General features: G+C 34.6%; 1 protein-coding gene across 1 annotated transcript; it reads left to right on the forward strand.

The window, feature by feature from the left end:
• The first annotated feature begins 23,971 nt into the window (after positions 1-23,971).
• Positions 23,972-54,563, forward strand: LOC110011357 (ubiquitin carboxyl-terminal hydrolase 12-like). Its single transcript, XM_020691361.1, has 13 exons — positions 23,972-24,121; positions 24,404-24,496; positions 35,909-35,912; positions 47,707-47,813; positions 50,891-50,946; positions 51,056-51,233; positions 51,312-51,417; positions 51,502-51,569; positions 51,690-51,755; positions 52,105-52,170; positions 52,383-52,469; positions 54,252-54,368; positions 54,489-54,563. Exons 1-13 carry the CDS (start codon positions 23,972-23,974, stop codon positions 54,561-54,563), a joined length of 1,173 nt encoding a protein of 390 aa, XP_020547020.1.
• The last annotated feature ends 14,898 nt before the right edge of the window (positions 54,564-69,461 follow it).

Raw genomic sequence — 69,461 nt, forward strand, 5'->3', positions numbered from 1 at the left:
AATGTTTTTTTTTAAATATATAATAATAATATATTTTTAAAATTTTTATTTATGTATAATCTAAGTTAAATAATTTGCTCAATCTAGACCTTTTATTTTTTTAAAATTTAACGATTGAGATTAATTAATTAGATTTAACGATCAATTTAATCAAAAGAGATCCAACGGTCATTAAAATAAAAAATAACATATATTAAGTAAGGGTATAACAGTCATTTTTTAAAACATTAACATTGTTAATTGGATTTAAAATACAACAATTTACCTCCCTATGATTTTTAAAATGAAGTAATATACCTCCCTGTATAAAGAGATAAATTGCTCCATTTTAAAAAATACAGGAGGGTAAATTGTTATATTTTCCTTATAGGGAGATAATGTGCTTTTTTTTAATATCACATAGGGTAAATTTCTATTCACCCCTTACTTTTAAACTATAAGTAATGTTTCTTTACTTGAGTACCATATTTCTTTAATTTAGCGATAAAAGATCTAGAAAGATTTAGATTGAACACTCTAAAAGAAATATAATGTGTTTCCTTCAATTGTTGTTGTTGATTCATCAAATGTTTACTAAGTGAATTGATTTGTTACATCAAGAAGAAACATGAAAATTTCTAGTTTATCATGAAAACATAAATGTTCTTTTAGTTTTTATTTTTATTTCCATAAAGTGTATATTAATATTACTTATTATGTACATAAATTAATTAATTGTGTCATTAAATTTAAATTTTGATGTTTGATATATTACTTTGAATTAATAAAATTACTCTGAGATCACATTACCTATATTTTATCATCCAGTAATATGTTATAAGTTTGTTGAACTATATAAATTTTCACTTTTAGAATGATCACTCTTAATTATCTTTTTAAAGACATTTTTTTATATATATAATTTTTGAAAAAATATTAATACTCAATTATATTTATATCTATTATACATACACATGTAAAATATATAAAATACATACCATACACAAGCAAACTTATATATATATAAACATCTGCATTTTCTACCTCGATCTCTAATATGTCTTATATTGGTTATATATGTAGAGTGGATATCAGCATGATTATCTAACCAACTATTACAATAATGGAGTACGAAACTCCTTAAAATTATTACAAACCAAATATTACGGATTTAACAAATAATAACAATGAATAAACGAATAAAAGAAATAACAATCGTCCTATGAAATCAGCTCAGATTTAGCCAGATCCAAAATCAAGGAACACGGTCACAAATAAGTACCGCACCCAAACACCGATCCACGGTAATACCACAAAGCCAGAAAACCGACCACAACTCCGATCACTCAGATCTCTATATCACTCGGTCAAAAAGACCCAACTCAAGTATTTCACTAAGAGTAGATGAAGGCTTTAGAAGGATTCACAACTTTCAACCATATCTTTCCTTAAGCCATTACATTGGCAAAGGAAGACCACCATTTTGTCTGGTGAAGAAATAAGCAAAAGATCTCAAGAAAAGATATCATAGAAGAGAGCAGATGGCGCAGTGAGGAGAGTGAAAATGAGAAAGAGAAAGGGTTAGGGTTAGATATAAGTGGGTAGGTAGATGGTTCGGGTTGTGGGCTGCCAACTGGGTCAGGTGAGTGGGCTTCTGTGTGGGCTTTTTAAATATAGTCATTGGGTCACATAAAAATATAACACACTCCACCTTGGACCAAGACCTCAGTTAAAAGGGACAAGGTCCGGAGTTTGAAGGTTGGATATGGCATTCTCATCACAGCCTATAACCCCGCCTCAGTGTACCTGCAGAATTTGAAAACTTGGTGTCTTACCTGCAGTAGAGTTAGTCAGAAGCAAGATTTAAGATTTTCAAACAGTTAACAAATTTCTCAATAGGCAAACACTTAGTGCCCATATCAGCTGGGTTTTTCTCAATTTTAATTTTTTCCAATTTTATAACTTCTTTTCCAACAATGTCAAGAATAAAATGATACGTAACATCAATGTGTTTAGTCCTATCATGAAAAACAGGATTTTTACAAAGTTGGATTGAGTATTGGCTGTCAGAAAAAACTATAAGTTTATTTTTAAGAAAATCGATTTCTTTGATTAATCCCTCTAACCAGATTGCCTCTTTAAAGGCTTTAGTAGTAGCAATGTATTCCGCTTCAGTTGTAGATAAAGTAACAATATATTGTAGTTGGGATTTCAACCTTATGCATGAACCACACAAAGTGAAGATGTAAGATGTAGTGGATTTTCTACTATCTCTTCATTCGCATAGTTATAATCGACATTCCCAACAAAATTAATATAATCAGAGAATTTGGAGAAGGTTATACCAATATCGTCAGAACAACGTAGGTATCTAAGGAGCCATTTTAAAGCCTCCCAATGTGGAGGTCCAAGATTGGACATGTATCTGCTGAGACAACTTATAGCATAAGCAATATCAGGTATTGTACTTACCATGAGAAACATTATAGAACCAATGTCATTTGAATAAGGAATTTTGCTCATTTTCTCTTTTTCAAACTCTGTTTTTGGACATTGGTCTGTGCACAATTGGAAATGAGCAGCTAAAGGCACAGAAATGGCTTTAGAATTTTCCATTGAAAACGTTTTCAAGATAAACTGTATGTAGGTTTTTTGATTTAACAGTATTGAAATTTTTTCTCTTTTTCTAGTAATGTCCATACCAAGAATCCTTTTTGCATCACCAAGATTTTTCATTTCAAAATTTTTAGAAAGATCCTTTTGCAAATACTCTATCAATTTTAAACTAAGGCTGACAGTGAGCATGTCATCAACATATAACACAAGAAAGATAGGTATAATGGCTTCTTTTGAAGTTTAAAAAAAGCATAAATAAATCAAATGTTTTATTCCTCTGCCTAGGAGATTGTTTTAAGCCATATAAATATTTCGTCAATAAGCAAACATAGTTAGGTTTGTTTTTATCAATAAAACCGACAGGTTGATGCATATAAATATTTTCGTCTAAGTCACTATGCAAAAAAGCAGTCTTTACATCGATTTGCTTCAACTCCCAATCATAATGTGCAGAGAGCAAGAATTATACGAACAGTAGTATATTTAACCGCAGGAGAGAAAATTTCGTTATAGTCTATTCCTTCCTTTTGAATAAACTCCTTAGCAACTAATCTAGCTTTGTATTTTATGGGATTCTCGTGTTTGATTTTCAAAATCCATTTACAATCCACAATAGAACTGATTTTGGGTTTAGGCACTAGGTCCCAAGTTTTATTATCTTTTAAAGATTTCAATTCTTCGTTCATGGCACTCAGCCATTCTTTAGACTTCAAGGCTTCATCTACATTTGTAGGTTTGAAAATTTCAGCATTAAGAGCTATATGGAAATCTTTGAGTTTAGAGAGGATCCTATGTTCTCTTCTACTGCTATCTCTTATTAATTGGTAATCTTCTAGAGTGGTTTCAGTATTACTATTGTTTTGAGTATTCTCAGGAAGTTTTATGTTTTCTATATTTTGTTCTTCAAAATTCTCTATAATTCCTCCCCCCTATTGGTTATCCTCCACCTTATTAAAGGTAGGTTATGTTTTATCTACTTCGATTTTGGTAAGGCAACTCATTTCATTTTCTTTGAAGGTGACATCTCTACATATGATGACTTTGAAATCAGGTTGACTACGTACCCATAATCTATACCCTTTAACCCCTTTCCGGTAATCGATAAAAACACATTTTAATGATCTAAGTTCAAGTTTATCAGAATTTTAATGAACAAATACAGACTAACCAAAAGTATGAAGAGAAGAAACATCGGGTTGTTTACCACACCAAATAGTCTCAGGGAATTTTTCAAACAATGGCACAGAAGGCGACAAATTTATCAAGTAAGCAACAGTCAAAACAGCTTCGCAGCAAAAAGACTTTCGTAAACCAGAGCTAACTAACAGACATCTAAATTTTTCAAGTAAGGTTCGATTCATGCGTTCAGCAACACCGTTTTCTTGTGGAGTAGAGGGATTGGTTCTGTGCCTTTTAATACCGAACTTATCACATAAATCAGTGAAATTTTGATTACAAACTTCAAGTCCATTATCAGTACGAATGGATTTCAATCTTTTTCCCATTTGGTTTTCAACCGAAGTTTTTCATTTTTCAAACTTTTCAAAAACTTCAAATTTATGCTGTAATAAGAAAACAAAAACTTTCCTTGAAAACTTATCAACAATAGACAAGAAATATCGGTTTCCACCATGGGTGGGTTCTTTTGAAGGAACCCAAACATCAATATGTAGATAATCTAAAATGCAGGATGACATGGAGGGATTAGGAGAAGGTGTAGCAGGAAAATGCACATGATGCTGTTTACCAATCACACAGTCATCACAGAGTTTCAGTTTATCAACTTTGTCACTAAATATTCTTTCTTTATTCAGCAGTTCAAGCCCTTTTTGGCTTATATGACCAAATCTTTTATGCCACAGAGAAGTTTTATCACATATGCTAACATATGCAACAATAGAATCATATGTAATAGAAGATAAATACAAATTGTGTTTTCTTTCTGCTTTGCGAACAATTAAAGATCCTTTCATGATTTTCGATACACCTTTACCCCATGTACCTTCTAATCCTTCCTCTTCGAGGGCAACACACGAAATAAGATTATGACTAAGATCAGGAACGTATCTAATGTATTTAAGGGTTAACTTATAACCTTCTTTGAAATTCAGAGAAATGTCACCAAAACCTTTAATCTCACAACGTTTTTCATTAGCCATAGAAAGAAAACTAGAATTTTCACTTTTAAAATTTGAGAAAATTTCTTTAAAAGGATTGATATGGAAAGTGCAACCAAAATCAATTAACCATTCATATGTATTCATAGAGTGCACAGAATTAACCTCGCAAAACAACAACTACTTCACTAGAATCATCAGAGACATTGTTCACCTTTTCTTTTTCATCATACTGTCTTTCTCTATTATCCCTTTTTGATTTACTACAGTCCCTAATGTTATACCAACGTCTTTCTCTTGTTTTATCATCTCTATAACAATTATCTCCATTTCTAGATTTACTCCTGCTACTATTTCTACTTTTGATTCTACTGTTGTGTCTAAAACTAGAGTTTCTAAATTTAGGTCTTCCCCTTGTAAAATTGATCTCATGTTGATTTTGACTAGGTCTATTAGCTTTTAAATCTATCTCCTTACTCTTTAGACCGTTTACTACAGTATCTAGGTTCACACTGTCTCTACCATATTTTATAGCTGCTTTAACATCATAATATGTTCAGAAATAGCATTTAACCAAACAATAGGGGAATATTCATCAATGCTTTTATCACCTGTAAGTTTTCTATCTTGTATCAATTTAGTGAAGTCATCTAAATTCTCATCAATATTTTTGGATAAATCAAGTTTATATCTGAAAAAGTTTTCTAACAAGAAAAGCTTACTAGGTAAAGACGTTTCAGTGTACAATTCTTCTAATTTTTTTCAAAGTTCTTTTGAAGAATTTTGTTTACCCACTTTTCTAAGTACAGTGTCAGACAGATCTAAAATAATGGAAAAGTAGGCATATTCATCATTTTCTAATCTCTTTTCTTCTAAAATATTTTCAGTATACCTACCATCTATTTCTTTGAAAACTTTTTGTTGGATCAAAATTCCCTTCATTTTTTATTGCCAGATTGAAAAATCTCTTTCACCATCAAAAGGCTGTAGGTTATAATCGGCCATTTAAAAATTTTATCTTAAAAAGATTTTGAAAATTATAAAAGTATTTTTCAGAAAAATTGGCAACAGAAATTTAGAGAAAGATTTTAACAAGATTTCAGAAATTTGTTTTGTAGAGGATTATTAGCCAGTAAAAATTATCTTAGATCAGATTATGGGACACAAAAATTGCAGTTTATAACAGATCAAAGAATCATGATAGATTTCAGTAATAATCTTAAGAAAATTTCAAACCACCACAAACATAAAAATGACAGAGAATAACAGTAATAATCTCATATCACAGCAGGTAGAATAACAATTAATAATCTCAAGTATCAACAGATAGAATAAACAATAATATTCTCAACGAACAGAGGATAAAAAGAAATAGACTCAGAACAGAATAGATCAACAGAGATAATCACAAGTCCAAGGCCTTTCCATCCTAACTCCCGACCAAATACTCGACGACCTCAAGGGTCCGGACAGGTGGAATATCAGGGGGATAAGCACCGCGGCAATAGATCAAAATAATAATACGACAAAAAATTAAGTGCAGAAATTAAAGGAGGGGTTTGAAGAGTTACCACCACCAAGCAAGTCGAGGATCAGAGACGGGGCTCTGATACCACTATAGAGTGGATATCACCAAGATATCTTAACCAACTATTACAATAATGGAGTGCGAAACTCCTTAAGATTATTAGAAATCAAATATTACAGATTTAACAAATAATAACAATGAATAAATGAATAAAAGAAATAACAATCGTCATATGAAATTGACTCAGATTTAGCCAAATCCAAAATCAGAGAACAAGGTCACAAATAAGTACCCAAACACCGACCCACGATAACACCACAAAGCTAGAAACCCAACCACAACTCCGTATGTTGCCAAAGGGGAGAAAATCCCTATTTATAGGGTCGAGACAAGAGACATAAAAGGAAATCTATGGTGGCTTTCCTTAAGCCATTACATTGGCGAAGGAAGACCACCATTTTACTGGTGAAGAAATAAGGAAAAGATCTCAGGGAAAGATATCAGAGAAGAGAGCAGACGGCGCAATGAGGAGAATAAAAATGAGAGAGAGATAGGGTTAGGGTTAGATATAAGTGGGTAGGTAGATGCGTTGGGTCATAGGGTCGGGTTGTGGGCTGCCAACTGGGTCGGGTGAGTGGGCTTCCGTGTGGGCCTTTTAAATATAGTCATCGGGCCACATAAAATTATAACTATATATATATATAAGTGAGGATGATCGATACTTTTTTTTTCAATTTTAGGTTCAAGTATATTATCTGTGTGAAGTTCTTATCCCTAAGAACAACATTATATATGACAAGAATAATCTATTCACGTCAAAATTGGATACACATTGCTCTGTATATATATGATATAGATATAAAATATGTTATAGAAAGAACTACAGAAAATAACAACATATGTGTGTCAGTGTTTATGTATATATACATTTACATAAAATCATATGCGTATATATATAATATTGTTGTACCTAGAATATTTAGTAAGGTATCTTCTAGAAGTATATTTTATGTTTAAGGTCTATACTACTCCTAATACTCCAAATATGCTCTTAGAGGTGTGCCAAATTCTGCAAAACAAGAGAGTGCTAGGGCCAAGGTCTCACCGACAATGAGTCTTAAGATTTTGGGCAGCAAAAATTATACTTGATGCGAGAGTGCCAATACTTATACGTGTCGGTAGGTTCTAGGATTTTACGTACACACATACAATATGATCTACGGTATACAGTGGCCGCACATACAAAAATTGAAATAGTGACAAACTGTGGTCCCAGCAGACAAAGTAGTGCTTCTTTTAGTGAAGAATGCTTGTTATCGTCGATAAATACAAAACTATCATGGATACCTCGGGTACTTCGGCAAAATAATAATGGTACAATCTCTTCAATAAGCTTCTCAATAATACTACTTCAGAAAGTCTCCTGGCAAGCCCTATATAGTAATTTCATTAGAATGGAGGCCTTTGTCAATCTTGAAGGTCCCTAATGTTGAAGGGAGTGCATTGGTCTGGGAAGCACAGCGGAAGTGCGAAAAATAAAATAATTACGATTAAAGCAAACAATTAAATCCCAATAATGGGGTGTAACCTTGATCTTTTACTGACCGTTTGGTGTAAAATAAAAAACAAAGACCATAGAAAAATATAACAAAAATGAGGAGCATAAAAGTAAATGGAATTTACCCTTGATGTCTTTCTTGTTCGGCTACAAGCGTTGATTCCTCTCCGCTTCCATTTTCGGATCCGTCCATGGCAAGATCTGGATCTGGAGATCTTCCAACGAATAACACACAACCACTAAAAGGATGTGGTGCTTTCGTGATAGCAAAACCACCATAAAAGCACAAGAATAAAAAATTATTATTGATTAACATTTGATCCTTGTTTCTATTTCGATCTCTAAGATCATGAGAGAGTTTTTGGAGAGGGAGAGAGTAAAATTTCATGGGTGAGGTGTGCATGCAACTTCTTAGACGGCTAGGGTTGATTTTAAGTGTTTTATATGTGACCTAGTCACACTACACCAAGGAGTCTTGACCTAGCAAGACTCCAACAATCATCTAACACTTCTAAGCCACCTTGTGGCTGATTTTGATGCACCTTAAGGCACCAATTCGTCCACACCACAGCCAAGGAGGAGTTAACCTAACTATGGTCTAACCAAGGCCTAGGATTTGCACTTTACTGGATCAGGCTTGACTAATTAAAATTAAATCAAGACCATGTCTTATGAATTTTAAATCAAGCCTTATTTAATTTATAATCCCAATATTCTTTAATCCAAGTAAAGGATCCAAGCCTTTAATTATCTCTATTTTATTTTATAAATCCAATTTCTAAATCGAACCAAGCCCAATAAAATTAATCCAATTTATTTTAATGGCTACATTGAAATTCTAATTAATCCAATTAATTAAATTTCATGTCATTCATCTGATCCATTGGTCTAAATAAATGATCCAATTATTTATTCTATTCAAAAATTAATTTATTAATTCGACTCTTCTAGAATTAATTCCATCCCATTATAGTGGTAGGGTGTGACTCTTTAAGTTCACCTTCATGGCATGAACATTTATGCTCTGAATTCATACGAGTACGGTCCTATTGTCAACTGTCTTTCAGCCTTAGTCTAGAACATGAAATTGGGTGTTGGTTCCCATTTTTGACTAAACAACTATGCTTGATACTCGAGCTGTGTTTCATCTAGTGATCTAATCTAGGAAACCTATGCTTGATCGACCAATCGCTTTCGCAAAAGACTTTTAGAGTCTAAACCATTTTAGAGTGCATAGGAGACATTTGGTCATATACTGACAGGAGACAGATCCTCTCTTGGAATCTACCATCCTTGCTACAAACTCTGACTACACTCGATAAAGCTTATGATGACCATGCCTCACGACATGGCCACCGCTCATCATATCTAAGATATAGTCTTCGTATGCACATGACTATAGTGATTCCTCAAGTCCGAGGACTAATCTCGTACTATCATAATCGAGAATCCCATTCATACCGGTCAGGCCTTAAGAGGCTTCCATATGACAGTTCCAATGAGTTAGTCCAGTCCGCTAACTACGTTGTCAACTAACCTATTAAAACTACACAAACGACCTATGTCTCCTACCGACGAAACACGGCTATAATACTTAGTGCAAGTCTTTATAGGACCTCGAGATCGTCGACTTGGAATATTTCAGACCGAGCCTTAGGAGTTAGTTCAAAGCTGCCAAAGCTATGCGCAACCTAACTCCACGGGTTTCACCTTTCGGTGTATGGGTATTTCGTTGTGACATTGTAACCCCATTCTATATCAGTGGTAATTAAAACGAAACACATTGCCTACTTGATAAACTTACCGTATTCATCAATTTAATATTATTTGATAAAGATTGGCGAATGGCAAACAACAAATATTAGAATAGGTAACCTGAAAGCCAATTAGATTTGCATACTTGTAATCTATTCTGATAATAACTCGATTCTATGTAATACTATTCAGTGAATAAAATAAGCATTCGCTATTAGCATTTCATTTATTATGCTCATGAGATATATGTTTGCATTTCTTTTAAGCATTACAAGAAAGCCCACAACCCATTTTAACAATCGTGCAACAGTTGGACTACGCACTAGATGGCAGTCTCGAAACCAACTGCCAACGGTTGAGTATGAAATGTTCCAAGTCAAGGACCTCGAGAATGGACATCGAGTTTCCTATGGAGACTTGCATTAAGAGTCATATTCATTTGATGAGTGTTGTGTTTAACCGGTGACAGACGTTGGACGTTTATGCAACCTTAATGGGTCGATTGGCTAGGAATCGAATCGACTGAACTGACTAGCGGGGTCGTCATATGGAAGTCTTGGAGGTTTTGTCGGTATGACTCGAATCCCCAGCTCCGATAGTGCGGAAGATAACAAAAATATATTAGTTATTTTAAATAACTAATAAGATAACATAGCACAAATATTAATTTCCTACCCAAGAGCTCCAAATCGGCCGCTCCCTTCTTCTACACACTTGGTGTGATCTTTTTCTTCCTTATTCTTTTCTAGCAAATTGAATTAAGGGATCCCATACTCTGATCTGGTGTGGACATGTCTTTAGAGGGCTTCTCCGTTGAATTCTTGCATGAACAAATCAACGAAAGAAAGTTCGACGTAGATCAAGCAAAGGTAATCCTTAATTACCTTTCTTGCATCTTCTTGTTTTAATTTTACCATAAGCCCTATTTTAGTTTATTGTTTATTTAATTAACTACATCGAATGCCCGAGAACTCCAAGGGTACACTCCTTGGAATCATGATTTAATTTAATTTGATTTTTAATTTATGAATTTTTATTTAGCACTTTCGCTTGCGCATTCTCGGGCCGATCCACTCGCATTTTTGTTGCTTTCAAGTGGTATGATTGCCCGGTTCGATGTAAGGGCTATGGTTTTATTTGAATAAGCATGATAACGTGATTTTATTGCTTTGGAAGCATGTTATTCATTTTGCCTATTCTTGTATAATTATATGAGAAAATTAACTTGTTAAAAGGATCCTCGCCTGAACAATGTGTCACGTTTGAGAAGTGGTTTGAGGACAACCGCAAGGTCTGCAGTACCATATTGGCTTCGATGTCGAATGACATCCAAAAGCAATATCATAGGCTCGATGATGTTCTATCAACAATGCTCCACGTAAAGGAAGTTTATGCGGTTCCTAATAGGCCTATTAGATATGCCGCCATAAAAGTATTCTCCGGGACCAAGATGGCCGAAGGATCATCTGTACAAAGTCATGTGGTTAAGATACTATCCTTAGTGAAGAAACTCGACGACCTCAAAGTTGTGCTTGACAATGACATTTACATTAACGTGATCCTTCAGTCACTTCCTCTATCCTACAGCCCGTTTATTATTAACTACAACATGAACGGATTTGAGAAGTCTATTAATTAGTTAATTAATCTGTTGGTCCAATATGAGGCGATGACCCACAAGTCTACGTCGGCGGTATTGGTAGGGGAGGCTTCAACCTCCAAAGCGAAAGGCAAGAGGGTAGAACGGTGGAAGAGGAAGAAGGGCAAGGAAAAAGCTGTCCCAACCACTGTTTTAAAGCACCGTAAAAAATGCAAGTGGATCGATTTGGGAACACGCAAGCGGAATTGGTAATATAAAATTACGTAGATTAAGATGAAACATAATAAAACCAGAATTTCAAGGGGTGTACCCTTGGAATTTCTGGGCGTCCGATGTAGTTATGCAAATATAACAATAAAATAAATGGGGCTATGATTGAATGAAAAACGAGAGATACATAAATCATAGATTAAGAATTACCTTTTCATTTGATTTATTTAGAATTTCCTTTGTTTGACCAGTCATGCAAGGTTTCAACGTAGAAGCCCTCTAAAGCTGCGTCCACACCCAACGAAATTTGGTATCACTCAATCCTCTTTGCTGGAAAAAAAATTAGGGAGAACACCAAGTTTGTATACAAGGGGGTCAGTCAAGAGGTGGAGTTAGGTGTAGGAAATTATTTTGTGAATTATGTATTTTTTTCATTAGTTATTCCAAATAACTAATACACATATATACACCTTGTATGGATGCATTAAAATATATTTAGGTTCATTTAACCATCCACAAGATAATTAAATCCTTTATTTGAAATGAATGATGACTAACATGACACTTTCCAAAGGTGAATTTGTTAGTGAATAATTTACTTTTCTAATCATTTCCACCAACTTAATTGAGGGGCTAGAACTGATTTTAATTAATTAAAATACAAGGGCCAATAATTTTAATTAAATATAATTTAATTAAAGCCCACTTAATTAAGTCCATTATATATTTAACTCAATTATGTATATAAGCCCAATAACTCTTTATTAATTAATAAGTCCAACTTATTAAATAATAAAGGCAAGCCCATCATAAATTAATCGTATTAATTTATTGTTGGGCTTATCCATCTAATGGATCCGTCTTTTTTATAAGTAATTCAATTACTTATGGAATTAATTCTCAATTAATTCCTCGCTCCTTCTCGGTGATTTGTGTGTGACTTTTTAGGTTCACCTTTCAGCTATACTTAGGTTAGTGTCAAATACTATTATTAACTAAATTCAATTTAATTAATAATTCTTGATCAAATCTTGATCAAGAAAGCCCCGCCACCATGGGTGGTCGTCTAACAACGGTTTATGGCACTAGATACTAGGCGAATATCCATGTAAATTTTTAGGCTCTCAAGTCCATACGGTTATGGTCCTTCCATTTACCATCTCTCGGCCTTAGTTTAGGGCATGGATTTGGGTGTCGGTTCCATCGTAGACTAGGCGTCTATGCTTAATACTTGAGATTGCATTACGCCAAATTGCTCAATATAGTAACGCCTTTTTCCTATTCGATCAATGACTGTGGCCACAGCTTTAGACAGCGTAGATGGATCTCCAAGTGCATATGAGATACCTCTATCACGTTTTGACAGGAAACAGATCCTCTTCTAAGGAACTCACCGTCCTCACTACATACTTTGAATGCACTGGACAAGCCTTATGATGACCATGTTTGAGACACGATCACCTCTTAAACAAATGTAAGATACAATCATCGCATCCATGTGACTGTCGTGATTCTCAAGTCTGAGGACTACTCTCATACTATCGAAGCTAGAGATTCGAGTATTATTGATCAAGCCTGCAAGGCTTCCTTATAATGATACCCACGAGTCAGTTCAGTCGATTCGACACCTAGCCATCGATCCACTGTGATCGCATAAACATCTCACATCTGTTGCTGATTAAAAATACGACACTCATCAAATCAATGAGACTCTTAATGCAAGTCTCAGTAGAACTCTCGATGCCCAGTCTCGAGGCCCTGGACTTGGAACATTTCAAACCCAACCTTGGCAATCGATTTCATGACCACCATCCAATCCGCAGTCCAATTGTTGCATGGTTGTTAAAGTGGTTAGTGGACATCTGTTCTGATGTCCAAGCAGTGCTTGACGTAATTTGGTAAGCACAATAAATATGTGTGTCAAAGACGAATACTTAACATATTCATCCGAAAAATATTACTTAAATAAAGATTGCTTCAATGATTCTCAAAACCACCAATCCAATTGGCTTTTGGTCACCCATTCAAACAATATCCCACTTGATCTTAAAGCCAGTAATTCACGTTTCCAGATTAAAGTGATAATGAGCAATCTACGATATCGGCTAGGTCTTATGGATCTAATTTTTGTTTTTGCCAATATCCTGTGGTCCAACCGTACATTACATCTTCCTATCATCACTCAAAGCAGATGATGTTGTCTAAGATTTTTTCCTTGGGCCTATGATGAGATCTCAGGCCTTTTACCTTGTGTGTAGCCTAGTTGTCATCCTCTAAAGTGACTACTAGTGCGGCTATGCTAGGTAGCATACCCAACAATCGGGTGTTGTTTTTCGGTCCTAACGTTTTCCAATTATAACTTTAAAATTGCCATACACTCAATTTTTCATGATAAGATTCCTTATGGTATACTAATTGGAACTTTTCCAATATTCTCACATTATCATAAATCTCGAACGTACGTTCTTTTTGAGATTAAATATTATTCATATGATCTCGGAAGCTACTATTGCTATAGCCATCCAGAATATATTTTCCATTAATGAGCGTCAAGAGCTCTTCTTTAGTCCTTACTTAGGTATCAAAGATAGCTCTTTAACAGTTGTCTATTGCCTCATTAGTGCACACTCGATATGTTGTTATGCTCAAAAAACATAAGCAACATCGGGTTCAGTGCATCGAACAATATTACATGCTGCTTACAGCAAATACGTAGGGGATGTCAAACATCTAAGCCCCTCATCAGTCCATCATGATTGAATCTTGGATAGCATATCCCTAGATAGGAATTCAATTCCTCTATGGAGAAATTTCTTTAACAATGTTCTTATTTTTGACTTCCATAAACATCTTTCTATCATTCCAAATGATTGAGACGTTCTAACATCTAAAACATTTGTAACACAATTGAGCTCGCACTGACCTTTCACCTTGTTCTTGACCAAGTCATGTACCTCAGAAGTGAAAGGTAAAGGAGTTGGATGCTGGAAGAAGAATGTCGAGACAAAATCAGGTACTGGAAGCACTCAGAGCACTACTGTTGCCCAAATGGGCATGGGCAAAGGGAAAAGGAAGGCGGTTCGACAGTCATAGACTCCAAAAGACTTGATCACGATGGCTTACATAATCGTATACTATTTCAGCATGAATCCTATTAGCTAAGTTTATTTAGTCTTATTGCTTTTGCAGTAATGGCCTAGCCATTCCTTAATTTCAAGACTACTTGTCTTAGCATTCTATTCCTTTTCATTTCTGCAAAACATTTACAGAAATGCACTTGGAGGGCAAGCGTCCAACACTTGGGCATATGAATAGTAGTCATGTTTGCTCAACAAATGCCATGGTTTGGGCAAAAGGAATTTCATGATACTCCTTCTTTTAATGCCCTTTGGCAATTTAGTGCAAACATCACAAGTAAATTTTGACTGCCAAACCATTATTACATATTTCCTTTTACTTTCGCCCATCAAGGCTAGAAGAGCGCTCAAAGCTCATTAAGCGGCTGACTTTGCTTCATCCTTCATTCTCATTTGGCATCCGACACCCTTGCCTTTCGCTCTTGAGGTCGAAGCCTCCAAATCTAAATCCCGACGGCACAGATTCTTCAATCGTTGTCACGTATTCGTCCACCCATTTTATCAACTTATGAAAAGTCTTTTCAAGTTCATTTAGACGTTATGATGAATAGCTCGAAGGAGGGACGTGAAGGATTATGTCAATATACATCTTCTCTAAAGATGAAGATTGGGGTATTAGAGCTTTTCCATAGGGGATTGCATCTTAGCCCAATGTTTGTGTACAGACGACCTTCAGTTAACTAGGCTTCAAAATATGCTTCCGTCGGGGCATATCCAATATGCCAGTTCGGTGCCGCATAAATTTGATTTATGTGGAGCATTATTGAGCCAATGTTGTCCAGCCTGTCATACTGCTCACTGATGATAGAAGCAGGTATGACGCTGCGGACCTTCCGATTGTTCTTATGCCTCAATACCGAATGTCAAACGTTTCTTAAGCAAGGACTCCTTTCACAAGTCCGATGGAAGTGGCTTTTCCATGACATAATCTTAGGTTCAAAAATCAAAGATAATGCTTTGATTTTTGCAGTCAATTTTAATTGATAGTGTTCTACTAATAAATCTCAAAATAAAGAAAAATTAAAAAATGGTATCTTAGTTATGCGTTCTAAAAACGCAAAGCAGAAACAATAAGTAGATTTTGTCTTTTCCTTTATGTCCATCACGGTGTTGAATATATTATCAAACACATTTTTCTCAATGTCATGACATGAACATTGTGTTGATAAGATGAGTTACCCAGTATGGAAGATCATAGAAATACTTTTATTGTCCACTTGTGGGCATTAACATAGCTAGAAGGGAGTGTCAATGGTTGTTCAACTGCCGGACTGATGTTTGCAACCCAATCGTGGATCTTCTCTCCTGTCAGAATCAAGCGTGCAACTTTATATTCCACATGATTCTTTCTCAAGTTTTTCTTTTTCCTTTTGTAGAGATGATCCTTAGGGAGAAACTGTCTCTAGTAGTCAAAATAGCACACCTTCTTACCGTGTTACAGATGGAATAACCGTATAGCATCCATATAAAATAAACACCCTATAATACCGGCGATACTCCATCTAGACGCCATCCCATAGGCTGGTAGGTAGTCCACATCAATGTCACCCACATAACGAATTCCTTGTCTGTGGCATTGTCGTATGTTCTAACACCCACATGCCACAATTGTAGCAGCTCTTCAACCAGACGCTTTGGATTAGAAGGGCCAAGGATCACCATCATAATAAACATGTACTCAAAACTTATGCACATACCCACGGATACGATGTAAGTATAAGGAGCCAATATGAATAAGTAAGACCGTATTGCCCATGCGATGCAAACCCATTTGTGGAAAGGCCTAGCCGAACAATAAGTGACTCTTCAGAAAAATCGGGATACATCCGGTTAAAATACTTCAAACCTCTATATCAAAAGGATGACACATGGAGCCCTCCTCCATCTGATGTGTGGCATGCCACGTCATATGCTCCGCAATTGCCATCGAGGCATACAACCTCTGCAGACGGGGAGTAAGCGATAAGTACCTAAGAACGACATACAGTGACTTCTTGTGATCGGTGTCTCGCTCCCACGTCGACATGTACCTATGGTCTCCACAAAACTTCCAGCATTCATTGTCTCTCTAGTACAACATGCAGCCATTCTCACACTCAATCTTTTCAATGTATAAACCCAAATCCTTTATTAACTTTTTTGTACTGTAGTAATCTCTAGGCACGATGTGACCGAAGGGCAATATTTTATTAGCCCACTAGAATATTCGATCATATAATCACTCAGAAATATGATTGTCCGTCTTGATATTCACCAACTCAGCACTAGATGCAAATTGAAATTGTATTGCATAACAGATGGTTGGCAGCATGCACTACATCATAAAACCGATCTGCCAACCTAGACACATAATCGTAGGGGGCACCATTGTAATAATATGAATTAGGACCGGCATCAGTAGGATAGAACCTCGTACCATCATCAGATATACCATCATGAGAATAAAAAAATAACTCGGCCCTGCTACAGCAAAAACCATCTTCTCTGCCCAATCCATCTGTCGTTCTCCCCCAATGTAAATAATTACCCTACCCTCCTCTAGCTGGGGTTTGTTTCGTCGGCACTAGAGGGGCAGTCACAAAGCATCAAAGTACTCCTGCACCCTCTACTCGCCATTCAAAGTCCAGTTATCACATTCTGGCATAAACCCTCACATACACAAGTAATAACTGTCATCATTGAGTGTTTTGAACTTTGTATTTTTACACTTCCGGCAAGGGCACCTAGTTTTGTCTCCATCCATATGTCCACGCTGACACTTGGCCCATTCTATGAGAGTCTTAACCCCATCCTCAAGCTCCAGTGTAAGACCAGCCCTCCCTTGGAGGTTCTTATCATACATGCATCTCCTCAAATGTTGTAACAAAATGATATATCACTTCATATTCACATGTAAATATATATTATAAGTATTTGATACCACTTTGGTGTATATGAGCCAAGTACTTATAATATATATTTACATGTGAATATGAAGTGATATATCATTTTGTTACAATATTTGAGGAGATGCATGTATGATAAGAACCTCCAATGGAGGGCTGGTCTTACACTGGAGCTTGAGGATGGGGTTAAGACTCTCATAGAATGGGCCAAGTGTCAGCGTGCTTGAGGATGGGGTTAAGACTCTCATAGAATGGGCCAAGTGTCAGCGTGGACATATGGATGGAGACAAAATTAGGTGTCCTTGTCGGAAGTGTAAAAATACAAAGTTCAAAACACTCAATGATGACAGTTATTACTTGTTTATGTGAGGGTTTATGCCAGAATGTGATAATTGGACTTTGAATGGCGAGTAGAGGGTGCAGGAGTACTTTGATGCTTTGTGACTGCCCCTCTAGTGCCGACGAAACAAACCCCAGCTACTCATGAGGAGGGTAATTATTTACATTGGGGGAGAACGACAGATGGATTGGGCAGAGAAGATGGTTTTTGCTGTAGCAGGGCCGAGTTATTTTTTTATTCTCATGATGGTATATCTGATGATGATGGTACAAGGCCAGACCTTATCCATTGACAACCTAGTACATATGCGGCGAGTCATGATTAATGTTGCACCTGATTCGAAATGTTGCCATTTCATTCTCTAGTGGTGACAATTTATTTTATTTTCTTCTTTATTTGTTAGGTGGGACGCTGAGGAGGAATTTAAGAAAAGAAGGGAGAAAGATATCTAATACATTTTTGCCTTAAATATTTGAGTTGATGCATATCTGTTAATAAAATAGAAATATGTATAGATCAATTTAAATAGGAGGTGACTCGAGTGATGTGGAATCTTGATTGAAAAATTTTCACATTTATTACAAGGGTTGATATTATAACTTCATTCTCCAACTGGGGGCAATTTATTTGCTTTTCTAGAGGAGGGATTTTAGAAATATTTTTAAAAGAAATGGGAAAAATATATTCTACATTATTACAATAAATATTCGAGTGGTTACATACTTTGCAAGAAAACAAGACTATGTGAAATAACAATTTAAGGAGGAGATAAGTCATGACTCAATGCCATCTTGTGCAATTATTTGTATTTATTACAAGGGAATATATTAATTTTTTTTATAATTGGTTGCAATTTATTTCTTTTTTTAATTGGGAAAAGAACAAATTAAGTAGGAGGTGAATAATGATTGTGCCATCTTGTTCGAAAAACTATTTACAATTGTGACGAGGGATAGTATTAATTTCATTTTATAATCTACGGTATTTTTTTTCCCTTTCTTGGAAGGGGGTGGATTTTAGGAAAAGGAGAGCGAGAACAAATGTAGGAGCCATTATTACTCTAAATATTTGTACAGATGCATATCTGTCAAGAAAATAGGGGAATTGAAATAACCGTTAAGTAGGATGTGAGTCATGCTTGATGCAACATGTTGTTCAAAAAATCTTCACATTTATTATTAAGGATTATGCTGTAATTTCAGAATTTGGCGGTGCCAATTTGATTTTTTTTTTTTTTTTTTTGCTTTTTTCCAGTTGGTTTGTAAGTTTGGAGTTGAATTTGTTGTTTTCAATGAAAAATGATGGGATGGGCACAAGAGAATCATTTAATCAGCTCGATCTATTTGAACCTTTATATTATTCCTATCCAATGTAGTTACTAGAATTCAGTAACAATGCTTAAAAAATTTGCCAAACATAGAGAATTTGCATTAAGTACTTGCATTTCTTATAATGGAAATATAAATTCATCACAAGATTGCATTTGATAATTCTAATTATTGCATTTTTATTTATGATTTTGTATGCAAATATGGAAATGAAAAATTAAGAGTAGAATGAAAATTAGAAAATCAAATTAAATATATTCATTTCAAATTGACTAAGTTAATGACTATAGTTTTTCCTTTCTTTTAAGATTATTATAACACACAATTTATTCTATCCACAAAAGATAAAATAAAATTAAATACTCATCAATGAATTGTGATTATTAGTCATGTCCATCTCCTCGAGAGTGATAATATTCTTATTTGAAATGGCCCAATTTACTTTAATTATTTTTGTGAAGCACGTTTATGGATAAAGATATTCGTTCATCAGTCGTAACTAAGACCACACACAATATTTAGAAACTTCAATTGTGGTTTGACATGTATAATAATACAGCTGCGATGGTAAAAATGGAGAATATATTGCATCAGATGTGTCTTTTTCCATCGACTTTTTTGATGCATCTTTTATGTCAATAATTAGGATCTTATGAGTTTAGTGCTACTGAAGAACGGTGAGGACGTCGCGATAATGGCACTATCATAATTTCAAGAATATGACATCTCAATTTTATTTAAATATAAATATTTAATAATATTATTTTGCCATTTGAGAAAAAGAGCATTTGTATTTGATATAAACAAATAAAAATAAAATAACTATATCTATAAAATAATAATCAATTACAAATCACGCTTCAATTAAACATATAAAAGATTTTTCACACATCAAAATTCAAGATTTTTCTTTTCTAGTTTGAGAATAATAAAATATCTGATTTTATAAACTGTCCAGAACTTAGGGGAGATTGTAATAGTTTTGGTAGAATGAAGGGGTACCGTGTGAATATTGGTGACTTTTATTCAAGATTTTTATTGTAATAAATTCCACATAATCCTAGAGAAAATTTTATCTTTTCTTGACTCTTTTCCATTTCATATGAAAATTTTCAAAAACCTAAAAAGACCACGTTGGCCAAACTCTCCAGCATACATACCATCATTCCCCCCTAAATCCCCTCTCTATTTTTTCTGCACACAGAAAGCAAGCTCCATCAAATTCATTTTATTTCAGTGAAATTCGATACAAAATTTTACCTGCATTTTTCTCAATGCCTCTGACTCCTTCTTAACTGAACCACAACGAGGTGCATATAGACCCCCTCCCGCCTTGCCATGCAATTGAGTTCTTTCTTGATTTGCAATCAAGACATAGTGGCCGTCCCATGTTTTCTTATTTTATGTTTGACTGATCGAGAATTGTAGAACCTTATTTTTGTTGGTTAGTTTCTAATTTTCTTTTTCCTTTCTCATTGGTTAGTTTCGCAATCAAGTGTTCAATTGATTTCATGTGAAAAGGTTTTGATTTGTGAAGTTATTTTGTTTTTATAATGGCAGCAAGGGAAAGTGATATTTTTTTTTTTCGGAAAGCTATGGAATTGGAATCGCCTGTATCCATGGAAGGTAACGTAATAAGAGAATACTAAAGAGTATCTCATATATTTTGTGCGTGCATGTACATTTGTGTGTGTGTCCGCACCCATTTGATTTTCTATTTGTTACTTGGTTTTGGCTATTCGTCTTTCAATGCGAACAAGAAAGTTCGAGAATGTGGGGTTTCTAGGTGCATCATTTTTTTTGTGTAAATACATAGCTCACAATATCATTCACTCTTGTGGGAGTAGCTTTTTATTCTTCTTGTGAAGCATAGTTCTTCTTAGTAATTTTAACCATTTAGCCTTCTACTATTTCTTGACTATCCCGTAAGAATTACTAATCCTTGTTATGAGATTCTCATTTTTTGCCTCCTAACTTCTTAACAAAAAAAAAAAAAAAAAGGCAATTTTGGTTCTACGCCTCATTCTCCAAGATATTTTAAGAGAAACACATGGCCATTAGTGCCTTACACTTTTAGTCCCTTGGTTAGGTGATTTTTTCTTTGGTTCCATAACATAAAAAAAGTAGCACTTTTGGTCTCACGCACTTAATTAGCACATGGCCTTTTTCATTAATTACCTATTGGAAATGTGTCATTTAATTATGTACATGGCCCAAAATTAAAGATAATTGATAGGAAAAGATAGTTAAAGAATTTAATGCACTAGAGTACTTACAACATCTTTTGATATGGATAAAGTGCCAAAACCAAAATCATCATCCAACTGGTCGTTGACACTTTTGGAGGAGTCATACACTGCAAACACCTTATGTAATTGGTCGAATTTTCTATTCGTGCATCTTCTATTGCATTTTAGAAATACATTCCACGCGGAGTTTATTTGTAAAACAAAATAGTAGATGCAAAAAGAATAGCTAGGGATTACAATGGGGTGTGTCTGGGGTGGGAGTGATAAAACTCAAGACTCGCTCCTGTAAGAAAATCTTGGACGCGGACATGAAACTGGATCCGCCCAGACTCGAACACGCCACATTGTTCCCTTGGACTTAGTTAATATTTTTATAATATTAAAACAGGTACTTTTTTTAAAAATAATGCGATCATAACATTATAAATATATGACTATAATATTATTGAAAGGTTTAAACTTTTTTTTCAGTTTGTATGTGCATGTTATAGGCATTAAACTATTAAAAATTTTAGATATGTGGTACTTGTATAAACATTAAATTTAAATACTTATAAACAATTTTATATTATTATTTTAATTTATAAAAATATTAAATATATTTATTACTTATAAGTATAAATGAATTATGCATATATTTTGTATATGTACAAATATATTTTATGTAAGAATACATAAAATATAAATAAAGAAAAATTAAAATGGGTTTGAGGTGGGTCCAGGTGCAAACACTAAGACGCAGACCAGCACTGAAGCCAATTTAACGTTTCAAAACCTGCCCCAACCTGGGAGGCTGTAGATCCAGGTCCAATATTTATTCATTGTCATCCCGAAGAATTACAACAGAAAATCTAATTCGAGTTGGGTAATACATAGCCATTGGCACCTTGTTCTCTCTATATTTTGTTTGGGTAATTGTAGGGGTATGAGTTCAGCACAATTTTAAGGCCCGTAATCAAGCTCGGTTCGGCATAACTTAAAAAGAAAAAACTAAGTTCAAGCTCAACTTATTTAATAAGAAAATCTAAATTTTTAATGGATAACATGAAATAATGAAAAAAAATGCTATCTTTCATAGTCTTTATTGAACATATTAATACACAAAAGGATAATTTACCTTATATTTAATTATAATATATTTATATGTAACTATTAAATCAAAACTAGTAAGATAAATTCGAAAAGTATAATGGAAATTAATACAAATTAAATGGATAATAATAATTTAAGTATTTTTGCTAACTGATTTACAAATGGTAAAGTGTTAAAACTTCTTAATTATGCTAGTAAGATATATATGATAAATTACTTATAACTTAATTAGCAAAGATGTGTGAGACACACATTAAATTATGTAAACATTTATACATAACTTGGTAATCTGCATATTTAATTAATAAAGTTTAAACACATATAAAACAAATTTAGTAATTTTTGGAGTTTTTTGTTATTATAAAGAACATTATCTAAACAATCTGAATTAAATGATATTAAAAATTAGATTCAATAAAACAAGACTGATTATCAAATAATTAAGATATAATTAGAGCAATTTAAATTATTATTTTATCAATTCTATAGGATACAATAGAACAACAAGTAGTATTTGATCTTAGTGTACAAAAGAACAAAAAAAGTTACTAAATCATTTACTAATCAGACTCTTGGTAAATATATAATTCAAATTATCATATCATATAAAATAAAAAAATGAGATATTCATTGAATACAGTTCAAATATATGTTATAGAAACAAATGCAAATTGCACTTCTGTTAGTGGGTGGAAATTTCAGTCATGTTGAAATAATATTTTACAATTTGGTTCTTTAATTGAAAATGTTTTGCAAATTTAGAATAGTTCTTCATGACAATTTCGCCATAATTTGAGCCACGTGCTGATCATATGCGGATTTTCGGTCAAAGTGACATGAGTTTCTTAAAATTGCACTTTTTTTAAATGATAGAACCAAATTACAAATGATTTCAGTAGCACTAAAATCGCACTCTTTACAAACTAAAATTAATCTTTTTTCCTATATTATACTATAGTATTAAATATGTATATTTAAATATATAAAATGCCTACAAAACTAAAATATGTAAATATTAGAAAATAGAGAAAACCTTGCAGACAAAAACATTTGTGGAAAGACTTAAATTAGGGTTTGTTGATCAGCACTTCTCTTGCTCTTGATCTTGATTCACGCCATTCCCATTGTGGAGTTACTTTTATATGAGCATTTTCAATGTTAGTGCTATAATTATATGATTGATCATCACCCTCATTATAGATTGTTATATAATTGTAGGTCGGTCATTTGAAGGAGGTTAGCAAGTAAGAATCCCAATGACGAGCTGCAGTTGTTTCTAGAAGTACAGTGTGGACAGGTAATTGGATAATTTCAAATATAAGCAGTAAATAAGTTTTTAAGACTTTTCATTACATCATTGGTTATATTAAATTTTGGTACTATGATTTATGATTTGCGCACCAGCCCTCTCCCTGATAAAGAAAGTGATGACATTTTACTATTCTTCAACCTTTATGAGCCTGAGGAAGGGGAGTTACAGTGTTTTTCTTATTCTGTTTTTTTTCCTTCAAGTTTTATGTGGAGTATTTCTTAAGAAAGGATAGACAAGTGACTCCCCAAAAAGTTATGATAAAATAATGGCATTGACCTCTAATCTATTTACATTTCATACCACATATGCTGAAAAAAATTTCATCAAGAGCTATGGCAAGCCAACAGATCTTCTGGAGAAACTAAATGAACTTGCAGGCTATGCTCCTGATGAAGAGATAGAATTGGTCTTCGAGGTTTGTTTCTATATATAAGCGGAAGATATTGATTTTCTTGTTGTTTCATTACACTTGGTAACAATCCTAATAGATTGATGTTAGCTGCAACATAAAATTAAACTCATATAGAACTTGTTTCGTTAGATGGAGCTATTTTAGCATCTGTCAAATGCCATAGGGATAAACAGAACTCATGTTACATGCAATTTCTTTATAATGGTACTTAAAAATTGTTCGGCATATGGAATATAATGCTTTGCTTATGAAATAAAATGCACATATACATTTTAAATGGTGAAGATATATTGTGTTTTTGCTTTTCAAGAGATAAAGTTTGAGCCAATGGTCATGTATGGGTACATTGACAAGAGACTTACATTTAGATCTAACCAGGTTTATGGAAATCACAAACACAAATATCTTGTGAGGACAAATACTGTAATTTGACGACTTTTGTTTTCTTTGTATTGCAGCTAGAGGATGTGAACATTGTTTTTACCAAAAGTCCCTCGCTCAAACTAGGCAGCAACTTTGTTGCCCTGATGTTCATCGTTTCTAGAATACGAGCATAACCTCCAAGTAATTTTCTTTAAATATTTGGTTCATATTACTCAATAATCTTAGTCTGTATGCATCTTCTGTGGATTCATTATCAATTACAAGATATAAGTTTCGGTAGTCACAGGTTAAGTTTCATTCTTATGTTGATCGTGTTGTTGAATTCTGTGAATATCTTTTGCTAAAGTATCAAATGTGAAGCAGATTGGTGTAACTTGGAAACATGCTTAAATTTATAGATGATTTTCAGTCTCATCATGCATCATGTTTAATACTTTAGGAAAAGATATTCACACAATCCAACACAATCAAAATAAAAATGAAATTTGATATGTGAACTAGTGGAACATATATCTTGTAACTATAGTATATATTTGAACATTACTAAGTAATATGCGCCTTATATATAAAGAAAAGTACTTGGAGGCTATGTTTTCTAGAAACGACGGAACATCAGGGCAACGAAGTTGCTGCCTAGTTTGAGTAGGGAGGGACTTTTGATAGAAAACAATGTTCCCATCCTCTAGCTGTAATAGAAAGAAAAGGAAACTCATCAAAATACAACTTTGTCCTCACAAGATACTTGAGCTTGTGATTTTCATATACCCGATTAGATCTAAACGTAAGTCTTGATGAAAGTTCTACCAACATATCTAGTATGATATCCTAATAGATTAAAGGTCAATGCCATTTTTTATCTTTATGCTGAATCACTTGTGTCAATCCTTTTTGAAAATATTTACACCGTATAAAACCTCATGGGAAAGAAAGGGAACAAGAAAAATAGGAAAAATTGCCTCTTTGGTCCTACATATCAAGGCCTTATTAATTAATCTCATTTTTTATGATTTTCTTACATTGTATCTCTTAGGTTGAAAATTTTCTCATGCTTACTCACATACGTTTTTTGTCAAATAATTAATGGGGCAATTAGCAGTCTCATGTGCATTATCGTACATTTTTCGTGTATTAATTCCTTGATTTGTGTGCATTACATACTGACAAGACATTAATGAAAATGTAAGATAGTGTCAACCAGTTCAAGATAAGCATGGAAATGAAAGGAAAACTTACTTCTTCTTCATCTTCTTAAAGCTCGTTCGAGGCCTTTTCATGACTTCTTTTGTCACTCGTTTATCATAAAATATACTTGAAACCATTTAAATGGTTTTTTTATGGATGTTGCAATGAGAGATCTACACTTATTCTATTGCTAAAATGTAGAAAAATTGCATTTTACATCTCACAAGTTAGACATTCTGCAATTTCTAACTCGCTATATTGCATTCCACAATTCCAAAGATTTTGAAATTTGAGGCCCAAGCGTTAGTTTCGTTAAATTTCAGATGGAAACAACACGTGCATTGCATGAGCTGAGTTAAGTCTTGAGGGAATTAAGGTCGTTTCATAAAAAATTTAACAAAGTTAAGCCTTCAGACTAAATTTGAATTTTTTTTGAAGGTCGGAGAAGCAATGTGGTGAATTAAAAAACGATGTAACCAAAATTGAAAAAAGGCTACCTTGTAGGACATAAAATGCAATTTTTCCTAAAAAGTATGACTTTGGCAGAAGTCCTTCAGGATAGGTTAGAATGATGAAACACAAAGAAGAAAACATTAGTTAATAGCCTAACAAAACACAGAGTGTGAAATGAAGCTAGTGAAGTTTATCCTTCTCAAACAATACAAATTAAAAAACATTTACAAAAACAGATATGAAACTTTGTATGAACTAAATTTCATAATTAATTTAATATCACTGGTCGGATAGAGTTGGGCCTTATAAAAGCATAATAGTGTCCTCCATGCACATCAGCACTGTGGACCAAAACATTGCAAACAATGAAAATGCACTATATAAGGTCTAGAGAAACAAAGATAACTCAGATAAATTGAAGTTTGAAAAAGAAAGGCATTTGTATCCCTTTAGCAAATTAATTTTTCATTCAATACCAAGTTGTAAAAGGTGAAATTTACTGATGAAACAATCTGAATTAGAAAATAAATTCACCACAATTGAAACGCGCAAGAGTAGTCTAGATAAAGAATGCGGAGAGGATCTACCATTGAGAAGTACCTCGTGTTGAACTAAAAACTAAAAATGAACTTCTACTTGCCAAACAAATTAAATGGGATGGTGGAAACATTGTGCACTCATCATTAACAACCTGAATATAGAAGTATCTTCCATTATCTATATCTAGACCACGTTGAAGTGGAAACTCATAGCGGTCATTTATTTGCATGTCATCAGCATGAAATAAGAATCACTCCTATTACAATAAATACAACTTGGGCATGACTAGAAATGCACAAATAGTCAAAGCTTTAACAGCTAGACAAAATACCCTTCTTGGCACAATTTTTCTTTTTTTTTTTTCTTTAGTCAAACATATCCCCCTTGTGAAAAGCCTAAAAAAGTTCCCTCGGCACAATCCAAACAAATGTAGGGACTCCAACCAAGTAAAATTAAATTTTACTGTTAGTAAATTTCCATCACTGCTAGAATTCAAGAACTAGAGGAAGCCATTAAAGAAACGAATTGGGCGAGTATCAAAACAAGAACCAAGAACTCTCTTTCTTTTATTGAATCTCTGAAAATTAAAGTTGTAGAACACAGGGTCTGCAAATCCTCTTATATACAAAGGAAATAAACTAACTTCTCAACTAACCAAGAAGAAGGAGTCAAATGGATACAAGAAAATGTAAATGGAAAATTGCGACTTTTTAAGTGTTAGGCGTTTTTCACTGCAGAAGCTCCTTCTTCAGTTTTTCTCTGTTTCTTCTACCAGACATCAGTTGGCAGACCTCCATTAATCTAACTCAAATCTCTCGAACATCAGAAGCCCCCTTGCAAGCTGGAATTGCATCATCGGAGATCAATCCCTGCTTGGAATATAGATGAGAGAAGGCATTTCTGCGAGAATTTTTTTGAAGATGTCTGCTACTTGATCCTTTGAGACTAAGTTTGTGGGTGAAATTAGTCCCTCTTTCAACTTGTCCCTTACAAAATGACATTCGATTTCCACATGTTTTGTACGCTCATGAAAAAAGGGATTCTCAGTTATATGGAGTGCTGCCTTGTTGTCACAATGGAATGGTATAGGTGTTTGGACTGGTATATGCAAGTCTTTAATTAAGTTATTCCCCCAAATAATCTCGCATACAGTTGCTGCCATGCTCCTGTACTCTGCTTCAGCTGATGATCTTGAAACTGTAGTTTGCTTTTTAGATTTCCATGATATTGAAGTCGTTCCCATCAAAATACAGTAACCAGTGGTTGATCTTCTGGTTCTCTTGCATGTTGCCCAGTCTGCATCAAAAAATGTAGTAAGTTTAAGCTCATTATTGAAAGGGAAAAACAAACCTGATGACTGATTTCCTTTCAAATATCTAATCAAATGAATGGCAGCTTGCCAATGCTCTTCACATGGCTCCTGGAAAAAGTGGCTCAGCTGTTGTGTGGCAAAACATATGTCTGGCCTTGTGAATCCCAAATACAGGAGTCTCCTTATAAGTCTTCTGTATCTGCTGGCATCCTTCAGAGGTTTCTTTGGTTCTTGGGATAATTTTAAACCTGGAGGCAATGGTGTCATCACTGACTTGCCTTCATGCAATCCAATGTCCCTTATGATGTCTTGTGTATATTTCCTTTGTGATACAATCAGGCCTCTCTGTGATCTGGAAAATTCAAGGCCAAGGAAATACTGTGCCTCACCAAGGTCCTTGACAGTGAAGAGATTATCCAGGTACTTCTTCACCTCCTCTATCAATCCCTTTGTTGCTGCAACACTAAGGATGTCATCTACGTAGATAAGCAAAGCATTAAAATCATTGTCAATTCCCTATGTGAACAAACAATAATCATATTTCGACCCAACCCCTTTATTCTTTCAGTGAATTCACTGTTCCACTACCTTGAGGCTTGTTTCAAGCCATAAAAGGATTTTTTGAGCTTGCAAACCATTTCTTTTGCTACCCCATAACCTTCTGGATGTGTCATATATATAGTTTCATCCAAATTCCCATAAAGGAAGGCATTGTTTACATCCATGTGATGTAAATGCCATCCTTTAGCAACAGCAGCACCAAGGAGTATCCTTACAGTGACTGTCTTTGCAATTGGAGCAAAATAGTCACTGTAATCTTCTCCTTCAACCTGATTGAATCCCTTAGCCACTAGCCTTGCTTTGTGCCTCTCCACACTACCACCTGGACCAAATTTTGTTTTAAAAAAACCCATTTACACCCTTTTGGTTTCTTTCCCTCTGGCAAGCCACAAAGTTTCCATGTATTGTTCTTTCCAGTGCATCGATCTCTTGTTTCATGGCATTCCTCCATTCCAGGTGCTTTTGAGCTTCTGAGAAGCATTTTGGTTCCTGCAGGGGACAAACTTTCTCTACAAAACAACCGTGAACTTGATTAGCATAGTTATCAGACATGCAATCAGAGTAACAATAACATAGAAAATCATTCATCCACATAGGTCTGTGAGTAGTTCTAGTAGACCTTCTAAGGTGGATGACATCTTCTTGGGGGGTGACTTTCTGTTCTAGCTACTAAGTATTCTCATTATGTTCTTCATATTCAACAGTGGGTAAGGGGCATGAGTTATCCTCAGATTTTATGTTACTAAAAGGAAGGTTCTTTTCATGGAATATCACATCTCTAGTTATATGCATCATGTTAGTGTCAAGGTCTAGAACTTTGTACCCTTTCTTCCCTTGATCATAACCCAAAAAGACACATCTCATGGCTCTTGGTTCAAATTTTCCTTTGTGGGGCAGGACATTTCTAACAAAACACAGAGAACTAAAAATTTTAAGGTGTGTGTGATCAGGTGCTTTATTATGAAGGATTTATAAGGGCTTTTCCATTTTAAAATAGGTGTGGGCATTCTATTTATCAAGTAAGTAACAGTTAATAAGAATTCAACCCAAAATTTATGAGGTAACATGGCATAAAACATGATAGACCTAGCAACTTGCAGCAGGTGTTAGTGTTTCCTTTCCACTATGCCATTTTGTTGTGGGCTGTACACACAGGTCCTTTGATGAAGGATCCCTCTATTTTGAAATAAATTTTGGTATTGTTTATTGGTAAATTCAGTACCATTGTCACTTCTGATCTTTTTAACCTTAAGATTGAATAGAGTTTCAACCATGGTCAAGAAGCATTCCAATTTTTGTTGCACTTGAGACTTATGGACCATCATGTAAATCCATGTGGCCCTACTACAATCATCAACAATAGTAAGCATATATGTGCAATGTGTGACAGAATACTGATTATAAGGGCCCCAAACATCAATGTGTATGAGATAAAAAACAGTGTCAGAGTTATTTTCATTAAGCTGGAAAGGGAGTCTATTTTGCTTAGCAAGTGGACATACTTCACAGCATGTGAGTGGTTCATTCCTATATATTTTAAAAGGCAAATCAAACATAACATCTTTACTACGGTGTCCTAGTTTATTGTGCCATAGATCAGCATGCTTATTATCCCTTTTCAGGCATTTCAAGTCTTCAGTCAAATGAGCCACATGCTTGTGAAAATCTTGCTTCTTGCAATTTTGAGTATGTTCTAGTAAGTACAGTCTTCCCCTTTTAACACCTATGGCAATGACCTTTCTAGTCACAAGGTCCTGCACAAAGCACTGAGAGTTGGTAAAGATGACATTGATAATTCCAACTTCACATAATGTATTGACAGATAAAAGGTTATGCTTGAAGTCAGGGATGTACAACACATTTTTAAGAGTAAGTTTGGCAAATATGCATATATCTCCTACCTTTTCCACTTTATACAAGTTGCCATCAGGTAATTTGACAGAATTAACAGTGTCAAGTTGTCTTAAATTATGGAATAAGTTTGGATTCATGGACATATGAGCTGAGGCACCACTGTCCATGATCCAGTTCCTTTTAGAGTTAAAGCTATTTTTGTAAAGGAGGGTACCTACGAAATTTACGGAGTTATCTGCATACATGCTGTTGGAGAAATTTGGAGAAAAATCTGAATTATGCAGAGTTTTCCTCACTTCAGCTTTGATTAATTCTGAAAGGCTGTTTTCACTCTGAGAAGAACCTTGTGTATTTCCTTTTCCATTCTCCAGGTGTTCATTGAATGTTTTGTGGATCACAGGTTTATTTGCACCCTTTCTTTGTTTCATCAATTCTTCATACTACTCCGGATAGCCGTTCAGTTCAAAGCATTGTTCCCTTATGTGGCCTGACTTCTTGCAGTACGTGCAATACATCTGATTCTTTTCAGCAGCACTCCTGAAACCACTCTATTTTCTTGTGTCTATAGTTTGCACTGCCATGACCTCTTCTTTGTCAAGTTCAAGATTCCTGGCATTTACTTCCCTTTGTTTTTCTACTTGTAATATCATAGAATACGCCTTCCCTATTGAAGGCAATGGATCCATTACCAGAATTTGATTGCGAATGTGATCATACGCATCGTTTAAGCCCATCAGAAATTGGATGAGCTAAGTGAAATTAGTCTTCTCTGCAAATTTGGTTCCAGCTCCACAAGAACATATTGGTAGTGGGTCCAAAGTGGCTTGTTCATCCCATAGTTTGTTAACTTTGATGTAGTATGCAACAAGATTTTTGTTTCCTTGAGATACAGAACTAACCTCTCTTTGCAATTGGTATAGAAGTGGTCCATTACTTTCACCGAATCTTGCTTCTAAAATCGAGCCAAAGGTTTCTTGCAGAAGTGGTGTACAAGAACGCTTCAGCAATGTCCTTCAAAATGGAGTTAAGAATCCAGGTAATGACCGTACAGTCTGTTTTCCTCCATTGTTTGATTTCAGCTTCGTCCTGCTCTGGTTTGGGACATGTTCCATCTATGCATCCTTCTTTTCCTCTAGCACCAAGGGCAAATCTGATTGATCTAACCTAGGTGAAATAGTTGCTTCCATCGAAAGGGGTTGTCCCCAAGCTTATGGTGGCACGATCGTTGTTCTGCAGTTTCATGTTTTCTGATAATGGTTTCGCATCATCTTGCTTTCTTGTTTCTGTTGGCTTCTTGTCAGCCATGTTTCTTCTTTCCTTCCCCCCTTTTTTTTTTGAACTGACAATAATTATGTATCTTTTCCTGCTCTTGATACCATGCTCGAATTCATGAACTAGAGGAAGCCATTAAAGAAACGAATTGGGCGAGTATCAAAACAAGAACCAAGAACTCTCTTTGTTTTATTGAATATCTGAGAATTAAAGTTGCAGAACACAGGGTCTGCAAACCCTCTTATATACAAAGGAAATAAACTAACTTCTCAACTAACCAAGAAGAAGGAGTCAAACGGATACAAGAAAATGTAAATGGAAAATTGCGACTTTATAAGTGTTAGGCGTTTTTCACTGTAGAAGCTCCTTCTTCAGTTTTGCTCTGTTTCTTGTACCAGACATCAACTGGCAGACCTCCATTAATCTAACTCAAATCTCTCGAACTTCAGAAATCATCATATTTGGGTATCCTGAAAGTGCTACCCCCTCTGACATGCAGGATCAAAATTTCAATTAGCCCATGGGATTTCAATCATTAATCTTGGGAGGGCATAACCATGCAATAAATTTGGCTATCAATAGAAGGCTAATTCTTATTGTATTTGCTTCTATTAAGAGAAAGCTTCTATCTAACATTTATTCTCATACTAATACACATTGTAGAATTAGAACAAAGCTATTACCTAACTAGTCATCCTAAGCAGATCATGCACATTGGAAGATGTAATACTTGGCTATTTGTGCATTTTTTTCTCTATTCTTCGGACTGTATTCATTAGTATTGTATGATGATAAAAAAATGCAATCATGCATCTGATAAGTTGGAAGTCAATAGAGAATACACCTTTCTTAGCATCCTAAAGAGAGAAAAACATCAATCCAAGATGGTCCTTTGATAAAACTAAAATAATGTGTGACGAAATAAAAGTCTAAAGAAAAACAAGCAAGTCATCCTCACAAAAATACCAAGTAATGACACTCCAACGTATCGGCTATAGATGGAAAAGGCGAAAATAATCTAATATATTTCAATAAATTAAGTTATCCTACTTAGTTGCACACCATACTGTCCAGCATGATATTTGTTATATCACCATTTAGATGTTCAACTACAACATATTTATCAACAACTACCATAGAATGACTCTGTCTACTAGACCTGTATCAACATTCCATTCATTTTAGTTTTTGTGTTGTCCTTCATAAGTGTTGTATAACACCTTCGCAAAGTGTTTTTAAAACAGTGCTAGTAGTATTCTTTTTCTAGAATACCTTCATTTTTTCTTCAAGCAACTCAGACAGGAATTTGTTGAGTTCCTATACATCATGTTGCAGGAAAGAATCAAGGGTATCCCCTCCAAAGCATCTTTTCAAATTTTCATTGTTCTGAAGCTTGAAACAAGCTTTGTAGAGCCATAGGCGTACTTATGGATGACTTATCATTAACAACCTGGATATAAGAATTTAGGAAACTTCCATACGTGCAAACAACTCATAAAATCAGAAGAATTTATTACAAAAATATATTTGTACAAAGTTCACGAATTTTCATATGACACCTTGTCGTTCTTCGCAAATTATTATTGGCTCCCCTAGGTTTTGTGTTGTTTATCAAACTAGTAATTTTATTAGTTTCAAATGAGGAAACAAAAATTCTTGAATTTTGATGAATGATAATTCCTCTTATAAGTTTAATTGAGGCACGATGTGTATTAATTATTGTTTTATAGATATACTTATTTTATTTTTATCTATGGTCCTTTTCTTTTTACGAAAAATTGAGATTTCACATAATTTTAAATATTCAGTATTCATTTGGCAAGGTATTGTCTTAGTGGGGATATTTGCTGTAGCACCCCCTTCACTACAAGGGCTATATCTTCCCTAAACATCATACTTAAAGTAGTCCCTGTGTTCATATATATAAATTTGCACATAATCAACTAATCAATTCGCATACGTAATCCCAACACGTCATAGCAGGTAATTATCAACCTACAATATCATATATGCACATCAAACACCACAAGTAGTCCATCATAAGTAATTTCCATGCTTACGTTCTCTCTATACAATAAAATGTGATTTGTACTCTAACTGACAAAGAGGAGAAAACAGCATACTGGCTCGACCTGCCTGAGTATAGAGCGTAGATCTATTCTTCAACAGTCAGACACCTCAAAGTCTACTCTTGAAAGAAAATGTCAGCAGAGGGATGAGCCTGCCACTCAGTAAATAAATAACCAGTCCTATCTATATATGCATATTAAACACAACCCAAACAAGATAAACAAGCAACACAAATGGAATACTATCAATTTAATTCCAACATAATCAGCTATATTCCACCACATGACTATCTCATAATAAGACAATCAACCACTCCATTTTTTTCCTAGTTTGCTTACCAGAAGGTGATATTGTGTTTTTCCCATCAACTCAATCTCACCGTTATATAAATTCAAGTGAATCCCCTTGACAGCCGGTTCATCAATCTCATTTCGCATCATAGCCTCTTTCATTTCGCACATAGCTCTTTTCATATCTTTTTTTTTTCATATCGCAGCATTGCTCTTTTCATATCATATTTCTTTTTATCGCAGCATCGCTCTTTTCATATCATTTCGCCTTATAGGATTTTCAACACATCAAGGGGTATTCACACCACAATTACATTCAATTTCCACCACTCCCTCATTTCCACATATCACCATTCTTGTAAGCAACTATTTATGTAAAATAATATATCAATATATTCTCATTTTCACACATGCACAACACATCAAACAACAAACATAATATTTCAACGTATTTTCTCATTCCACATACGCAATATCGTCAATCAAATCAAATCATTCACCACCCATATATTTTCAAATAAATCAATATCAGCATGAACCACAAATTCATATAATAGTAATACCACAAATAAAGAGAACATATATAGATAATACCAATTATTTACTTACCTCGACCTTACAATGTCTTTATCTATTCAAGAGGTAGTGGTTCGGTCTTTTCACTTTACCCCCGTATCCTATAAGGAGTTATACCACACACAATTAATATATCGAGAATATCATAATTTCTTTTAAATATAATATTGAATATTATTTGTACAATTTCTAATAATTCTTTAATATTTCATTTCTATCGAAATACAAATATTCGTTTTTCCTCTTTATTAACATACCATTTGTTAAATATAGTTTTCAGAATATTTCTATGAATTTTCTATCAATTTCTCGCTATTATATTTTTTAATTGAACAATAATACATATAATTACGTATTTGGTTAACAATTCCGATGACATTGTATAAATTAGTTATAATAATATTCAAATCTAATAAATTTAATAATCTAATTGACCAATGATATCATTTTTATATCCGATTTGATATTTAATCCGACACTATTATAGCCAAACTCGTAAAATATTCCGATTAAATGGTACATCGCTCAATATAAACAACATTTAATAAATGGACTAATTAAATAATATTATTATATAAATTAATAAAAATTAAAATAAAACCTTACCTCCGCCGCGAATTGTCGAAACAGAAATGGAAATTGCAATTTGGTAACATTGTAGATTATTCAACCTAGATATATATATTTATATATTTATGTGGGGGTGGGGCGGTGGGTGAGGGCCCACCCAGAACCCTTTTGTCTTTTCTTTTTTTTTTTTTTCTTTCATTCATATATATATAATATTATTAAATAGTATATACTATATATAATATTATTATTATTTTATTTCTTTGATTAAACTTTTCTCAAAATATCATTTATGTCCTTTTTAATTTTTTTAATTAATATAGTCCTAAAATATTATAACGAATTTCAATTTAATTCGTTCAAATATTATTATATTCCAATTATGACCTATAATTTATTTACCAATTAACTAAGTTTCATAAAAAATTATCAATTAATCCCCCAATTAGATATTATAATCCTTGGGGCGTCACATTTGCTTTTAAAAATTCACTTTCGTAAGGAAGGTTCACAATATATTTTTTTCTATGCCAAATATGCATTGGGATGTTCATCACATATTTCAAGTGCAAATTTATTTTGAAGCATTTTAATTTTTCCGTGTAATTTAGGATCTCATGTAGTTCATTTATTCATAATCAATTAATTTGTTCCTTTATAAAGCAGATTTGGTTAGTCTTAGATACTATTAAATTCCTTAATTTCATTAATAACTTTGTCTATTAGTTGGGTGATGAATTCAAATTTTATTCTTTCATCTTCAAAGGTTCGTATTATACTTTCCTCAGTAATATTTCTTATTGGAAAGATTTTCTTAGGAAGGTGTTCCAAGAATAATTTCGTTAGTTAAATGTTTTATTAATAGGAAGCTTGTTGGAATATATTTTTTATTATTACATATGTAAGCTTTTGGAAATTTAAAGTTTACATTAAATTTTTGTTCATTAGCAGAGGAAGAAGAGTGGGTAGTCTTTTCAAAATATCTAGTTGGTAGAAGATCTTCTTTAATACAATTAATATCTGTTCCACTATCTATAAGAGCAATAAATATTTTTCGAAAATTGTTATTTACTAATAGATTGATTTTGACATTCTATTTTTTACTAGTGACTATTTACAAAGGGATAGAGAATCATCCTCATATTTTTCTTTACCTAATTCAGTATTCATGTAGAACATTTCAACTCTAGTAGTAAGAGACTATTTATATTATTTAATATTTTTTATTTCTTCTTTTAATTTTTCTACTTGTATCTTTAGATCTTCTAAAGTAGAGGGATTATTTTTGGTAGTATGTTTTTCATTCAGCAACTTCTTGACTTCAATATTTGTATACGGTTCAAAAGGTTGATTAATAATTTTATCATAAGCTGGGCTGGACTCAGATGTTGAGGCTTTACCATTATTGTCAATTTTACTAATTAAGATAATTTTATGATCAGTTTGGGATGGAAATGAAACCATCCAATAGACCAAAATTCCTAAGAATAGAACTTCATAAAATAAAGAAAAGGGGTATAAAAAGAAAAAATTATGAAAAAAATAAATAAAGATAAAGACTTAGCTCAAAAACTGCTGAAAAGCTAAAAATAGTACCCCAAAGAAGAAAAGAAGATGCTATATTTGTGGAGAAACAGACTATCTTGAGAATAGATGCAGAAACAAAAAGCTAGGAGAATAATATTTTTCCCCTCAACAGCCTTTCAAAATCAATTCAAATAAAATAGAAATAAATTTTAGAGCATTTCTAAATTAATTGAAAATGATACTCTAATAGTTACAATAACACAAAATTGTATTTGTGACTTGTGTGTGCATGTTTATAAATCGAATGAGGCGGCAGGTGATGGCCCACCCAGCAATTCTCATCCTTTTTTAATTTATTTTTGTTTTATTCAAACTTTTTCAAAATTTTTCATTATATCCTACTTAATTCTTTGTTATAAAAATTTGCCCCCAATATATTTCAATTTCTACCTATAATTATGTTGTAATTAAATTTAAATTTTTTTCATAATTACAAATTAGTTTCTCAATTATGTATAAAATATTATGGACATCACATTGTCCAGGTTGAGCGTCATCGACAGAGGGATATAACGAGAAGGCTCAGGAGGACAGATCTCTGAAGAAGTAGGACTCTCTTCCAATTGAAAACTCTTTACTAGGATACACTCCTGTAGATTTCTCCAACGAACAAGATAAGGATGCCAAGGATGCTTATCCATTGGCAACTGCGTCCTCGACCTCTCAGAGACCAGACTCCCTCACCAACTAGGCACTTTGGCTATAAAATTAGGTTCAACCCACTCATGCAAGAGATGGCTTTCCAAGTATTCACAAGTAATTTTTATCATACAAATTCATTCTTATTCACGACTTCTCATCATAATTCATAATTTCTTGCTCATATTATCTCTTTTCAGTTCTTGTTTTTGCAAATTTCAATCCTTAAGCTTGCAGAAAATTAGGCCGACTAAGGAGCTCAAGTGTATCGAAGATTTGACTCGTACATTTTTTTTTGGCACGTATCAATATCTTTTTGAATTTTACAATTATTTTTTGAAAAGTAAAATTTAAAAATATATATTTATCAAAATTGTTGCGAGCAAAAATTGCTCGTTTGGGTATATATGTTCAATTTGAGATATTTGACTTTGATTTTTCACAAGTGTTAAGATGGGGGGCTGCTAAAAAATGCATTAACACTCTGATACCCAAGTCAGTAAGCACTTATAGAACATTGAAATTGACTAAGATAAGTGTAAGGTAGAGTGATGATCAAGCATAAGAATGATTAGAATATGAATGCTCTATGTGCATAAATATAACTAAAATGGTTGATTTATAGAAACACTTGCGGTAATCAAACAAGATTTTGATTGTCATACAAGACTATTTTGTTCACCTTTATTTTAGATTGAAAAGTTTAGAATTCTCATTCGGTTGTCAAATATTTTGAAGCGTTACATTTTTCTCATTTATTTCATTTGGTTTGAACATTTTGGCAAATGATAGTTATCCATTATCAACATGTTATGCTCCCATTAGTTAAGAGATAGTGAGCTGGGTGATTAGTCACTTATTCCACTCACCATATCTTGCAAATGAGGTGTATGAGGCTTGTAAGGAGGAGCTATACTACAGTTGGTAGCTAATCAAGGGATGCAAGTGGCATCTATTAATAAATTCTGTAGAAAATTTTATTCATAGAAATTACTTCTACTTATGTTTAATTGTTAGGACTTGGTGTTAGATTTTAGATTTTCAGATTTGTGTTTTTCCGCAATAAATATGTATTGAGATTTTATTGCTTAGGTGTTATTACTATTGAGTTTGGATCTATTGTTCGTGGTAGGCGCTTCATGGTACTAAGGCTATGGACTTGATGGCATGGCCATGTCATGACCCTTGATCCGAGGCGTGACAATGCGACTTCTGATTAACATGGTATCTTATTTGGAAAATTTTCACATTTATTATGATGGATAATATTATAATTTCATTCTCTAGTTGGTGAGAATAATTTTTTTTTCTTTTGTGTGTGATGGTGGTGTGGGGGCCGGGGGGGGAGGCTGAGAAGGAATTTTAGAAAAAGGAGAGAGAAAAATGTAAAACACATTATTGCCTTAAAATATTTGATTAGTTGATGCGTACTTGTCAATAAAATTGGAAAATGTGAAGTGCAATTTAAGTAGGAGGTGAGTCATGATAGATGTGTTGTCTTGCTTGAAAAGTCCTCACATTTATTATGAGCAATTTTTTTTTTTTCAGGAGAGGCTTTCACAAGTATCTTACAAAAAGATGGGGAAAAATATATTATACATTGTTGTCATAGATATTCGAGTAGATGCTTACTTTTCATAAAACAAAAAGTGGACTATGTGAAATAACAATTTAAGTAGGAGGTGAGTCATGATGGGGTGGCATATTATTCACAATACTACATTTATTAGAAGAGATTGTATTAATTTTATTTTATAATTGGTTGCAATTTATTTCTTTTCTTTTCTTGGCGAAAGAGCACTTAAAGTAGGAGGTGAATAATGATACTAAGGCATCTTATTCAAAAAACTATTTATATTTGTTATCAAGGTAGGATCGTATTAATTCTAATTTATAATCATGATAACTTTTTTTTCCATTCTTGTGGGTACGGGGATAAATTTTAGAAAATGGAGAGGCAGAACAAATGGATGATACATTATTACCCTAAAATGTTTGAACAGATGCATACCTACCAAGAAAATAGGAAAATGGAAATAACCATTAACTATAATGTGAACGAAGCTTAATGGACGCAGCATCTTCTTTAAAAAATCTTCACATTTGTTACTAGGGATTATGCTGTAATTTCATTCTCTGGAGGGTGTTAATTTCTTCCTTTCTTTCTTCTTCCCAGTTGGTTTGTAGGTTTCTGTTGAATTGTTGTTCCAATGAAAAAGGATGGGATGGGCACAAAGAATCATTTAATTAAGTGTTACTCAGTGTATGAGACTCTTTTCATTGTTCCTATCCAATGTGCTTACTATAATTCAGTGATAATGATTAAAAAAATTGGCCAAGAATACAGATGTATTAAGCATTTGCATTTCTTGCATTGCCGATATAAATTCATAATAAGATTGCGTTTGATAATTCTAATTAATGAATTTTCATTTCTAATTTTGTATGCAAATATGGAAATGGAAAATTGAAAGAAGAATGGCAATAATAAAATAAAATAAAATATAATCATTTTGAACTGACTATAGTTTTTCCTTCTTTTAAATTATTAAAACACACAATTTTGTTCTATCCACAAAAAGAAAAAGAACATCTTCAAATACCTATAATTGATTGTTATTATTACTCATATCTATCTTCTCGATAATGATAAGATTTTTACTTGAAATGATCTAATTTACTTTGATTATTTTTGTGAATCATGTTCATAAATCAAAAGAAACGTTCATTGTTCGAAAACTAAGACTGCAACATTATTAAGAGAGCTAGGTTGATGCAATAGTAGAATTGGAAAATATATTGCCTCATATACGTCTTACTCCACCTACTTTTTTATGCATATTTTTAAAGCTATAGTTAGGACTTTATGAGTTGGGTGGCATTGACGAATTCTGCTAAAGTCGAGACTGTGGCATTCTCACAATCTCACAAATGTAAAATTCTAATTATATTTAGAAAGAAGTATTAATAAAATAATTAATTTTATTTAAAAAAATAAGTATTTAATGAAATCATTTTGCCGCTTGAGAAAAAGAGCCTTTGTAATTGATATAAACAAATAAAGATAAAATCACTATATTTATGAAACAATAATCAATTATTTAACGCACGTCAATTAAACAAACAAAAGATATTTTCACCCATAAAAATTAAAGAATTTTCTTTTTTTCATTTTTAAAATAAAATGACTAATTTTATAAACAATACAAAACTTAGGGGAGGCAATAATAATTTGGTTAGAACGATGGGGTGCCATGTGAAAGTTTGGTGAATTTGTACAATATTTTTATTGTAATAAATTCCTCCTAATCTGAGTCAAGATTTTGTCGTTTGATACCTCCTTTCCGTTTCACAAGAAATTTTCAAAAAACCTTGATAATCCAAGTTGGCTGATAACTCTGTAATTATCATGATTTTATAGCGATTTAATTTTTCTTTTTAAGCCAAAACATCCCTAATTATGTGATTTTATTGCATATTCAGCAAAAAAGGAGATATGAGACAAAGATGGCAAAAATCAAGCCAAAATCGAAATTGAAGGCATCAAAAAGAAAAAAAGGAAAATTACAAGGAAATTTCTGCAGAATTGACTAAGCGTGCCCACGCTTAGTGGAGTGGTCAACTCGGGATAAGGATAAGCACAGGCAATTTCCGCAAAAGATAAAGGAATGAAGTGTTTAGGTTTAGAAAGGATTCTTTAAAGCTTATCTCTTGTGATTTATTTACCTTTTTAGAGTTTATCATGTATTTGTCCCCCCTACGTCTAGATTCGTAGGAGACTTTTATTATAAATAGGGGGGGTCTCTTCATTTGAAGGGGACGTTCAGTTATTGATTGGAACCCTATAGAATTCTTTGTTCATCCTTTCTCTTTTATTTTTATTTTATAACCGGAATTAATGGAATTCCACTTTTTAGTGTGTTCTTCTATTAATACGTCCGGCTAAATTCCTTATTTTCTGGTTAAGGTATGGTGATTGCTTGATTCCCGTTATGTTGTAAGATCTAATCTGCGCTCTACACTTGTTAAATGAATATTCATGCTATTCTCTGTACTCTTATTACAAACGTCTGATATATAAATAATGTGGCCAGTTGTTCACTATCAAGAAGGTTTGCTTAGCTAATTGGACTTTATAAATCCGTGTAATTGTTTATTTAGTTCAATGCTTAGTGGCAACGTAGCATGATTAGTTAGGTCATAATAATTAGTTATGTTATGGGGAATGCATGATCTAGTTTAAACGAATTGTCCTCGTAGGAGTTTGTTGATTAGAATCAGGCCCTTCTAATTCTTAATGCTGTTAATAGATTAAATCTTGTGGACGTTTCCAGGGTTGTCTGTTAATTAGAGATCTAGCCAACGGTCGTACCTTGGCTAACGAAAAGGTAAGGAAAGGTGAGGTTGTTAGGTCGTACCAACGACCATAACTGGTTTATTTGTCCAATACACGTGTTATTCTTGCATCAATGATCAACTCACGAGAATCAAGCATAATCCTAGCCTTAACCGGAAAATCTCTCTCTTGTATCTTCTTCAGGTAATTTCAATTATTTTCTAGCTTATTTAGTTTTTAATTATTTCTTTTTATCATCAAATCTCCCCCCATTATTTTCTATTTCTCTTAAAGAAATCAACTTAAAGCCAGTCTCTGTGGATTCGACCCTACTCCCACTTTTACAAGTGTTGTAGGAATTATTTTTGGTGGTCTCGACACCCATCAAATTTTGGCACCGTTGCCGGGGACTGGTTTTTTTAAGAAGATTTCTTTTCTTGTTACTTAATTTTTCTCTTTTTTTTTTTTTTGGTTACTTGGTTTAATACTAAAATCTTCTCTTAGAGGTGAACTTGAATCTAATCCGAGATTGAGAAGACTAGATGGAAATTTTAAAAGGAAATCAAGCAACAAGTCGAAAAAAAAAATTAATGGGAATCACTTCTTCCGAGCCGTAGTTAGAACAAGAGATATTGGACACTTGGAGTGAACTATAGCACACAACCCAATTGCAATCATGTGGGTCAATACTCAACAGTTTGGGACTAGATACGACGATCCTCCGGTGAATGAGGTAAATCTATCTTCCATTTATGATCGTTTTGATAAACTTTTGTCCCTTGTTGAAAGATATGTCGAAGAAAAATACCAACGAGTGAAGGCTTGTGGAATATGTAATTCTATGGCACATCCTACCGATTTGTGCCCTATGCTTCAAGAAGAAACCATCGAGCATGCCAATGTTGTTGGAGGACTTTTTGGACCACCACAAAGAGGATATGATCCTCAATTCAACAAGTACAATCCAGGAAGGACAGATTACCCCAGTCTTAGCTACGTTTCGCAATCTCAAAACTGGCCACCACCTCCTCCGCCTAATTCCACACCTGTTCTATCTCTCGAAGACATGATGAAAGCACTAGTGACCAACACACAACAGTTCCAGCTACAGACCCAGACGAGCATTCAAAACCTAAAATTTCAAATCAGTCAACTAGCGTCATCTGTTAGTAAATTGGAATTCCAAGGTAAATTACATTCCCAGTCTGTTGTTGACCCCAAACAAAATGTTGTTGTTTTTGTCCTTCACAGTGAAAAAGAGTTGCAACCAAACATGGAAGGAAATGACACCAAGCATGCGCATGTCCAACAAGGTGAACCAGATCAAAAGATGGAAATTTCTCAAAAGTAGACCAACAAGCCCAAAACAACCGACAGTGAACATCACAAGCCGTTGATGGTCAAACCTCCATTACCGAAAGGGTTTGCTGAAAAAGAAGAAGGGAAAACGAAGGGAACACTTGAAATTGTTAGCAAAGTGGTGGTAAATATTCCATTGATCGACGTAATCAAAAGAGTACCTCACTATGCAAAGTTCCTCAAGCTCTTTGGTCCGAGAACTTATAAGAACAAAGTATTTCACGACAAAATAAGTTCGAGGAAGAATTCTCTCATGAACCTTAAAGTTTTCCTTGGTCCACACCATCGTTTGGTGCACATGACAAAGAAGAAGAGAATTTAAAGTTCCCAACTTATTCAAGTTGAGACACAACAATGTCTAGCCAAAGACATTAAAGAAAGGCGCTACATGGGAGGCAACCCATGAATTTCTATCCCTTCTCTTTTTCGTTTCATTTTATTTTAGTTTTAGTATTTTTATTCAAGTTTTGCGAAGCGTGCCCACGCCTAATGAAGCATCAAAATCTGTTTGGATGGCTAAATTGGACAGACTTGAAATTTCCACTAAGCGTGCCCACGCTTGTCGATCTTTCAAAACTGTTTTAACTCACTTCACCAAAACAGATTTGGAGTTTCCACTAAGCGTGCCCACGCTTAGTCGCACTTCGTAGGCTGTTATTCACTTCATTTACCTTCATTTATTTATTTATATTTACGATAAAAAAAAATCAAAAATTCAAAAAATCAAAAGAAATAAGAAAATCAGTCAAATCTTTCCATCACACTTCAAAATCTTTGACCGATATTTTCTTTTTATCTTTCTCAGCTCATCCACAGCAACTTCAAATCCTCCAAGAACTTTTCATCTTTGTCAACAAAGCCATCTCACCGGAAAAGCTCCCGCCGTCGTTTGCCGTCGTCGCTCACCGAAAATTTGAACACTTCGGGCTGACACCAAGGCAACCACCCACACCATGATCTTTTTGCGACTTGCACTTAGGGACGCTTCCTTAAACTCTCTCCTTTTAATTTTTTCTTGAAATGCATGTCATAGTCCACATTGAGGGCAATGTGGATTTTAAGTGTGGGGGTATTGTTGTTGAGCATGTTTCTTGAATTCGGTGTTGTTGGTTGCGTGTTGAAAATGGTTGTTGCTCTTGTTGATTGTTGAAACTGCTTGAAAAGATATTTTTGTGCTTGATTTTTGATAAAATTAGCTTGATCAAGACTTTTGAAGATTGAGTCATGTGGAAATTCCTTAGCCTTATGGAAATTTTTTTTGCTTGGTTTGAAAAATTTTGGCATGATAAAACCCTTTCAATTTTGGACTAATCTTGGTTATGATGATGTTATGTGAAAAAAGAATACATATTTTATGTTCGAGGATAGTTCACAAGTTGAAAACTTGTCTTTACCAAAATGACTTGAGTTAAAATCTTTTGATATAGGATTAGTGGACCAAAACATACCTCGTGAGATTTTGAGCTTGATATATCCATAAAAAATTTTTCATTCTTTCTTCAGAGAATAACACTTTTATGGCTTTGTCTTCCTAGAACTTGCCCTGAACCACATCGAGGCCACACAAATATGCACTTATTTGGATATGATAAAGGCATTAGAAACTACTTTCGGCCTTCTTTAACCACCCAACACATTTTAACTTTAGAGAACCCCTTGAGCCTTTTGACATATTTTGTTGAATAACCCGTCGTTTGTTTGAAACCTTGATTTTGATCCCTCTAAGAACTATTAGAGCATCAAGGGAAATGGGTTTATTTTCAAAAGAACAAGTTCTCAAGATGGGGTATTAACCTTTGTGATTTATGTGTTTAAAAGATGTATCTCGAAATGAGTGTGGGGGTTCCAAAATTATGTTCTTCTTTACTTTGTGGGAACCGACATCAATTTTCTTGGTCTATGCCTGTCACAAAAAATGGAGAGGAGAAAAAGAAAACAAAAAGAGAAAAAAAAACAAAAGAAAGCAATTTTCTTGCCACCAAAAAAAAAAAAAAGAAGAAAAAATGTATGAACTCTCCAAAAGGAATAAGAAAGGCATGGTTCAAGGAATTGTCGAAAGATCTTGAAGGGAGATGAGTAAACTTTGAGAGTTTCGAATTATTGTTCACTCAAATTTTTTAGTGCTCTAATTAGTTTCTTGGAATTTAACCTCATTATCCTTTTATCCTACCCCAAACCAAAGCCCCATTACAACCAAAATTAAAGATCTTTTGATCCATATATGTGCATATTTCAAAAGTGGTGGAGATGTGGTGTATAGGCAACCTATGATGAAGCATTGTCGTAGTAAGTGTCGAGAGATACACTTGAGCCATATATACACTTGAGAAAATGGAAAGTGGAGAGAAAATAGTTCACTAGTTTTATGCGATTGGTTTTGATAATGGTCATCACGTGAAAACTTGTTTGATACATGTTGAATTATCTTCTTCATAAAGTATGTCATTTACTTAGCACATGATTACAAATTGCCTTAAGTAGTTTAAAATTTGGAGGGAATTTTTGAATGCGTCTTAATTTTTCTTGAGGACAAGAAAATAGCTAAGTGTGGGGGTATTTGATAACTCTGTAATTATCATAATTTATAGCGATTTAATCTTTCTTTTTAAGCCAAAACATCCCTAATTATGTGATTTTGTTGCATATTCAGCAAAAAAGGAGATATGAGACAAAGATGGCAATAAGCCAAAATCGAAATTGAAGGCATCAAAAAGAAAAAACGGAAGATTACAAGAAAATTTCTGCAGAATTGACTAAGCGTGCCCACGCTGAGTGGAGTGGTCAACTCGGGATAAGGATAAGCACGAGCAATTTCCGCAAAAGATAAAGGAATGAAGTGTTTAGGTTTAGAAAGGATTCTTTAAAGCTTATCTCTTGTGATTTATTTACCTTTTTAGAGTTTATCATGTATTTGTCCCCCCTACGTCTAGATTCGTAGGAGACTTTTATTCTAAATAGGGGGGTCTCTTCATTTGAAGGGGTCGTTCAGTTATTGATTAGAACCCAATAGAATTCTTTATTCATCCTTTCTCTTTTATTTTTATTTTATAACCGGAATTAATGGAATTCCAGTTTTTAGTGTGTTCTTCCATTAACATGTCCGGCTAAATTCCTTATTTTCTAGTTAAAGTATGGTGATTGCTTGATTTCCATTATGTTGTGAGATATAATCTCCGCTCTACACTTGTTAAATCAATATTCATGCTACTCTATGTGCTCTTATTACAAACGTCTGATATTTGAATGATGTGGCCAGTTGTTCACTATCAAGAAGGTTTGCTTAGCTAATTGGACTTTATAAATCCGTGTAATTGTTTATTTAGTTCAATGCTTAGTGGAAACATAGCATGATTAGTTATGTCATAGTAATTAGTTATGTTATGGGGAATGCATGATCTAGTTTAAACGAATTGTACTCGTAGTAGTTTGTTGATTAGAATTAGGCCCTTCTAATTCTTAATGCTGTTAATAGATTAAATCTTGTGGACGTTTCCAAAGTTGTCTGTTAATTAGGGATCTAGCCAACGGTCGTACCTTGGCTGACGAAAAGGTAAGGAAAGATGAGGTTGTTAGGTCGTACCAACACTATAATTAATTTATTCGTTTATACATGTGTTATTCTTGCATCAATGATCAACTCACAAGAATCAAGCATGATCCTAGCCTTAACCGAAAAATCTCTTTCTTGTATCTTGGTCAGGTAATTTCAATTATTTTCTAGCTTATTTAGTTTTTAATTATTTCTTTTTATCATGAAATCTCCCCCCCCCCATTATTTTCTATTTCTCTTAAAGAAATCAACTGAAAGCCAGTCTCTATGGATTCGACCCTACTCCCCCTTTTACAAGTGTTGTAGGAATTATTTTTGGTGGTCTCGACACCCATCATTGGCCAAACTCCTCAGCGTAAGCACCATCAATCTCCATCCAAACCCTTTCTCTATTTTTCTTGCGCACAGGCAACGAGCTCCATTAAATTCACTTCATTTTAGTTAAGTTCAATACAAAACTACACTTACATTCTTCTTAGTGCCTCTGACGCCTTCTTCACCAAGCCACAACGAGGTGCATATAGACCTCCTTCTCCATTAGAAAACAAGTTGTGATTTCTTTATTCGTTTGGAAGCACGACAGACATGGTCGTCACGTGTTTCTTTTGTGTGTCGCTAATCGTACCCACGCATGTTTTTTTATCATAGGTTTTGTCTGGGTGCATGAATTTTTTGTGTAAATTTATAAACTAAAAATTTTCTTGTTGATTTTTAATTTGGGAAACGTCTTTTTTAAAATTCATGAGTTCATCCAATTTTAAGGAATAAGAATTTTCCAGTAGTTAGTCTGTTGGTCTACATGATAAATTACATTGTTAATTTTTCAGTGCCATGCATATTTCAGAAAATGCCCAAATATATTTTAAATGGTGAAGATATCTTGTGTTTTTTGCTTCTCAGGAGATATAGTTTGAGCCTACAGTCATGTGTGCGTACATTGACACGGGACTTACATTTACATCTAACCAGGTATATGAAAATCACAAGCTCAAGTATCTTGTCAGGACAAAGATTGTATTTTTATAACTTTTTGGTTTCTTTTATTGCAACTAGAGGATGGGGACATTGTCTGGTATCAAAAGTCAATGCCTGCTCAAACAAGGAAGCTATTTTGTTGCCCGGATATTCCATATTTCCTTGAATACCAGCATAGCCTTCAAGTACATTTTCATAAATATGGTGTTGATATTAATTAGTAATATTTATCTGTATGCATTAGCATCTTATGTAGAATCACTATATTGTAGTTACAAGATATATGTTTCACATGTCATATTTCATTCTTATGTTGATGGTGTTGCTGGATTGTGGGAATATCTTTTCCTAAAGTATGAAACATAATCCATATTGGTCTAACTTGGACCTTTTCGACATATAGTTCATTTTGATAGCTCATTAATATTTTTTGAAATTTCCTCTTTCACAACAAGTAGATCTTCATATTTCAACTTTTCTTTAATGTAAACACATCACTCAAAAGATGTCCAATCCTCTTCTTCTGTTCCCCCTGGTTGCTTGCTTTATAGGATTATTTTAAATAAGTTGGGTGTTTCCTAGTTATTCTCTGACATTGAACCAAAAAAGTTTTTGAAGGAGGTTTCATTTGATGAGACAGAAAACCATGTACAAATTTCAACTTTCTTGCAATTTTTTGGTTATTCGAATTTAGAGAAATATGAAACCTCTCATACTTTCCTCCCTCCATACGTAGACATGGATGAGCATGCAAGTCAAGCTGACTTCTTTCTAAACCTTCTTCCTCCAAACCTAAACATGGGAGAGCATGTACATCATGCTCACTACTTTTCAGTTTTCTCCCTCCGAAGTTAGATGCGAATGAGCATGTCCGTCTCACTTACTCATTTTTTAATTTCCACCATCTAGACCTAGATGTGCATTACCATGGAAGACAAGCTAACTTTTTTCACCTTCCTCCCTCTGAACTTAGATGCGGATGAGCATGCATGTCACACTTACTCCATGTCTTCCTCCCTCCAAGCCTAGATGCGGATGAGCATTTACGACAAGCTCAGGTTCCTCCCTCCAGACATAGATGCGGATAAGCATTTACGTCAAGCTCACTTCATGTCTTCCTCTCTCCCGACGTAGATGCGGATGCGCATTTATGTCAAAACTCACTTTATACATTCCTCCATCCGGACCTAGGTGCAGATGAGCATGCACGTGCGTACTTCCTTCTAACCTTCAACTTTTAATTATTTTTAATGAGAGTATATCTCTACTAGATGTTGTCCTTGTTATTCTTTCAAATAGTTCCTTCTCACTGAAATTCTCTTCTATAGGTTCCCTTTGTAGTGTAATATCAATAGTTATTTATAATATTAGACTTCATATAGTAGCTTTCCATTAGATTGAAAACCATATCTCTAGCTGTCTCGAGTCTACACTTATCCAATATCTCGCGCCTAGAAAATGAATCATTATGTTTTTAGTTGAATTTTATACTTAAAAATAGCAATAAGAGGGCTAACATAGATGAGACTCGTATTTGCCACATTGGAGCTTGCTATTGCAAGCACCCTATGCTGCAATCCTCTTAAGATGAACAACCCATTTAGATTGGATATTTACGTTCTTGCTTGCTCTCCAACTTATCTTTTATTTTTCTCTACGTGTTTCTCCTCCTTGACATAGTGAGTGATGTGTTGCATATTGACTATTGTATAAGCTAACTAAAGATAGCGTAGTTAAATTACCTTCCTAGCCCATATTATTTGTTTCATAAAAAAATTTTACCTATTGATGTTTTTGGATATCTGATGCAATTATTCGCTTAAAATTATAAAAACTATAAAACATGTACATTGCCTCTCCAAGAAAGCATGAATCATTCTGGAGTATAATGTTATATTATCCAATGACGTTGTTGGATTTTTTGGCCCATTCCCCCCCCACTTGGATGGCAGCCCAGTTGTTCGCCCGGCCCATTACTGGACCCTTCTTCTACTTAACCCTAAATCACTACTTAACCTTATCCTTCCACTATTCAGCCGATGCCTCTTTCTCTCCCTCCTTTCTATCTCTGGTTTTGTTCCTCCCAAGTTTCCAATGCTCTTGGAAATCTCTCATCATCTCACCTCTTTCTATCTCTGTGTCTGTATTCTATCTATCTATATATGTATATCGGTCTTCTATGGTTTTAAAGAGATAGAACAACAGCAAAACTAAAACCCCTTTTCATGAAATACTTTGTGGAATATTTGCTGAGTGTGAAAGAAACTTCTTAGTGGAATTCTGAGTGATTCTAAACGAAGCCTAAGTGGCCTCTTTGTGGGTCATTGTGTTTTGGTAGCTTTGTGGATTTTTTGCAACCATGAGGGTTGCCGACTGGGTTGGCGCTTGGCCATTCGGTTACCAGATCTAACTCTTGAGCCAGTTACTTTAATGCTTTCCATATTGCTATTTTTCTGTTATTCTTTCTTTATTCATTGATCTGCAATTATTGTATAAGGGTTTTCAAATCCACCATTATCTCTGTAGTTATTGTTTAATTTGGGTTCATCATTTTGTGGATAAATTTCCGAACAGATCTCATCATATTATCTTGCTCGATTCTTTGAGATTCCTCCCTCTTTCTATTTCTCCCTCTCTTGCTCCTTGTTTCTCGTTATCTTAGTGTGATGCCTATGTTTGTGTGCTTTATTGCTCTTCGACTTCTCTTTTATTTTCTCTCTTTGCATTTCTCCTCCTTGAAATGGTCCCTTTTATCACATAGTCGATGTTGTGCCTCATATTGACTATTGTATACGTTAATTGCCTGAACAAAGCATAATTAATTATTTTCCTAGCCCGTATTATTTGTTTGACTACAAAAGGTTTTACCTATTGAAGTATTTTGGTATTTGATGCTATTATTTTCTTAAAAATACACAAAATATAAAATTTGTACGTTCTCACTTTCGAGAAACAATGAATCATATCGGAGTATAATATTATCGAGTGATCTCATCGTATTATCTTCCATGATTCTATAAAATTTTTGCTCTTTCTCTTGCACCTAGTCTTGATTCCCATTATCTTGGTGTGCATGTGCTTGTGCATACCTGGACACTATTAGTTACTCAATGTACCCCATTTATAACATCTATTTCCTTTCAGTGACCCCAAAATAATGGTTCTAAGTCTAAAAGTATTCTTTTTCCTCATTTAAATCAATGATGAGATGCTTCTAACTTCATCTAATATATCCTGACCTTTTTGGTTTGTTGTTCTGCAGGTTATCCACTTTCGCTCCTTCGAAAAGCCTGAAAAGGATGAATTTTATTTACAACTGTGAGTTCAATAGAAGATAGACTTTTAATTCTAGAGTGTAATTTCCTATGTTATGATTGGTAATATTGATCCACTTAACGCTGCTATTCAAATTCCACTAATTGTGAACGTCAAAGCTTGATTCAAATGATGAAGTTGTTAGAAAAGTAGCGAACCAACTCGGAGTTGATGATCCATCCAAACTACGGCTTACATCACACAATATCTACTCTCAGCGACCAAAAGCTCATCCGATAAGATATCAAGGAGTAGAAAATTTATTAGAGATGCCGCTGCATTATAACCATGTATGCATTCATATAACTCTAAGTCGGGATTCATTTGATGAGGGTGTGAAACTAACAAAGCAATACTTTCTTGTTCAGCTTTTTGATATTTTGTACTTTGAAGTAGTGGATATACCTCTGCCAGAATTGCAAGAGTTGAGAATCCTTAAACTAGCTTTCAGCTATGTGGCGAACTCTGAAGTGAGTAATCATACATATGCAAGACTTGCAAATTTATTTTATATTTAGCAAACATTAAATATCTTATTTGTTTTCCATATATAGCTAGAAACTCATAGTATTAGGCTGCCAAAAGAAAGAACTGTTGGTGATGTGCTTGAGCATCTCAAGGAGAAGGTAATATAGCTGACAAGTTATTACCGGGAGTGTGTGTGTGTGTGTTCCTAGAATTCTAAGATTCATCGCATAACATAGCGTTATATGATTTTTAACTTTTGCAATGTTTACGTTAAACAGGTGAAACTTTCTTGTCCAAATGCAGAGCTCAGGTTGCTAGTAGTATTCTTGCACAAGATCTATAAGGTCCTGAATTATTGCATCTTCTTTTTGTTTCATTTATTAGTTTAGTAATATTAATATCAAAATAATATTCTTCTAAAATTTTACTTAATAATCCAACTTAAATAGTTAAATTCAATTTATTTTACGCTGAAAATCTTGTATGGGTTGACTGCACACAAATTGCACGTGTCAGAGATATGCACTCTGACTTGGAAGTTGAGTCTCAGTAGTTCCTAGGTTTTTGTATTTTGCCCATGTGGTCTTCACTTAGTAAATTATATATTGTGTTTCCAAATGGATGTTAGAAATTCCTTATGTCTAGCCTTCTATGCTTATTTTTTTAAGTTGCTGAAACTCCAAGTTCCTACAGATATATCCTAATAGTGATAAGATCGCAGCAATAAATGACAATCGCTGGACTTTACGAACAGAGGAGGTCTGTTTCTATCTCTATACATATGTGTGTCTATGTATATAAATGCTTGAATTTTTCAGGTGATACACATAACAAAAAATATCTTGCTAATTGCTTTCCATGTCAGTACTGTGTCTATGATAGGCTACGACACTTTTTCCTTTAAAATTGGCTCCCCATATGTTCATCTTTAATATCAACAATTTCTCCATTTCTATAATTTCTCATTGCAGATTCCAGAGGAAGATAAGTTTCTTGGCCTAAGTAAATGTTTGATTCATGTGTGTCACTTCATGCACGAGGATGCTCAAAAGCAGATGGTAGTATTTTCAGTTTGTTACTTCATAGTTTTCCTCAGAAATTTGTACTCGTCCTACCTCTCTAATTCAACTGCAAGTGCATCTCTTTCATTTTCTTACTTTTAATTCTTATATATTAATTTTGCATCTGGCAGCGAATTAAAAATCCTGGCGAGCCATTTTTATTGAAGATCAATGATGGTGAAACTTTGTCGTATCAAGGTTCGTGTGCTGAACAAGTTGCAAGTACGAGATGAGGAAATTTCCAAGGTATTACAGCTCGAGCCTAATTGTTACGGGTAAATTATATTTTTGTCCCACAAATGGATCTGCTTCCAATTTTGGTTCCATACTCAGACCAATTCGCACATTGAGTCCCATATGTGATTTTTTCTTTTTCAATTTGAGGACCATTGAGGAATTTCCATCCAATTGATTACGACAGTTACTCTCTCCGTTAGTCAATACAATCAAAATAAGGATAAATTATATTTTTGGTCCCATAAGTGGACATGTTTCTAATTTTGGTCCCACAAGTAAATGTGCGAATTGGCCTGAGTGCGGACCACAATTGTAAATAGGTCCACTTATGGGACCAAAAATATAATTTACCCTAATTGTTACAATCACTTTAAATGAAAATTATGGTATGATGCTTATGTGGTTAGGCATGCTACAACTTCGACTTTCTGCTTCAAAATTCTCCATTTTATGATAGTGGAGATTTGCTTTTGTGTCGCATAGTCAAGCAGAATATTTGGAGGACACAGATGCTTTGTTTGACCATTTCCAAGTCTCACTCAGTCTCTCAAAAAGACACACTCTGTGAGAATATTTACATGCAGATGCGTATATTAAACAGGAGGTCTGTTTGACTATGCGACACAAAAGCAAATCTCCACTGCATAAAATCGAGAAGATTCAAGCAAAAAGTAGAAGTTGTAGCATGCCTAACCACATAAGCATCATACCATCATTTTCATTTAAAGTGATTGTAACAATTAGACTTGGGCTGTAATACCTTGGAAAATTTCTCATCTCGTACTTGCAACTTGTTCTGCACACGAACCTTGATACGAGACAAAGTTTCACCATCATTGATCATCAATAAAAACGGCTTGCCAAGATTTTTAATTTGTTGCCAGAAGCAAAATGAATATATAAGAATTAAAAGTCAGAAAATAAAAGTAACAAAATGAAGTGACACACATGAATCAATCATTTACTTGGGCCAAGAAATTTCTCTTCCTCTGGAATCTGCAATGAGAAATTATAGAAGTGGAGAAATTCTTGATATTAAAGATGAACGTATGGGGAAGCCAATTTTAAAGGAAAAAGGGTTGTAGCGTCTGTTTCTCCCGAATTTTATAGGCTACAACACTTTTTCCTTTAAAATTGGCTTCCCCATACGTTCATCTTTAATATCAATAATTTCTCCACTTTTATAATTTCTCATTGCAGATTCCAGATGAAGAGAAATTTCTTGGCCCCAGTAAATGTTTGATTCATGTGTGTCACTTCATTTTGTTACTTTTAATTTCTGACTTTTAACTCTTATACATTCATTTTGCTTCTAGCAGCGAATTAAAAATCTTGGAAAGCCATTTTTATTGATGATCAATGATGGTGAAATAACGTACTTTAATATCAATAATTTCTCCACTTTTATAATTTCTCATTGCAGATTCCAGATGAAGAGAAATTTCTTGGCCCCAGTAAATGTTTGATTCATGTGTGTCACTTCATTTTGTTACTTTTAATTTCTGACTTTTAACTCTTATACATTCATTTTGCTTCTAGCAGCGAATTAAAAATCTTGGAAAGCCATTTTTATTGATGATCAATGATGGTGAAACTTTGTCTCGTATTGAGGTTCGTGTGCAGAACAAGTTGCAAGTACGATATGAGGAATTTTCCAAGGTATTACAGCCCAAGTCTAATTGTTACTATCACTTTAAATAAAAATGATGGTATGATGCTTATGTGGTTAGGCATGCTACAACTTCTACTTTCTGCTTGAATCTTCTCGATTTTATGCAGTGGAGATGTGCTTTTGTGTCGCATAGTCAAGCACAATACTTGGAGGACTCAGATACTTTGTTCGACCATTTCTAGGTCTCACTCACTCTCTCACACAGATACATTCTGTGACAATATTTATATGCAGATGCGCTTAAATTTCATAATATATTTTGACTCTATAGAGAAGCAGTCTTTGTGTTTCTTGGTAGCAATATCTTGGACTGGAACACGTTAACAATACCCCCCTAGAAGGCCTCCTGCAGCAAATTAGGTAATTTATACCTTGTTTTATTTTTATTTTTTTTAATAAATTTGATTTTGTTACTCGATGTTGATAACCTTGCCGGACGTTTTGCAGAAACATAAAAATTTCATTTCATGCTGCATGTCCTTTTAGTTATCTATTGAACAGATAAGTTGATTGCTATATTATGAGCCCTAACCCTTACGTGCAAAGAGAAAACTTAATATGACATGCTATAGAACACAAGACGTACCGTAGTTGCTCTAAAAATGAAAATAAGACATGCAACGTACTGAGTTTACGAATTCATGACATATATTTGTTTTATATCTGCAGTTGCAGTGATATGTTTATGTTTTTTATAAGAATAGTTCTAACTAAGATATACAATAACCTCTTCTTTTCAGTATTGCACCTCACATAACAAGCCTTTGAGGATATACATTTAGGAGTGTGGCCGCCAGTGGGGTCCTTACATAGCCAAATCTTGAAAAATCATAAGTAAAACATTTGAAAAAACGCATGCAACCCCCTTGTCATATCGCAAATGAGCAAATTACCCCCTTATGAAAAAATAAATAGCGATTTACCTTCCTGTAATTTTTAAAATACAACAATTTACCTCCCTATATTTTTCAAAATGGAGCAATTTACCTCCCTATAAATAGTGGGGTAAATTGCTATTCACCCGTAAAACATTAATCAAAGTTAAGAGTGTAATATACATAGTTGTACATATATTGGAGAGCTTCTCTTGTTGTAGGGTTTCCTGTCGATTCACATGTAATCCAATAGCTTATTGTGGGTGTTCTAAATTTGTGTCGTGGATGACTAATCAACTGCTTTAGAATGGACAATGAGAATCGTATTCTAGATTTGTTGTATGAGTCTACTTCTAATTGTTAATTATACTTGGCTCAATGTACATTACTGTTGGGAGATGTCTATTTTTTTAATTCTATATATAGAAATATATATATATATAGATAGATAGATAAGGAGATAGATTGAAGAGCAATTGAAGGTGTTTATGTATTGTCATTACTCTTCTCCTTGTGCTCAATCTTGTTGTTATCCTCCCCACTACCACCAGCTTCGATAAACCATAGTAACTTTTAAAAATTTTGGCGCAGTAGAATTGTCTTATTTCTCATTTATTCTCATGAGGTCATTGTATTTGTTGGTTTTTGTCCTAGTTCTTGGGATTGCGAAATTGGTAATATTTTAAGGTTAGTAGGACTAAAATTTTCTTATGCATAAGAACATTTGAAAGGACAAAGTAACAAATGAAAGTGGATAATTACCTTATCCCCTAAGATTTAATGTCAATATAAATATTCATTTGGGTTTTGTGATATATGTGTGTTTTTATAAAATGTTAAGTCTTAGGAATTAGATTCATTGAAAGAGATACGTACTATAGGGGTTTTGTGTAAGTTTCTTTTTTTTTTTTTATTTATTCAGTGGGTGTTTATTAAAATACGATTATAATATCATACCACTTTTATTCATTTTCGGACCATCTCCAAGATAAACCAAAACAGGCCACATGTTTGGGTGGATTTAATTCACCTGGACTGTGTGTATTTTGTTTTGTTATTGGTTTTGCCTTGTTTCTCAACATCAGGATATGGTATTGACCATGAGTGGCCCGATCTTTACGGCGTAGGCTAGAAATGGATAAATTGGTCCGTGACCTGAAGAATGTAAAAAGCCAACCACGTTCTACTACTTAGAACATTCAACCAACCACGAGCACGAGTAAACCAATCCACACAACAACACACTTGGGTCAAGCACGAATTGGAAGGTTTGTGAATTTGAATCACCAATCTAATAGACTAGATTGACAAAGCAAAGGTTTCACCAAAGCTAAAACAACTATATAACTCTCCAAATTAAGAGAACACTCAATATATTATAATCTTGGATCAATTCTTGAATAATTCGATCGTATCCCTTATGCATGGCTGGTATGTGCCTTTTATAGGCCTAAAACACTTCCAAATTAACCTTTCATATCCCAAGTGACTCTTGGTGGACGTACATTCAATACTTGGTCAAAAATGACTAAAAACTAAGCATTCTTGGTCAAAACGAGTAACACCCATGCATGACCATGTGAATCCGAAAATTGGTGTATAAATGCACTTTGAATGTATTTGAAAGGTCTCCTTTGACCACATGGCTGCACTTGGACAAGTTGAGCTCCTATTGTGGGCTTCCTTGGGCTTGAATTAATGAAATTAAGCTCACATGTTGGGCCTCCGATTGTGACTTGATCCCATTAGCAAAGACTAAGTTGGATTGGGCTTGAATTACTTCTTGCATTCTCTTCAACCTTTCTATGATCATTGGCCCACTTCCAATGGTTAAATCTCGGTCCATTGGATCTTGAATTTCTTTTTCTTGTTGGACGCCCTCGGTGTTCCTATCATCCTCCCTTCTTGAAAAGGAGTCGTCCTCGACTCTTCATTATTTGCATCATAAAAAGGAGAAAGATGAGAAACATTAAAAGTAGCACTTACTCCGTACTGACGAGGTAAATCAAGTTTGTAAGAATTGTCATTAATCCTTTCAAGGACTCGGAATGGTCCATCCCCTCTTGGCATCAGCTTGGACTTGCTTTTGCCCGAAAACCTCTCTTTTCTAAGATGCAACCATACTAAGTCTCCCAGTTCAAAGATAACTCGTTTCCTTCCCTTGTTCGCTAGGTTCATGTATTGTTGATTCATCCTCTCAATGTTACTTTTGACCTTTTCATAGATTTGCTTCACAAATTTAGCACGTTTCTTTCCATCCATATTTACGCTCTCCTGTAAAGGCAAGGGCATTAAATCAATAGGTAAAAGAGGATTAAAACCATAAACAGTTTGAAAGGGTGAAAACTTAGTAGTGGAGTGGACAGCCCTATTGTAAGCAAACTCGACCTACGATAGATACTCTTCCCAACTCCTTAAGTTCTTCTAAACAATTACTCTCAACAATGTCGAAAGTTTCCTATTGACCACCTCAGTTTGCCCATCGGTTTGGGGATGGAAAGCAGTAGAGAAAAACAACTTAGTTCCAAGCTTGCCCCACAAATTTTTCCAAAAGTAGCTAAGGAACTTGGCATCTCAATCGGACACTATAGTCCTTCGCATACCATGAAGCCTCACAATTTCCTAAAAGAAAAGATTAGCAATATTAGAGGAATCAACTTTATGGCGTGCTATAAAGTGTGCCATTTTGAAAAATATGTCTACAACAATAAAAATGGAATCTCTTCCCCTCTTAGACCTAGGTAATCCCAAAACAAAGTCCATTGAAATATCTTCCCAAGGTACACTAGGAATAGGGAGGGACATGTACAATCCATGGGGATTAAGCTTTGACTTTGCCTTATGACAAACTATGCATTTTCCCACAAACTTCTCAACATTTTTACGCATCTTTGATCAATAAAAGTGTTCGCTCAAGACTCCCAAAGTTTAAGAAATACCAAAGTGACCCATCAAGCCCCCAGAATGTGCTTCATTTAACAATAATGAACGAACAGAACTATTAGGAACACAAAGCTGGTTGGCTCGAAATAAAAATCCATCATGCAAATAGAATTTGTCCCATCCAATGCGCTCGAAATAAAAATCCATCATGCAAATAGAATTTGTCCCATCCAATGCTTGGGCTGCAATTTCCAAACACATTATCAAAATCAACATCATTAGCATACAAATCTTTGATGAACTCAAAATCAAGAATTTTAGCATTCATTATTGAAAGTAAAACATACCTTCTTGAAAGTGCATTAGCAACAATGTTCTTCTTACCTTTCTTGTGCTTGATCACATATGGAAATGACTCAATAAACTCTACCCACTTTGCATGTCGACGGCTAAGCTTGCTTTGACTTTTAATATAATTGATTTATTCATGATCATAATATATTACAAACTCTTTTGTTCACAAATAATGTTGCCAAGTTTCCAATACTCTAACCAATGCATAAAGCTCCTTATCATATGAAGGGTAGTTGAGTGTCGGCCCACTTAGTTTCTTACTGAAAAATGCAACCGGTCTACCTCCTTGCATAAGTACTCCTCCTATGCCAATCCCACTTGCATCACATTCAATTTCAAAAGTCTTACCAAAGTCGGGAAGGGCTAGCAAAGGGGTATGGAATATAGCTTCTCTTTTATAGCTTGAAAGGCTTTCTCTTGTGTGTTTCCCCACACGAATGGAATATTCTTCTTGGTTAACTCGTTCAATGGGGCTGCCACGGTGCTAAAGTCCTTCACAAATCACCTATAAAAGCTTGCAAGGCCGTGAAAGCTCCTCACTTCTCCAATAGTGGTGGGGATTGGACAATCTCATAGCTTTGACCTTTTCTTCATCAACTGTGATTCCTTCACCACTCACAACAAAACCATGGAAAACAACTTTGTTAGTGCAAAAGTCACACTTTTTCAAGTTCCCAAACAACCTTTCCTTTCTTAGAACCTCTAGGACTTGTTTTAAATGTGTTACATGCTCTTCCAAAGTCCTACTATAAACAAGGATGTCATCAAAGTACACTACCACAAATTTGCCTATAAATGCACGCAAAACATGATTCATCAATCTCATAAATGTGCTAGGTGCATTACTAAGTTCAAATGGCATAACTAACCACTCATAAAGCCCATGCTTTGTTTTGAAAGCGGTTTTCCACTCATCTGCTTCTTTTATTCTAATTTAATGATAATCACTTTTTAAATCAATTTTAGAAAAGATAGTAGAACCATTCAACTCATCAAGCATATCGTCTATCCTAGGAATAGGGTGGCAATATCTTATCATTATGTTGTTAATGGCTCGACAATCAACATACATCCGCCATGTGCCATCCTTCTTAGGCACCAACAACACCGGAACTGCACAAGGACTAAGGCTCTCCCTCACATAACCTTTGGCCATAGCATTCTTGGATTTGCCTTTTAATCTCTTTGGTCTCTTCAGGATTGGTATGATATGCTGGGCGGTTTGTAAGGATGCTCCCGGAATGAAGTCAATTTGATGTTCTATCCCTCGAATGGGTGGCAAACCTAGTGGCATCTCATCCAGAAAAACATCTTCATAATCCTGCAAAAGAGATGTAATAACACTAGGTAAAGAAGAGGTTAGGTCATTATAATTCAACATAGCCTCTTTGTATACAAGTACTATGAGGTTTTATCGAGAAAACAAAGCTTCCTTGATTTCACTCTTCTTACCAACTAGTAAACTCTCTTTCTCTTCTTTTTCCCTCTCCTTTTTCTTTCCTATCGTAACTTTGCTTTCTTTTTCTCCCTTTTTTGAATCTTTAATTCTTTTTTCACTCACATTTTCACTTTCTTCTTTTCCTTTCTCTTTTCTCACACTCTCTTTTCTTTTCTCTCAAGATCTAATCTTGCAAAATCTATTTTGGTGTCTTTGGATTGAGAGTTATTGATTCTCCTCGAAGCACAAAAGAGTAACGATTTTGGAATCCATCATATCTTACATGCCTATCAAACTGCCATGGTCTTCCCAACAGTATGTGGCATGCTTTCATTGGTACAACATCATATAAAACATCATCCTTATATCTTCCAATTAAAAATAATTCCTTTACTTGCTTGGTCACCATCAGCTCTCCACACTCATTCAACCATTGAAGCTTGTATGGGCGGTGGTGCTTGATAGTAGGTAGATTTAATTCTTGAACCAATTCAATACTTGCCATATTGCAACAACTACCACCATCAATAATCATACTACATACCTTTCCATGAACTTGACAGCGTGTATGGAACAAGTTTTCTCCTTGACAGCGTGTATGGAACAAGTTTTCTCTTTGGCAATTATCTTCCTCCAGCATCTGGGCACTAAGGGTTATTCTAGTAACAATCAATTCTCCTTCTCCGGCATACTCTCTGTCACAATCTTCTTTTGATGATTCCTCTTTATCGGTGATTTCTTCCTCGGTTTCCAACTCTCCATGATTGTTGAAGATCATTGTACGGCGGTTAGGACACTCACTTGCTATGTGTCCTCTCCCTTGGCACTTGAAACACTTTATATCACGATTTCTTGAAGAATTGGGTTCGGGTTGTACCTTTTTGGCAGCAACTTGGTCACCATGTTTAGGATCTGCCTGCTTGAATCTTGATGTAGAAGGGGTGTCTTTCTTGGTGTTGTTCTTACATGGACCGAATGCCGACGAGTTAGAAGTCCTCCTTCAAAGTCCTCTTCGCTTGAGTTGTTGTTCCACCTTGATGGCTTGGTGTACCAATCTCTTCAAGTTCTACATAGTGGCGCATCTCCACAACATCGGCGATATCCCCATTGAGCCCATGAAACGTGCCATAGTTGCTTCAGTGTCCTCTATAATGTTAGTTCTAATTATGGAAATCTCCATCTCCTTGTAGTACTCATCAGCATTTTTAGAACCTTGAGTAATATGTTGGAGATGGATGTGAAGCTCACGACGAAAATAGGATGGAACAAACCTTCTCCTCATGATTGCTCTCATCTCTTCCCATGTTGTGATGGCGTTCACCATTCCTAACCCGTTCCTTTTGCATCTGATCCCACCAAACAAGAGCATAATTTGTAAACTCAAGGGCTGCGAATTTTACCTTTTTACTCTCTGAGTAGTTGTGGCATGAAACGATTTGCTCGACACGCATCTCCCACTCCAAATAGACTTCGGGATCACTTTTTCCTTTAAATGAAGGAATGGTGACCTTAACTCCTCCTAGGCCACCGTCTTCTTCTCTAGGTTGTCTCGGTCTATCTCTTGGCTGATTCACTCTTCTTGGCCGAATGTCCTCATATTGTTCTTGTCGCTTGGATCCTCCAAATACTCATTATAAATAGGGGGCTGAGGATGTGAATTTAGAGCATGTCTTTGATTTGTAGCTCTTGGACCGCTACTTGATTCTCTACTTGATCCAATCATTCATGAAGTCCTTCTAGTTTACGGTCAAGCAACTTCTCAAAGTGGCTTACTAAGGCTTGCATATGGAATGCATCGAACCCACCTTGCATCGTTTGTCCCGAGTTGTTGTCATCACTTGCTTGAGCAACTCCTTTATCTCGATTTTCTGCCATTTAGAAAAATATATTTTTTTTGTTTTTATAGGAACCTCACCAAATTCTTGCCACACTCCTTTTTTCTCTCTTTATTTTTCCCCTCATGTTTCACTCCTCACTCAATAGGCTCAGATTTTTGGCCCTCAATGATCGTCTCACTTCACTCAACAGCCTCTAATTTAAGCTCCTGTGACACTCAATGCCTTATCTAGTGACTCAAACACAAATGCCAATTCTTTTCTCAATCCTTATCTAGTCACCCGTAGCTAGAGAATGGTCTAAAGAAGTTCGATATAGCTGGAAAAACGAAGACCAATTGGCTTACAAAGATAATAGCAAAGTAAAGTGATGAACGGATTTTTTTATTTGTTTCTTCTTTTTTTTTTGCTGCTCTACCTTTTTTTTTTTTGAGCTTTTCCATTCGCTGTATTTTATTTTGGCTTAAAAAGGGGGGGGGGGGGAAGGTACGGAAGATTGTGGTGGTAGATAAAAGATTCAAGGTAGATCAAATGAAATAAAGAAAGGCTCTAATACCACATGATATGGTATCAACCATGAGTGGCCCGATCTTTACGGCGTAGGCTAGAAATGGATAAAGTGGTCCGTGACCTGAGGAATGTAAATAGCCAACCACGTTCTATGAACGTGACCTACTACTACAATCAACCAAGCACGAGCACGAGTAAACCAATCCACACAACAACACACTTGGGTTGAGCACGAATTGGAGGCTTTGTGAATTTGAATCACCAATCTAATAGACTAGATTGGAAAAAGAAAGGTTTTACCAAAGCTAAAACGAGTATATAACTGTCCAAAATAAGAGAACACTCAATATTTTATAAACTTAGATCGATTCTTCAATAATTTGATTGTATCCCGCATGTATGGCTAGTATGTGCCTTTTATAGGCCTAAGACACTTCCAAATTAACCTTTCATATCCCCAAGTGACTCCTTGGTGGACGTAGATTCAACATGGTAAAAAATGACTAAAAACTAAACATTCTTGGTCAAAAATTAGTAAAATCCATGCATGACCATGTGAATCCGAAAATTGGTGTATAAATGCACTTTGAATGTATTTGGAAGGTCTCCTTTGACCATATGGCTATACTTGGACGAGTTGGGCTGCTATTGTGGGCTTTCTTGGGCTTGAATTAATGAAATTAAGCTCACATGTTGGGCCACTGATTGTGACTTGATCCCATTAGCAAAGGCATTGGGCTTGAATTACTTCTTGCATTCTCTTCAACCTTTCTCTTGTCATTGGCCCACTTCCAATGGTTAAATCTCGGTCTATTGGATCTTGAATTTCTTTTTCTTGTTAGACGCTCTCGGTGTTCCTATCACATCATATACAAAATTCATTTAAGTGCATTCTCATGTTTTTCTCCCATCATCACTCCTTCCACCATTCGTCGTCTTTCACCGCCAGGTTTCAAACCGCCATCGCCCACATTCTGTGCAACAATACGTTCTGCCGGAGATGGTGGGGGAATGCGCTCTACCGAAAATATGTTACCTTGAGCATCCCTTCTTTGTGCAAAAGCTTATTCTAGAGCTTCAAATCACGGTGCTAGGCTTAAATGTAAATACTGCCCCGTATTTATAGGTTAGTGGCAAAATAAGGACAGTATAAACAGGGTGGCAATTTATTCCCTGTATCCATAAAAATGTGCGCAATTTATGCCCTCTGACCAGATTATGACCATTTCGCCCATTTAGCTAGAATTTTAACCATAGTCCATTCTATACTCATAATTAGGCCCAACATGCTTTTGAAATGAATTAAGACCCCATAAATTCTTACCTTGCATTGACCGCTTGGTCTCCGAGTATTCCAAGTTTTTGGTTTTACGAACTTCCTCCGACCACACTACCGTAGCAGATGGTTCACAGGCACTTGGCTCCTTCAGCAACCAACAGCACAGCCCTATTTCGTTTCCTACCTTAGAGCGTAAAGGAGACTCTAATATAGGGACTTAATAGAATTTTGGATAAACAAGTTGAACAGAAGTCTTGTTTTTATTGAAGAAATATAGAGAATATTACGAAGATATTAATCCTCTGTTGGAGGAGACAACTGTTTAGCTTATCATATTATAGAGGACTTGACTTATTGGGGAAACCCCCATAAACTGAAAGATTAAAACACTGTAAATTATTGAAAGACTCTAGAACTCTAATGCTTTGAAGAGTAATAGAAGTTTTTCTAATGATCCCCATCTGTTTCATTGAATCTTTATTTATAGGCGTTCGCAGACTTTAAATTCGGCCTCCAAACTTGTTTTGTGATGACGTCACCGAATTCATCATCATGGGGTCACACGCATTCGTTATTGCCTCGTCCTTTCCACTTGTTGGTCATCATGGCTTGTCAGTCATGTGATTTCCAACTAGCTTTCCTACTTTGCTGACTGTTGACCTTTGTCGTTTTCTATGACAACCTTACCCTTGCTTTGTTATATTTTTTAATTTTTACTTCTTTTTGTAAAAATTTTTCTTTTCCCCTTATCTTGGTCTGGTTCGGGTTTATTTTGTGTCACCTAAATTTTTATCCCGAACAGGGGCTTCTCTTATTTTCACAGCAAGGGCATAAATGATTATGCCATTGCCCAACATGCAACATGTTGCATGTCTTCATCTTTGTTGCTTCAGTCGCTGGCAGCTTAATTTTTCAGATTAACCTCCTCTTCTTTTCAAATAAGATTTCTGCGAACTTGGTGCATTTTCCTGTCATGGAATTTAACAGGAACGATCCATTAACTTTGTTTGAGAAAATTTTGAACGGATACTTGACTTTGTCCATCTCCGTGAGACAGACCCATAATCCCCAAGCTCTTCTGATAGAGATATTGTCTTCAGTAAAGGCCGAAACTAGGGGAGCTTCTCCTAAGGTAGCTTTGATCTTGTTCAAAGCCACCATGTCTGTCCTCTACACTTTGATGAAATGAAATGCTAGATGAGACCCCTTTCCTGCCATTTCTGGAGTGACTGATACGAATTTTATCTCCAGAACATTGTCTCTTTTCAGGTGGGGGTTGTTTTGCTACGAACGAAAGACCGCCCTACTAATCCATTCTGGAAGTTTTGAAATCATATCATTCTAGGAAATCTTCTGGTTTAGACCCCTCTAACATTCAGACTTTGTTATGTTTTCAAGATGTTTCAATAATGGTCTTGCTTGGGTTTACTCCTCGAGAGCTGCCTGAGTTTCAACATGATGGAGTTTGCTTCAGATGCCTCCATCTATTGTCAGGAAATATGCAAGAATATTTTCATGAGATTTTGTAATGACAATATTATAACAATAATATTGGCATTCAGCTTTTTCCATCTGATAATACGAGTATTCTCTATTTTCAATTCTAATTTATTTCTTAAGAAAGCTTTGATATTAGTATTATCGAATTTTAAAGTAAATTCTTTAGCAAGTAAAAATAAAGGCCATTTCTTACAAACCTTCCAAACCTTAGAGAATTCTTTCTCGGTAACATGCCAGACTATGGCTTGTTGTTATGAGAACAATCATCCTGTGTATTTACAAGGTTCTTCTCCTGTAGTTGTTTTCTTCATGAGCACTGCTGCCCATCTGTAGTCATTGGCATCTGTGCAGACTATCAATTCAACCCCATCCTGTGGTATAGCATGTTTTGGCAGGTTACTGCAAACCTATTTTAACTCACGAACCTTTTTTGTGTGGATTTCTTCCCATTTCCACTTTTAACTTTCTGTTTTTTTCAGAAATGGTCGAAAATCCTTCCCGTAACTTGCAAGATCCCTAATGAAGATACCTGCAAAATTTACAACTCCCAAGAAGCTCTGAAAATGCTTCTTGTCCTTGAGCACGTTTGAAAAATTGCGGATTTTCTCCATAATATGATCCTGTAGATCAATTCCGATTTTGCAATAAGAATTCTAGAAATTCAATTTTATTGACAGCAACAATAGTTTTTCTCTCAAAAAGTACTAAACCTTCTTTATGCCATGAATCAAAAAATATTTCAAGATGTTTGATATGTTCTTTCATATTTTTAGATTCAATCAATATGTCGTCAATATAGACAAACATGAATTCAATCTTTCTTTGGAATATCTTGGGTGCATTAGCGAAACCCATTGGAGGCAAATTCCAGATATACTGTCGCTGCGGTGTGGAGAATGCAGTAAATTTCTTTTATTCACTCTCCTTCTTAATCTGATAAGATCCAGATTTGCAATCAAATTTAGGAAACACTTTTGCCCCTTGAATGCAATCAATTAAGTGTTCTCTACTAGGAATGTAATAACCATCAAACTCCAATATTTTATTGATGCCTTGATAATTAATTACCAACTTAAGTTTACCTGTCTTTATCTCACCATGGTTTCTTACCAGAAAACCAGAGCTGCTCTAGGTAGAGATTCTAGGCTCGATGAGTCTAAGACCGATATGTTCTTTGACAATCATCTACATATCTTTCTTGTCTTCCATGTTAATCTGGATAGGTTTATATCGAATTAGAGGGTTTTCACTGAAGTTTCTCTGGATGAGCCTTTTGACATTCTCAAGAGAAAGCCTGCTTTCCTTCTTGATATCTAGCGATTTTATTTTCAGTAGTACTTCTTTAAGGTTCATAATTTTTTTCTTGGATTCCCTATAGAAGTTATCGCTGTCTATGAGTCCCTGTTGCCTGAAAGACAAAAGGACCTTAGAAAATTTTCTCTTATCCTGCATTTTTGGATGAGTTAATCTGGCATCAAAATCACCACATTTGCTGCGAAAATTTATTAGCATTATGCTGTTAAATGCCTTTTCTCTTTGCAGCACCTATATCTCACTATCAGAGTTAGTAGTATAAATTAAAAGATTCCTTTGATTATCCTTCATATATCTTGCAAATATTTGAATGAAATTGTTACCCAGCAAGATATTGGCACCTGTATCATTAAAGTAAATAGGAGGTATTTTTACCCTAAACCAGGGTGATCCAAATGCTCCTCCAATCATCATCTTGGCTTCTCATATTCCATTATTGAGTACCAGCATTTTTGGAGAAAAATCCCATCCAGCAATAAGAGGTAAGGTTTCCCTTTTTTTCCTTAGGGAAACTCCATGTTTTGCCGTGCAAATTCCTAATCCTAAATGAATATAAGCTGAAAAATACTCTGTGATCATACAAGATATGTATATAGAAAAGGAACTCGTCATTCAATCCTTATGGTAACAACAACAAGACTGAATTCCGTTCCGCTACCTTTTCTTCCCCATGGTTTATGATTTTTAAGGAAACATAACCCCAAAGTCATACTCTCGTTTTCTCGTCTTACAACACCTGTAACTAAAATTTCATGGCCTGCTATTTCTAACATGCCTTCATATTTTTCCACCAAAAGGTTGCTGCAAATGATATAAGTCATCACAAGGGAAAAATTTTCTTTCTTAGTGATGTCAAATATAACGTGTATTTTTTTCCATCCTTCAAGGCATCCAAATTTTAGGTTATCTACCCTAATCTCTTAAGGAGTTAAATCTTTTAATAACTCTTTCTCCTTTCCTTTGTAGCCTGTAATCCTTTCTTTCGAAAAGGACATCCAACTACTAAACTCAATTCTAGAGATAAATGTTTTATCTAAAACTAGATGATCTTTTATGATGATATCAACACCACCTATTCTAGATATCCTAATACGATCTGGTGTCATTACCTTGGCGAATTCCTTGAAAATTCTAGGAATCTCAATATACTCTTTCCTAAGAAGCAAATCTAAATGGTGTGTATTGGAAAGGGCATAAGCTATTCCATTAGTTATAGAATATGGTCTGTCACTTTCTTTCATCAGATCTTTTCTCTTAAAATCTTGATGAAGGGTTAAAACTCTACTAAAATCTTGGTCTGCTGGGTTGTAGCAATACTAGGATGAATGTCAAAAATCAATTTTTCTACATACAGATTACCTATTATTGTTCCAAAACAACCATCTCTTAGATTATTGATTCTTCTATTCATTATAGATAAATGTATTTATGAATCAATTCCCTCTTTAAAAGTTGCTTTTATTACTACTTGAATAGTTTCTATGTGGATCAGTTTTATAGTAAAAGCTACTTCTTCTCTAAGCTTACTTAATTTTTCAAGAATTTCTTCTTGAGCAATTAGTTGCATTTCCATCACATTTCCAATAAGTTCCATTGGTATGGCAATCTCACCTGAACTTACTTTGTAGATTATGTGATGCTTCCTTTGGTTCAGTCCTATCTGGTTTAGGAGTTTCCCAATTCCTCCAATCCTAAAACCCTCATATAGGCTAAGGTTGGAATCTGGTCTCATGATTCTTGGTCACTGTCATCATAGAAAAGAATAGAATTTCGGAAGTTTGAAGCCTATCTCCCTCGTTGTAATTATTCTGATTTCATTGAAGATTCATACGAATTAGTCTTTATTTCTTCCTCATAGACACTTTCGTCTGATAGAAGGGCTTCAAATTGGTAAATGGGTACCAGATCGCCATAATAGACTGCATCCAAGATGTCATCCGTGCCTTCAATTTTCGTAATTCACCATGATTCTACGGGCAGTCAGGAGATATATGTCCTTTTTGCTCAGCAGGTCCAGCAATTGCAGTCTTAGAAACTTTCATTGGCTCAGGTATGGACCCACCTGAAAGTTCTTCTTGTATGGGTTCTTTTTTGTCAATCTTTCATCTACAAAGGTCATTGAAGATTTACTATGTAATTCAGCAAAAAGTCGGCCAATTCAATATTTCCATATTTAAATATGTATTTGTCAAGGATAACTAGTTTCTTATATTAAGTGATCATGTATGAGTTTGTTGTGCAGCTTTAATTATTTGCATCTAAACTTAGAAAACCCAAAAAAGGGAAAGGCATCAAGGAGAAATGCGGACCACGTATACATCATTAACATACTCTTAAGTTACAGCACAAGATTTCTCAAATAATATAACCACAAGAGCTACATGCATGTAATATTCAAGTTGAGAGACTAATGCATCAGTGCCAGAAAATATAATGCGGCCTCCCCAACCTATCTAACAATGAAAGAACATAGCTTTCCGATCATAAAAGTTCTAGGGATCACTACTGCACAAAACTGTTATGAGAACCATACCTAAAAGGGGTTGACCCCCTTGACACAAGTTCTACGCAAAAGGTTATCTCTCCGTTACCTCAATAAAAATATATTTACGCATTGCATTCACATTTTCCTCGCTTTAAAACTAAAGCATAGCATTAAGCAAAATCCATAAGACATCATTCCAGAATAGCAAAGTATATACAAATGGGAATGAGTAAAATATAACCAAAGCTTATGTCAGCCAAATAAACCAAATATATTGTTGTAGTGGTGATGGTGATGGCGATAGTCAGGTGCTCTTCAAAGTGTCAGTGTTGGACAATGGAGGATAAATCTGAGAGAAGCCAGACATCAAATTGGTTTAAATTCGAGTTGCTGACAGCAGATACAAAATGTTACAGCACAACACAAAACTATGAATAAAAATACAATATCATGCCAAAACAGAAATATTTACTACGAGACAAGGTTTACACTATGTGGTACCAGAGTTACTAAGTTGAGTATATGCAGCAATATATTGCACAACTTCTCCACAACCTGAGTTTCGCAACAAAAATCCACGATGACTTCCTCCCCCCCCCCCCCCCAC

This window comes from Sesamum indicum, unplaced genomic scaffold (assembly GCF_000512975.1).
Source record: "Sesamum indicum cultivar Zhongzhi No. 13 unplaced genomic scaffold, S_indicum_v1.0 scaffold00175, whole genome shotgun sequence".
Lineage (NCBI taxonomy): Eukaryota > Viridiplantae > Streptophyta > Magnoliopsida > Lamiales > Pedaliaceae > Sesamum > Sesamum indicum.

Bases quoted from the DNA above. Each gene is read 5' to 3' on its own strand.
- LOC110011357 (XM_020691361.1), top strand. From the start codon at position 23,972: ATGGCATTGACCTCTAATCTATTTACATTTCATACCACATATGCTGAA. The intron at 24,122-24,403 runs GTTTGTTTCTAT...TAAATGGTGAAG, and splicing joins AGATAGAATTGGTCTTCGAG to ATATATTGTGTTTTTGCTTT. The intron at 51,756-52,104 runs GTCCTGAATTAT...AAGTTCCTACAG, and splicing joins TCTTGCACAAGATCTATAAG to ATATATCCTAATAGTGATAA.